Here is a 72089-nt window from a genome sequence, read left to right on the forward strand (position 1 = left end):
TATAGATGTGTTCAGCAGAAGAAGACTTAGTTTAAATTTAAATCTTTTCAGATTAAGGTCGAAGGGTTTCAGATTAGCGGTGGTCTTGAAGCAGTAGAGTGCGCGCGGTTCAAGCAGTCTGACTTCCTCTAACTCTGGTGAGTCACGCGCATCTGTTTCCGCCCGGTAAAATGCCACAGATCTAACAACTCCTTTGCAAAAAACCCCGTCACATATCCACAATCTCCCTTCCAAAAAGGCCCGAGCGTGTACAGAAACCCACACACACGTGTCTGATCAAACAGCCCTGCGTGATAATATCATTTGACTTTGATGAAAGAAGCCCACATCAGTAAAGCCTAAAATCGTTATCTGCCACAAAAATGAACAGGTTTGAGTTGTTTGGCACTGAACCACTGAGCCTGGATGAAAACAACACAACGGACAGTTAAAGTTATTAATCACATTCAAACAGAACTAATTATCTTAATAGCCCAAAAAGCCTATTTTGACAGGAAGAGAAGCCATGAACGTGATAAGTGACATATCATGTCAGCTACTTAGTTACCCAAGTTTATGCTGTTTTAGAAATATTGGGAAGACAATATTTTTAAGGTTTGTTCGTTCATTATGAGTTACTGAATGCCACGTGATTAATCATAAGTAGTATTTTAATTACATTTTTAATGTTAATAGCCTATATATTTTTTTGTTTATTGCTATCGAGCAGTGTTTTTGACATGGTTCCTTTAGTATGAGTCATCTCCATGAAAAGGTGAAAAAAAAAATACTTTTTTTGTGTGTCCCAAAACACGTGAATGGATACAAACAAACAGTGTGTGGGCGGAGTCAGAACGGCAGCTTTTCCTTATAAAAAACAAGCGCTTTGAAATACTATCATACACATAACCGAACAATAAAACAGACTTATTATCATCATAAATGAACCATAATCACATGCAAGTGTTGATTCGGAGCAGTACGTTATACTTGCACATATAAACGAAGTTGCAGTGTGAAGGTGGGTGTTCACGTTCAACTAGAGGAGCATTTATTTAATGTGCCTTTTATACTGTCTTATTCCCCCTATACAGTATTTACAGTGCGATACAATTGTTTTGGGTTTATTTATTGACATTACAGCTTCTGGAAACAATATAAATGAGAAGAACTAGGTCCTTATATGCATAAAACAGATGCATGAACTTTCAAAACAGATCTACTTTCCGCGCAAGAGCATTAGATTGTGAACTAAAGCATATGCGACACTCGCACTGCCTACCTTGCGTCGTTTCTTGTAAACTCAATTCAGATCAACTAAACAGCCATGTGTTCATTTAGATATTTTCTCTTTTTTTTCTTATTGCAGTACAGCGACATTATGCACCCCAATAATAATTTGGCACGATCCTTCACTTTAACATGAACACGTTGTGCAACTGTAACGCGAGGCGCTCGAGCATCGTGTTTTCACAGCAAATTGGGTTAAAAGTCATGCAGCAGTTGTACTTACCTCTCCAGCGCGGTGCCTCAGACATTTACAGGGCAGAAAAATGCTGCAAAGCCCCTTTGGTCAATTTCCAGATTCACAAATATCACGGACCACGTAAGTTTGAGTCACACCCCGCGCATCACATGGCTGTGATCTGTGACTACAGTAAGACACTTTCTCTGTGAGACACAGTAAGGGGAAGAAAAGAAGAAGAAAAAAAAAAATCTGATGCTTCGCTTTATGGTTTGCAGCTTAAAATTCTTCTCATTATTGAATGATAATAATTAGTTTAATAATTATTATTTATTTTATATTTTATTTAAATGTTACAATAACACCACCACGTAATAACGACTACTACTAAAATAATATTAATTATTATTATTAGTAGTAGTAGTAGTCATACCAATAGTATTTAACAGTGAGTCATAATACTTTTTTATATTATTTAGTTTATTGACATAATGCCACAACCACATAACAATAAGCAGTCTGATAATTATTTGTTCTATATATTTTTACTTAATTTGTTTTTAACAATATATTTATATAAGAATAAGTAAAAATATAACAAAAATAGGTAGTCTAATAATTATGTTTATGATAAATTATTTGTTTTATTTCATTTAACTGAAATAATATAACAACCACCTAATAATAATAATAATAAATGTTGACTTTTAGCTTTAAAATTTTTAATAACACAGTAGTAGTTGTGGTATATTGATAGAAAACAGCCTAATACGTCCCAAACCTGATCTTTAGGATGTATAATTTAGGCGGGTTGATATTCAATTTTCAATTTCAATTTAGGTGAGCTTTATTGGCATGACAAAAACTGTACATTTGTATTGCCAAAGCAGTGGCAGCTGGGCTGCTTACAAATAGTGCACATATGTATTTACAGAAAGAAAAAGAATAATAGTAATAATAAAATATATAAAAAGTATTAACCATGTAGTGCAAAGTGAATTAGTGTATGTGAATGTATAAGTTAGAAATAAAATAAAATAGAATATGGTATTAGATTTACAGAGGCAAAATATACATCTAAGTAATACAACACAGTAATATGGCGTAACATAATCTACATGTGCTGGAAACATCAGGTCAGGGCAGGTTGAGTGTTTTCTCTAACATCATGACAGGCAGACACATACTGAGCAGCAAATACACAGCAGTTCTTGTGTTCTCCTAACAGATACGGCAGTTTCTCCTGGTTCGGAAGAGTTTTAAATGTCTGATGGATCTGCTGTATTTGATCATAGAACCCTGTCCGTATGTCCGTGTATTTGGAGCATTCTGTTAAGAAGTGCAGTTCTGTTTCCATCTGATTCAGATCACAGTGTGAACACAGTCTCTGCTCCGCTGGCAGCCATGTTTTTCTGTGTCTGCCCGTCTCTATCTTCAGCTTGTGTCCGCTGAGTCTGTATCTGGTCAGTGTGCTTCTCAGTTTCTGATCTGACACTGTGTACAGATACTCTGCCATACTGTACTCTCTCTTTAGAGTCAGATAGCATTGCATTTTACTCTGTTGTTCTGTTTGGGTTTGCCAGTGAGTGATGTAGTTCTGTTTGATTTGTGCAGTAATCTGATTGATTCTGATGTGATTCAGAGCATCAGTAGATGTTAGTGGAGCATCAGTACTGAAGCTCTGGATCAGCTGAGGGAGGGGACTGCTTTCTTTGCTCATCTCTTGGTATTGAAGGGCTTTATAATGATATGATTGGGGGTCACTGAGTTTCAGATGTTTCCAGAATTTAATTGCCCTTTTTTGTATCTTTACGATTAGAGGATATTTGCCTAATTCTGCCCTGCATGCGTTATTTGTTGTGTGCCGGTGCACGTGTAATATATTTTTACACAGTTCTGCATGCAGGGTCTCAATTGGATGTTTTTCCCATTTGGTGAAATCTTGATTTGGATTGGTCAGTGGACCCCACACCTCACTGCCATAGAGTGCAATGGGCTCAACTACTGATTCTAATATTTTTAGCCAAATTCTAATAGGGATTTCTATAGGACATTGCCGTTTTATGGCATAGAAGGCCCTGCGTGCTTTATCTCTCAGTTCATTCACAGCATGATTAAAGTTTCCTGTGGATGTGATTTTCAGACCCAGGTAGTTGTAGTGTGATGTGTGTGTTATCGGGTTAGTGCCTAGTGTAAATGTGTGTTGTGTTCCCTGGGATCTGGATCTTTTCTGGAAGATCATGATTTTGGTTTTCTTCAGGTTGACTGTCAGGGCCCAGGTCTGGCAGTATTGTTCTAGCAGGTCCAGGTTCTGCTGTAGACCTTGTTGAGTGGGAGACAGCAGAACCAGATCGTCTGCATACAGCAGGCATTTGATCTGTGAGTTGTGTAGTGTGAGGCCAGGGGCTGCGGATCGCTCCAGACTGCTTGCCAGTTCATTGATGTAAATGTTAAATAATGTTGGGCTTAAGCAGCAGCCCTGTCTCACACCACGCTCTTGGGAAAGATACCTCGTACGTTGGGTGCCGATTTTTACGCCACATTTACTTTCAGTGTACATTGATTTGATAAGGTCATAGGTTTTACCTCCTATGCCGCTTTCAATAAGTTTGTAAAACAGTCCTTGGTGCCAAATTGAGTCAAAAGCTTTTTTAAAGTCAATAAAGCATGCATATATTTTACCTTTTTCTTGGTTGACATGTTTTTCAATTAGAGTATGTAATGTATAGATGTGGTCAGATGTGCGGTAATTTGGTAAAAATCCAATTTGACTTCTACTCAGTACCTTGTGTGTGGTGATGAAGTCTAATAGTCGAGCGTTTATTATGCTACAGAATAACTTTCCCAGGTTGCTGCTCACACAGATGCCTCTGTAGTTGTTAGGATCAAATTTATCTCCGTTTTTAAAGATTGGTGTGATCAAGCCTTGATTCCAGATGTCAGGGAAGTGACCTACACTTAGAATCACATTGAATAGTTTTAGAATGGCCAATTGAAATTGACTGCTTGTGTGTTTTATCATTTCATTTAATATCCCATCAGGTCCAGATGCTTTTCTGGGTTGGAGGTTTTTGATTTTTTCTTTAAGTTCTTTATCAGTTATTGGGAAATCTAATGGGTTTTGGTTATCTTTGATTGCTAATTCTAGTTTTTCCAATTGGTTGATTGTTTGGTTTTGTTTACAGTTTTTGTCTGTTTGTACTTTATTAAACAGTGTTTGGAAATGACTTTCCCATATTTCTCCATTTTGGATTGCCAATTCTTCATGATCAGTTTTTTTCAGATTGTTCCAGTTATTCCAAAATTGGTTTGTGTTGACTGACTTCTCAATTATTGTGAGTTGGTTTTGGGTGTATTGTGCTTTTTTGGTTCTGAGTGTATGTTTGTATTGTTTTAGTGTTGCACAGTAAAGAAGGCGGATCTCTGTATTATTTGGATCTCTGTGTTTCTGATTTGAAAGTGTTCTCATTTGTTTGCGAATAGTTTGGCAGTCCTGATCAAACCAATTTTTGTCATTTTTGGGTATTAGATTTTTTCCAGATTTTGTTTTCAATTTGGATTGTTTTGCTGATTTTTCAAATATGTAATTTAAATCTTTGACCGCAAGATTGACACCTTCATTGGTGTGAGCATAGATGTTATTTAGAAAGTTATCTATCAGTGCTTGTATTTTTTGGCTGCTGAGTGCTTTCTGATATTCTTCAGCGCTGTTTTCGGCCCATCTGTATGGTTTTCTGATATTGTACAGTTTACTGGGCTTTGTGTTAATGTTATTTTCAGTCTTTTTGAGATACACAGTGATTTGACTGTGATCGGACAGAGGGGTTAGTTCTCTAACAGTGAATGATCTGAGAGATGAAGGATCTATATCTGTTATCATATAGTCAACTGTGCTATTCCCAAGAGGTGAGCAAAATGTGACTCTTCCTAAAGTGTCTCCTCGTAACCTACCGTTGATGATATACAGACCCAGGCTTCGACAGAGCTGCAGGAGGTCTTTCCCATTCTTATTCACTATATGATCATGGTTATTTCTGTGGATATGGGAGAATGTGTTATTAATAACAGTCAGTTTGTTGTTGATGTATTTGCTCCCTTGTGTGTCAGTGAAGTCCGGCTGTAGTCCTGTTCTTGCGTTCAGGTCTCCACAGATGAGCACATTTCCCTGGGCCTGGAAGTGGCTTGTCTCTTCCTCTAATATGGAGAACGTGTCTTCTCTGTAGTAGGGGGACTCTGATGGTGGGATGTATATGGCACACAGGTATATATCTTTTCTGGATGGGAGCAGTTCCTTGTGGATTTTAAGCCAGGTGTAGTATTTGCACTGCTTCACTGTGTTGATGTGTTTGTGGAGTTTTGATTTGTACCAGATTATTTGTCCTCCTGAGTCTCTTCCCTGTCGGACTGTGTTGAGTTTTTGTGATGGTAGGATGATTTCTCTGTAGTTGGGTGGGCAGTGGGTGACGGTGTCTGCCCTGCTCCATGTCTCCTGTAGAATTATAATATCCATATCTTTGATGCTCTTCTGGAATTCAGTGTTTGAGCTCTTTAGCCCAAAGGCTGCTGAATTCAATCCTTGAATATTCCACGTTGATATTGACAGAGTCATTTTAAGAGTTCACGGTATAGAGTTCTTGTTTTCAAAAATAGAGGTAATCCTTTTCTAATGTAATATAGTGTTTTGGAAAAGAAAAGTTTTTTTTTTTTTTTTTTTTTTCATTGTTAGGCAGGTGTTTGCATGCTGTGTGGCCTTTCATGCTGTCAGCTGGGTACTGATGTAGTTTAGCAGCTGTCTGATCTCACTCATCTCCAGTGTATTTGCTTGTCCTTTGCTTGTCATATTCTATGACAGTGCCATGACGTCATTGTTTCGGTGTAACCCCAAGGGCAATAACGGTACGACAGTAAAACCCCCAGACTCTTCATGTGGCCTGCTCTGGTTTATGGAAAGCGGACTCACACCTTTCTAGAGTTTGCTGTCTCTCTCGGTCTCTCGCACGCACACACGCTCATTTTCTGCCTGAATAGTTTTCATTCTTGTGAGGAAATTATGAACAAATACCTTTCAGACACGTGTCTGCCTTAACACACAAAGCACCCACAGACACCATGTCAAAGTTTGCTGTTGCAGACACAGTCGTGTTTGACACGTGTTGTACTAGAGGAAGTGGCAAAGAACTCTGTTTAGTGGCATTAAAAAAAGAATGACATAAAACGGTAGAGTATGTGGAGGACTTCTGCTTTTTAATTTTAAGTGTGTGTGTGTGTGTGTGTGTTCGTGCGTGCGTGCATGTATAGAGGAACTATGAATGAATGTGTGGTTTGTGAATTTTTATGATTCTTTCTTGATCAGTCATAAGGCATTTCAGTAATTTGAAGTACACATGCGCCCCCTCGAGGTTTGAGAGAGAGAGAGGGAGAGAAAGAGACTGTAAATGGCATTATATTTTGCCATTATTTTGCCATATATTTTGCCAAATTGCATGAATACAGTAATCATTCAGACCACAACTACTCAGTGATTTTGTGGGGCATTAGAGAAGTTTAGGGAAATGGGTGTCAAATATAGATGATATAATATACGTTTTAGTTTTATATATATATATATATATATATATATATATATATATATATATATATATATATATGTGTGTGTGTGTGTGTGTGTGTGTGTGTGTGTGTATATATATATATATATATATATATATATATATATATATATATATATACAGTAAACTTTTGAAGTGGATCAAAACCTTTAAGTTGTCCTAAAACCAAAACGATTGCCGTTCTTGTCTTAGGACAAATTTGATTAACTTTTTTGATCCACTTAAAAAGTTGACTTGTATAACCCATATATTATAAAATATAATGTTAATTTAAATACATTTATTTAAATGTTACTTTTGAATATATTTTAAACTCTTTACAAAGATAAAACGATAGAATATTAAGCACCTTTACTGTATAGAACACCACTTTTAATATATTTAAATGAATTTAAAACATTTATTTGAATTGTAATATTTTTCTAAATATTACACACACACAATCAAACCGTGTGTGTGTTTATATATATATATATATATATATATACACACACACACACTTGGTCGAACCACAACCACAAGCATGAATTGTGCAGCATATAGAAATAGTCCAACTCAAACAAAACCCTTTAAAATTATTTTCTACGTTCTTCTTCCTCTTCCCATTTTCCGGGTGAAATTCTTTACTCAAGAATTTTGAAGAACCCCTAACGAAGAGAAATTCCTGAAAATATTTTCTGCAATGCAAAACTAAGATTTCATTAACAGCTAATAAAAATGTGGTCCTGGAAGAAGGAGAGCAGCGGATCTCTTTCTCTTTTTGATGCTGTGCACGCGTATCTCCACCAATCTCTCCAACACTGGCGGACTTCAGTCTCAGCTCGTAACTGCACAATGCAAAGCACAATCACCTCAGTAGGGATCAGGACAGTTACACTGGATAAACTGTGCACACGCAGACTCTCACACACTCAACAAAAATAGGAAAACAACACATAGTACACACACACCGCTCACCAGAGAAGAATAATCAGTACCACACACTCCAGTGCTGAATAAACAAACATCTTATTTTCAGAATGTGAATACTTTAAGCCATTAATCTTATTCAGAGAGTTCAAATAAAAATAACCACATCTGATTTTTCTTTGTGTGTGTATGGGTGTGTGATTTTATGTATGTGCAAATATACTGTTCGGTGTTAATTTTAGTCCTGAAAGACCTAAAATGATGATTTACAGTCTTAATGACTTGATATTAGTAACAAACTACCGTTCAAGAGATTGGGGTTTTGAATGTTTGCAATGCTTTTTTATTTTTAAGGGTGTAACCAAAACGCTGATATGAAGGTAATAAATTAATAATAACAACTACTTTTAAGAGTGGTAGAGGAACTCAGAAGACATTGATGAGGGAGCACTGTGACTGGCTTATGCTGTTGTGTTTTGTGTGTGTTGTGATGGAGAGGTGCCAGTGGTGCTGGACGGATGGGGACGTGATTGTGGAATTGTCGCAAACATTGTCTACTCCCATGCTCTCCCGATACAGACGGTTTCTCCTGAATTTTGCATGGGCATTATGGAACCAAACCTACACAAAATAAATATAGAATTTGGATTTATTTACAAATGAATCACATTATCAGTGTTGTAAATGTACTTTGATTAGAGGCCTAATATATTACATATATATACAAACCTCATATATTTTATATAAATCTTTCATTATTTAAACAGTTTCTAAAGCCTGTTTCCACAATGTAAATTAAAGAGGTAAATGCAACTTTTTATCTCATAATTTGGGCTTTTTTCTCACAATTGTAAGTTTACATCTCGCACTTCTAACTTTTTTTCTTGAAATTATTAAAACTTGTTACACCAAAAAATATAAATGTAATTGCAACTTCTTTTTTCTCTGAATTAAAATTGTAAATCTTGCAATTTCTCTCATTTTGTCATACTTATATATCTCACACTTCTTAATTTTTCCTCACAATTGCTTGTTTAAATCTCACAATTCAGACTTTTTTCCAGAAAAAATATATCTCAAAAATTGCAAGTCATAATTTGTAATTGCGAGTTTAAATCTTGCAATTCTGACTGTTTTCTTGTAGTTCTGCAATTATGGAATAAAAAAAGGTACTTGTGACTTATCATACAATTCTGACCTTTTTACTCGCAACTTTTGTCTTTTTTTTGTTGAATTCAGAAGTCTGAATTGCGAGATGTAAACTCAGAATTCATCTTTAGGATTCAACACCACTCGAAATTGTGAGATGTAAATGAGATGTAAACTTGCAATTACAAGATACAGAACTGTTAAATATAAACTCTGTTTATTTCCATGTATAAATAAGACTTTTAAAGCCACATTTTCAATGTGGTCTCAGACTTGTGGAGCCCACTGTATATCTAAGTCAAGCAAAGGTCCAGAGATGTTTTTCTGACCTGGAGCACACGTTTGGTGAGGCCGGTTTTCTGGGCGAGCTCTTTGAGGTCTTTGGCATCTGGACTGTGCTTGTGGGTGAAGAAGTTCTGCATGCTCTGCAGCTGGTGATGCTTGAAAGACGTTCTCATGCATTTGGACTTCTGACAGCTCACTCTCTCCGACAAGTCCACACCCATATCGCTCACATCTAGAGCGCACACAAACAGTTAATCATCACATATGACTCACTGAAAGACTAAAGGCTAGGGCATTACCATCAACACTAGCCAACATTGTCTTCTCATTTTCAACTTCTGCATGCATTTCCTTGAGAACAAAGTAACAGAACTATGATAATTCACTCTTAAAAACTGTTTTCTATAGAACATGGTTTATAACAGTCAATCTATAATATTTATAGTGATAATTAATAAATGAAAAGTTGTTTTAAATATATTACCAAGTACATTATATTTTTTTATGTTACTTTACGTATTTTGTTAGTACATTTACATATTAACAATTAAAATTGTATTAATATTAATCATTGTTTTATTTACATTTATATATTTAATGGGATCTGACTTCATGATGCTGACATATTGTTTGATAAGAAGTATGAATTTTTTTATTCTGTTAATCTCAAATATATTTAATATGTATTACCGATAAATAAATCTGGAATAATTAAGATAGATTTTTTTTTTAAACAGTAAATGTCTCTTATGTTATCCAAGGCTGCATTTATTTCGATAAAAACAATAATATTAATAATAATAAGTATAAGCAACGATATTCTGAAAAATTATCAGTTTGAGTATATGTTGAGTATTCAAAGTCACACGATCCTTCATAAGTCATTCTAATATGCTGCTTTGGTGCTCAAATATTAATAAAAGTTCTTGTTAACAATGTTGAAGTTGTTTTTGCTGCTTCAGGAAACTATGATGCATTTATTCCTAGAATTCTTTGATGAATAAAAAGGTAAAATAATTATTTATTTTTGTTTTAGTTACCACAAACTTTTGAATGGTAGTGTATCAAATAAATAAATAAATAAGCAGCACAGCTATTTTCAACAGCTTTTCCATTGCATAAATAGGAAACATTATAACATATATATATATATATATATATATATATATATATATATATATATATATATATATATATATATATATATATATTTACAATATTACTGTTTTTATTCTCTTTTTAATCAAATAAATAAAGACTTTGTGAGTATAAGACTTTAAAAACATTTCAAAGACACAATTATTCTAAATATTGACAGGTGGAGTAAAAATACAGATTATTAAAATAAATACAATTATGCTAATATCTAAAATGCATACCTGAAGTATAAGAAACATGGTCTGTTGCATCAAAGTTTTTCCTCTTCCGGGCCAGTTTTCTGTGCACACTATAAAGGGTTTTCCTTCATTGCATGTGCCGCTCTCAGGGTTTGGCTCATGGAGACATTTCTGAATAATAGAATTCTGTAAGACATTCCTTCTGCAGCATCTTCTCGAAATGTACCAAGCAATTCACTGACATCTCCCTCATCCCGTAGTGATCTCCAGTGAGCAGCACTTTGTCGCAGGTGGCACAGGAGAAGCAGCTCAAGTGTTACACCAGATCCCCGGTGCACATCACCAGTTCGGTGGCACAGATTCCCAAGTGGCACCGCACACATCTTTGTGAGGAAAACCTCCTACTTAAGAGAATGCATCTTAGCTTTATTAATCAGATATATTTTAACTTTCACAAAACAATTTAGTGTTTATAGCATATTTTTTCTTCACATTTTCTAAATCTAATTTAAAAGCTTTTTTTAACTTTAGATACAATTTTATTAAATGATAGCTCTGTTCTTTTTAAATCAGTGTCAATAAACAACAGGTTCATATTTTGACAATATCCCTATAGTGAAAGGTCAGCGGTCGTTAAATGAACTGTATTTTCTTTGTCTTTTTCTTCTTTTTTTCTGGTAAAAAATTATGGGGATTAAACAACAAGAACAACAACAAAAAGTTGTTTTTCTTGTTAGAAAAACAACTAGCCTGACAACTAGCCCCTGTGTGAAGTAATGGCAAAGCGGTGAGTAACAGTCTCATTTCGTAGTTGAATAGAGATATTGTGTCTAGGTGGTCTATAAACAGGTTACATTTATTTTACCTGTAACTTAGTAGGCAATTCCTTACAGTAAACGTCTCCCGGTCTCCGTATTTACTGAAGCACGTGATATCTGACTCCAGGTCAGCGTGACACGCGCTGCATTTTAAACAGCGCTCGTGCCACCTTCTGTCTGCCGCGAGCAGGCATAAGCGAGCTGAGATGAGCGCGCCACAGTGTGCGATCACCGGAGATTCACAGCCCTGGAACACCACAGCTGAACATTTACCGCAATATCTCATCCTGAATGTCATAATTGTATTTTATTTATTTATTATTATTATTATTTTTTTTTCCAAAAATGGTTAATTTTAGCTTATGGCTGTGTACGAGTTCTCGTTCATTTTCAAACATTCTAATATTTTGTGAATGCATGAATATTTTATATATTTATATGAACAATAATGTTTTGAAGACGACTACTTCTTCATTAATCAGCCTAAAAATAATCCATGGATATTTTGCCACCATTAATAGGCTATATAGTTTGTGAAGTTTACTGTAGCCTAGTTGTGCGTGCCATGCAGAACTTGTGTATTTGCAACATTACAATTTATACACAACAAAAATATAACGGTGTTGAATATTAATATTGTTAATACGTAATTTTAACCTAATATATATTTTAAAACACAATTGTCACTTTTCATATTAATTAATGCTGTAAATGTTATATACTGAATTCAATATTCAATGTCTTTTAAACACATCTCAGGTAAAATAAAAAATGTACGTAATATTGTAACATCTAAATTAACAGTTTTTATAAACTCAAAATGATTATCTAACATGAATCAACTTGTTTAATACACCTATTGACATACAAACTGTTTAAAAATTGCACATTTTCACTTTTTACATTGCTGTAAGTTAAAATAAAAAAAATGGATTTATCTATTAAATATTTTTACAGAAGGATAAAATCAATTTCTTAACGATTCATTGTTTTCCATGTTGAGAGCAGTAAGGTCCTTCGAGTAGCAAGAAATAGCTTTTCCATATTAATTTTATACTAAGTATGTTTCAACAAGCTTGTGCATTCTATTCTATTCTATTCTATTCTATTCTATTCTATTCTATTCTATTCAGAAACAGCTCTATTCTTAAATATACAAGGAGGTATATGTAACCCCAATGTAACCCCAAGTAAAATACAATATACTGATACTGACTGGAAAGGATTTGAACAATAAAATTTTCATAGAAACAACTGTCACCTAGTCAGAGATAATATACTAGGCCTATAATGAAATGACCTGTGTTATATAGCCTAATGTTGATGTAAAATGTATAAATGCAAAAAAAAAAAAAAAAAAAAAAATATATATATATATATATATATATATATATATATATAATTGTATGATTATTATTTGTGTGTTTCTAAAAGAAAGAAAGAACAATGCAATAACACTACCAGCAACCTAATTCTAAGTTTATTTCCCATCAGCAGGCTCCGTAGGCACCCCAATCGACAAAATATCACAGTAGACTCTGACTCAGTCACAGCACTCCTGACATCACACTCATCCACACTGACCATCTGCCATACAGCTGTGACAGTTGTTATTGCAATTCATTGTTGCAATGCCCATACTACACTCCCGTCTGTGTCAGGCGACTCGTATGCCACGGATTCGTCGCTGTGTGGGAAATGTAGTTCGGCGTTGCGTCGATCGTTAGCCGGAGACACGCCCAGAAAACTACTACTCCCATAATCCCCCAAGGCTGTAGTACCGTGATCCGCGCGTGGAGACCATGGCGTTCCTGTGCAGAATGTGACGGGGATAACAGGAAATATAACTCCGACAGCGGGTTATTTTTCACGTTATTCTGAAGCAAGGATTGGATTTAAATAGAGAATAAAATGGGCTCTCGTATCAAGTAAGCGTCAATGTCTCTCTCCTCTCCTGTATCACATAACGTTACAGCGTTGTTCTAAATGCGAGTTTTAACCTCCCTAAAGGGCCTGTTTAGACTTGTTGCGAAAGAAAGAGACGGTGCTTTGGGTGTTTATTTTGTTAAATGCATAATTAACGTAGTACTTAATTATGTTTTGATGTGTTATGTTACCTGGATGGTTGTGTATTTGTACAGTACTGTCTTATAGGAGGAGGCACACGAAGTTCATGTCACTGATCATTGTTTACATGTCCTACAGCAATTAATTTGTTAACTTTTTTATGTTAATAAGAAAAAACCTTCACAATATGATCAAACGAATGCATATATATGTAAATGAAAGTAGAAACATATATTTATATGGAGATTTTGGAATCTATTGACAGTGTTTCCAGATCAGTGACACTTACTTGCTTTGGCAATTCAATGCACTTTATGAATAAGACATGATAGAGGCTTGCTGTGGTCACAGTGTTGTTCAGGGTTTAAAATCAGACCATGATAAGACTGTTTTGGAAACAGCCTGAAGGACAGAACAGAGTCGAGTTTAAACACATTTTCCCTCACTAGTAAAATGCTTAGTACATGCTTCACTTTTACAGCCAGATGATGGAAAAGACATTCAGTGTGTGAAGTTTGTTGATCTTTCTGTTTATAGTCGATAGTAAAGGTATTAGATGCCATGAACTCTCATATTTTTAAGCAATCACTTTTAACAGGTTTACGTTATATGTTAGAGTTGTTCAAATATTATCCTTATTGCATAATAGCATATAGTAAAATAGTATCGTTATGGATTTATGTCTGTTGTATTTGCTCCAAATTTTATTTTAAATCATTCCTCACACAGGTTTCTGCAAGACTTGTGAACTACTTTAAAAAGTTTGTTAGTCAGTGTATTATTTTAAAATTACACTCAGCTGCTTTTATTTCCAAATTGCTGAAAATATTAACTTGTGGTTTCTGGTTTGGTAATCTAATAGGAAATTATTTTTGCTACAGTAGACAAGCCTACTTTTTGTGGGTAATGTGACCAAATTCAATTCATTTCACCTTTTACCTCACATCAGATCATGGTCCCTTACCTGTATGACAAGAGAAATTTAATTACATTTTTCATTTGTTAGCCTGACATTATGACTGGATGCTATTTTTGCAGAAGGCATATGTTTTGCATGCTCACATTTACTACTTTTAAAAGTAAAAGTCATTCTTATTAGTCACATTCCTTAGAGTGTATTCATATTTGACTTCTGACCCTTCAACCTGTGTTATTTCTGTTTCAGAGAGAGCCCTGGGTCACCCTTTGAGGTGTACATGGAAGTGGTGCATTCTGGGACGGCTGGCTCTGGTGAGTCCTCTCACACTGACAATAAGTTAAAGTTTCAGAAACATAATATGCTTCTAAAAATATGCATGTTGCCCACACATCCTTTCTCAGAATGCAGTAATCCACTTTAGTTCTTTTTAATTAGAATTCTGTTTCTTTTACTTCCTTTTCTAGTAGGGAAGATCCAGATTAGAAAATGTAGTTCCGTATATGATAAATCTATAAGGGGACATTAGTCTGGAGCGATTCAAGTTTGTAATGGTTCAATCAAATCAAACAAATATTTAGTGTGTAACCCGTTTCATTTTCTGGTTTGTGATCAATTAGGTCAAAGGCCTGTTGGGTATTCAGTGCATTGGTTAAATCACATAAATGAACAAACCTACTGGAGTGTTTTATCAGTCCACCAGAAAACCTGTTTATTAGAAACGAGGGCTGTCACTTTTAGTTTGAAAATCGATTGCACAATCGATCTGACCAACCAAAAAAAGTTTCGAAAATGAAAATAGGGAATCGATTTTAACCAAATATGTACACTATTAATTTTAAAAGAATTAAACAATAAAAATATATTTATGTAACAAAACTTACAAACAAGCAAAAAAAGAAAATAAAGAATTCCGAAAGTGCAGTATGCATTTCGAAAGCTAGACAGAAAATACCAGCAATTTTACGCGCCTATGAGACCTCTTATGCTGTTTTCGTTCACACCAAATGCGAATAGAGCGTCTGGCGTGAATGATTTCAATGTTAAGTCAATGTAAAGACGCGTTTACACTCATCTGGAGGTCTCGTGGCGCGGTAGACGTGAATTTGCCTCATTCGCGCATTTAGTTACAGGAGATTATGGGTTATGAAAAGGACCGTTGCAAGCTAAGAGCGACCGGCTTTTGTGGTGGAAATTGGCAGTAATACCCCCACCTTGCGCAGCTGTAGCCTACCTGAGTGTCCCTGGGACATCAGTGTGGTCGGAGCGCGTCTTTTCAACAGCTGGACATATAGTGAATAAAAAACGCTCTCCTCTGGACCCCGAAAATGTTGATCGACTTGTTTTCCTGTCCAATAAATTTGTAATGGCCCTAGCCTTTAATTATGTCTTCCTAGTGCCAGTGTCAGTTACGCTCAATAAAAAAACACACATGGCCTGTTCTCAAGTCCGTTTAAAGTTTCATTTTTTGAACAGTTGTTTGAAATGGATTGTGACATTATTAAAAATAATCATGGAGATCTTTGTATATAAATAAATGCAGCCGGGTTGAAGCCTGCAGTGATGTTTTTCTTTTGTTATGGCAGCCGTCCCCTCTGCACATATATTTTTTGCTGTTTGTTATTCTGCAAGAAACTTCATGCCAATAATTAACTAATATTGCTGACTTGTGCGTTTCCAGCGCTCTCTATACGTTCGTCCGTTATTTGACGTTGAAAAAGGAAACGTCTTTTTTTGGACATGAAAAAAAAAAAATCTATTTTACAATCCATTCAATGAACACTTATGTCTTAAAAATCAAAAATGATTTTTTCACAAAAGTGACAGCCCTACTAGATACCAGACTGCCATGGTAAACACTTCTGATGAATAAATATTATACAAAATATTTTATAATATAAATGTTTTATGTCATTAAAACCTTTGCAAGAGATTTTGCAAGAGGTTTGTTTGAGATATTCAGCAGCAGTACAATAAAATCATTTTATTTATAATATATAATATGTTCAAATGTTGGGAAAAAGAAATAATTTTTAAATAGCTTTTGAAAGAAGTATTTTATGCTCACTAAGGCTGTATTTATTTGATAAAAAATATAGTAAAATAATAAATAAAATAATATTTTTATAAAGATTATTAGTTTTAAAATCTCAGTATTATTATCAATCAACAGTTAGTGCTTAATATCTTTGTGGAAAATGTAATATAGTGTTTTTTTTTTGATGATGAATAGAAAGTTCAAATAAATGTTATTTTGAAATAGAAATATTTTAGAATATATTTTTTATTGTCACGTTCGATCATTCTAATAATTTTGAGCTGTTTGAATTCCCCTCATGCAGACCCCTAGACGAATGTTACTTAGGGACCGTATGGTTTGATGATGTCATCAGGAGCAAAGCATCCTGGGACTTTTCTCCTGAGACAAACCCTCCCACAATGTTTACACATCCAGAGTCACATATCCCACTGAAAGAAAGAGGAAACCCTTTCAGAGGGACTGTTGCATACATTTTTGACAGTAAATCTGTGAGATAAAATAAAGCTGTTTATTTTACCTGCCATTGCGGTTCGTTTTGAAAATGTGAGTGGGTTAAGGACATGCAAAACTGATGCCTTTTACTTTACATGTTCCTGGTCTTATTATCTAAAACTGTCTGATAATGGAGATAAAGTGGGCTGGCAAGATGTGGGGAGACCAAGCTTCTATAGAAAAGCCTTTTCTATCTGTGTGTTTGATTATATAACGCTAAAACATGATTTCTGGGTTATTTTCAGGACCAGAGGTACGAAGGAGTTTCCCCGACACATACGCTGACCAGGTTTGCACTTCATTATCTGTTCTGTCTCTCTTTAGGGATGTTGGGGTGGGGATCTCTTAATTGTTGTTTACCTCACTGATAATGCAGTGAGCACCTGTTCTGACAGATGGAGTTTAAACCACTAGAGAGTGTGTGTCATTTTCTGAGAGGGTCTATGGCATCATGGAGTTTTAACCAAACTCGCTTAAGATCCTGACTCTGGCTAACAGAGGAATCCAAAAAATAATAATACTTTTGCTATATTCAAAACTTGCTTAATCTATAAACAGTGAATTAAACACTATATGGGAAAGTAGCAAGCAAATATTTCTTCTGTGTGCTGGTACTGTGTGTTGATTACCTACAACCATTTCAATTTTAATAATTCTTTTAATATCTATGCTGAGCAGTGTTTCTGCAACCAGATAAGATTATTTATCTATAAATCAGTAATAAAGACATCGAGTAAACAAATATGTTACCCGACAAGTGATAATAATAGTGTTACCACTAAATTAATAACAAAAAATAATGATGTATTATTTTAATTTTGTAATTATAAATAATGGTATTCATTAATTAATTATACACTAGAAAATCCGAAGTTTTGGGTCTGCTAAATTTCTCTTATTCTCAACAAGGCTGTATTTATTTGATCAGAAATACAGTAAAATCAGTTATATTGTGAAATATAGCAGTTTTAGGGAACTGTATTCTATGTTATATATTTTAAAATGTAATTTCTTCCTTTGATTCCAAACATTCTTATGATTATCATCAATGATGACTATCATCAAATAGTTCAGTTTAGTTCAGCTTAATATTTTTGTGGAAACAGCGATTTCAAACTTTGACTAACAGAAATAACTAGGGCCGGGACTCGATTAAAAAAATTAATCTAATTAATTAGAGGCTTTGTAATTAATTAATCGAAATTAATCGCATTTTAATCTCATATAAATATTTGACCTGAGAACAGTGAGAAGTAATTTTTTTCACATGGATTTATAGTATACCATTGAATAATGACTGAATACATAAGCTTAAGCAGCAAAATATTGTTTATTTTTGTTCAACCAAGTCTAGCAGACCAGTGCAATTTTTGCCATTAAGTGTAGCAATAGCATATTTAGAAACAATTTAGAAATATTACATTTCAGAAATTCAGGAAGCTTATAGGTGCTGGAACCTTCTGTAAGGTGTTTTTTTTTTTTTTAAGTAAAACACAATACTGTCAATTACATTCAGAACATTGGAAACACTGACTATTAGAAAACATCTCTCTGTTGCTTCAGAGGCCATAACATACTAAGTCCAACTCTCAATAACCTTGGCCAAAACAATAAAGAGTTCAACATAAACTGTTGCACCAACAAAATAATACATAGTTCAACATAAAGTGTAAAGTCCTCGCTAGCTGCTATATGTTTTGCGTTGAGGTGATACTTGAGGCTCGATGTGCTGCCGGTGATATGCGAACGCTAGTTGGTGCTTCAGTATAATCGGTCCGCCGAAACTCATCCAGTGAGAAACGTTCCGTGGTGCAAAAATAAGTTATTAAAAACGCGGGAATTTTTTTTTTCTGTAATTAATTAATCTTAGTTAACGCGTTATTTTTTGTGTAATTAATTAATCTCAATTAACGCGTTAAAGTCCCGGACCTAGAAATAACATTATTTATTTTAATGCATTTATTTTTAATGTCTTGTTGACCCTAAACTTTTGAATGGTGGTTTTATTTTATAAAAATGTTAAAGGTGCTGTATATGTTTTTGACTCTACTAAAGAATAAAAATGTCATAATATGTTTGCAGATATTTAAGAAAAAATTTCAACATATTTGTTTATCTGAACAAATACCACAGTCAGTTATTCTCCTTTGAAAATGTGCTTTCTGGGCCAGTTTGTCAGTCTCTGTTTTGGTTTGTAAAACCCGCCCACTGCCAGTTTACCCAATTGTATTTCGGCACCCTGGGTTGCCACATGCTGTATTTAATTTCAATCTTGGAAGTTGGCAAATGACAGGGGCAGAGCCTCAAAGTAAAGTGCAGCAACAACAGTTTCAGTTTTTATACCTACTCCGATTTCGTTATAGTGTTGGCCCGATTGGAATTAAGAGCAAAGGTCTGTTTAAATGCCATCGGGAGCTGCATTTGAATTACGGTTGTTTTTTTCCTAGTTGTAGTTATGTTCACATTCGAGTGATGCCTTTTGAAAACTTTAGAATCAGCTGTAGGACGGGATTTGTGCTGAACGCAGAGACTTCCGCCACTTAATATGTTTGTGTGGAAACACGAAAATGTACCTATGTTCCGCACACAAAATATTGCATTCGGTCATTCGGTACACACGTGCACCATACGAAAGCCCTGTACCGAAACAGTCCGGTACGAATACACGTACCGTTACATCCCTAGTGTGTAGGTATAACTAAAACAGATTTGTATATCTGTCCACTCTATATACCTGTTGATTGCGTTTTCAGAAACTCTCTCAGCTCACGTGTACAGACGCAGCTTTACTCACCCTGATTGTTGGGTCCAGTGGTCCCAGAAGACACTCTGGGTGTCGTATCCAGCAGTGAAACTCTGTAATCTGGGCTGTGTCCCCTCCCTCTCCTCTGTCGTGCTATTGTTAGGGATAATCCCTAACTCCTGACACAGATGAGGGCAGGAAAACACAGACACTTACTTACACTCACCCCTGTGTGTGCATAGTCTAGCATAGTCCCTCACGCATACACAGTTTCATCTGTACATGGTGGTCTTTTGTGTGAATGAAGCTAATGGTTATGTTTCAGTGTGTGAATTCATTCTTTCTCATAATCTGTTTTCAGAAAACGCTACAGACTATCCCAAAGTTTTGTTTCCCCTTCAATATGGACAGGTAATGTTACAATCTTTAATCAAGTCAAGTCATCTTTATTGATACAGCGAATAGTTCACGCAAAAATGAAAAGTTGCTGGAAAGTACTTGTCCTCAGGCCATCCAAGATGTAGTTTGTTTCTTCATCAGAACAGGTTTGGAGAAATGTAGCTTTACATCACTTGCTCACCAATGGATGCTCTGCAGTGAATGGGTGCCGTCAGAATGATAGTCCAAACAGCTGATAAATGCATCACAATAATCAACAAGTAATCCACACCACTCCAGACATCAATTAACGTCTTGTGAAGCGAAAAGTGTATTTGTTTAAACTTTATACCATCGCTTTTGTCTAAAGTTCGAGTTCATAATCCACAATAAAATTTCCTCCAGTGAAAAAGTCCATCTCCTGTTGTCCTCTCACATCAAAATCAAACAACATATTGGCTTAGAAATGGTTTGGACTTTTGTCACTTGTAAACGGTGCTTGATTTCTCTCCTGATTCAGATGAGGCATCGATTTGTACCTGAGGATGCATTACAGAAACAATATTTTGCATAGAGGACTCATATTTTAGCTGGAAGCAACCATTAAAAAAAAAAATTTTTTTTTTTGATGTAATAGTTTATCTCACACACCCAAACTTTTCACTTCACAAGATATTAATTCATGGACTGGTTTGGAGTAGATGATTGTGATGTTTTCATCACCTGTTAAAAAACGAGTTCAGTTATAGTTCAGCTATATAAGCAGCTCTACTGAACTTGACTCAACTACTGTCTAGTGTCTTTATTCAGCTGTAAAGCAGCTCTACAGAAAACAATAGTCACCATTCAGCTCAGTTCATTTTGTTTGTCGTCAAATCACTTTCATTTGATTCCAGCATCTCTTGAACCTTGATTTTATAAGTTCGGATCAATATTTTGTCTTTGACCCTGTCTTTCAGTAAAGCAGTGGGCCAGGTGGGGCAGAACTTCACGTTTGTTCTGACGGATATCGAGAGTCAACAGCGCTTCGGTTTCTGCCGGCTCTCATCGGGAGCTCAGAGCTGCCACTGCATCCTCAGGTACAGATTGTTGGTATACTGTTTTTTTCAAATGGACCTGTTTTTGTCATCCACCTTCTTCAGATCAACTTAATCTAATTGTAGTCGAACTGTCTCTGTTTAGCTACTTGCCCTGGTTCGAGGTGTTTTACAAGCTGCTGAATATCCTGGCAGAGTATTCAACCAAAGGACAGGTCGGTGGTGCATGAATGACAACCACACTCGTATGTCACTGTGTCTTATACACGCAGATGTACACATACATATTTAATTAGCAATGTGAATAGGATTTATTGCTGATTTCATACTTTAATATAAATTCTAAAATTACAATTACCTTTAACCTGAATATAAAAGTACAGTTTTTTTATTTATTTATTTATTTTTTATATATAAAAATATTTCCCTAGGACAAAAGTGTTTTCCCCCTCCAGATTTACAGTTTGGTTAGAAGTTTGGGGTCAGTATGATTTTATTTTTTATATGAAAGACATTAATGTTTTTAATTAGCAAGGACACATTCTATTTATCAAAAGTGATAGTAAAGATATTTATATTCTTATAAAATATATTTTTTTAATTCCTGGAATTTTTTTTTATCAAAAAAATAAAAATAAAAATACTAATTACAGAAAAAAAAATTCTATCTTGATAATATAAAATGAAAATATATTAAAACAAAAACCCTGGTGAGCAGAAGATACTTATCTCAAAAACATTACACAATCTTATCAACCCCAAACTTTTAAAAGTAGTGTAACACAAAATTTCCTCTGAGGAGACTTTGCAGCTGTCTGACCTCAGAAGTGTAGCAAGGTCATGAATGCGTGCCTATAATAATGATCTTGCATTGATTATTCGTAGTGATTTAACATCTTATCGTTTATATAGGATAAAATCTGCATGTGAGACTTACTGTTTTAATTTGTTTGTATTTGTGTTACAGGACAGTCAATGGAGATCGTTGTTAGAGTGTCTTCACACGTTAAACATCCCTGATCCTGGAGTGCCTGTGCATTTGAGTGTGGTAATATACAGTAATACACACTAAATATACACATATGACGCTTGCATCAGAAAAGATGATCATATTACAATCAATTTATTGTATAAAGCTAATTACATTTCTCTCTCTCTCTCCGTATCTGTCCCTCTTTCTTTAGCATTTGTTTTTCACAGTGCCTGATCCTAGGGAATTGCCCAGTATACCTGAAAATGTAAGTCTGGCTTATTACCTTGACCCTGTTAGTCACAATGTAGAAATTACCTATTTATCCACAACTATTCGGATGTGACTAGTGATAATTTAAACTAAGGACGTCTGAGACTTCAGGTTTAAAGGTGCAAAGAACTGAGAAATCAAAAGTTCCCATATAACAGGTCAATGTATTAAAAAAATGTTCAAAACGGTGCTGTTGCGTCATGTCACAAAACAATTTAATGTCTGGGATTTGTTTTATCAATCTGTGCCACATCCAGTGTAGACAGAATCTGCGATTTATAACCAAGTCTCTAGTCGCGTTGCGCCGCTTGCGTCAGCTGTAAACACAGGGTACAATTAGCCAAGAGCTCTAGATTGTGTCGGTGAAACACTGTTTGTTTGTTTGCTTGCTTTATTTTGCTACGGATTAATTTTTAAACAAGACAGTGTGATGCAGGCTTTTCAGAGAGACCAAAAGTAAATTATGATTGTGGCCTGCCACAAATAAATCAATGTGTGGGAAACCCTGGACTTAATTGGATCCAACAGTAATGTTGCTTTTACCACGACTGCATTGTCTGTTCCAGACCATTTAATATATATATACTGAGTATTTATACATTTTAACCAAAATGATTCATGTTGTTTCCAGAGTATGTCACAGAAGCGTCCAACTGTTATTTTAATAAGGGAAACTGTTAGCTAGTCATAGCTGTTGTTGTTAACTTGCTCATCTTAAATGCGCCCACGCCTGTATAAAAATAAAAAAACAACAACAACCAGACAATTCTGCAGAGAGGCTTAAAAAAAAACAGGATAGAAAATAGCCTATTACTTCTTAGTTATGTTTTTTATTTTTCTGTAAACTCACTGAATGATTCAAAATTGTCTGTGAAAATCAAGTTTACCTAGTTAAATTCAAGGCAATTCAACTAGTTGTCATCAATCCATATAACATATTACAAATAACATGACTTGATTCTTTTTATGTATTTACAGAGAAATCTGACGGAGTATTTCGTAGCAGTAGATGTGAATAACATGCTGCATCTATACGCTAGCATGCTGTACGAAAGACGAATCCTCATTAGCTGCAGCAAGCTGAGCACTGTGAGCATCATCTCTACCATTATCTTTCTCTCTATTGTTGGTTGTTTTTTCTCGTTTAAGAGATATTAATAAACCTTCTTCTCCCTCTCAGTTAACGGCATGTGTTCATGGTGCAGCAGCCATGTTGTATCCCATGTACTGGCAGCATGTTTACATTCCAGTACTGCCACAGCACTTATTAGAGTACTGCTGGTGAGTACACACACATTCTCATATATACATACTTGAGAAGGACCTTATATTTCTTTTGTTTTAAAATTGTTGCTAACCAATTTTTTTTATATTACAAAAATAGGCATTATTTTGTCCAGTTATGAACATGATTAAATGTATAAAAAGAATTATATATTAAGATTAAGAATTGTTCATTCTGGAGTTGCTCATTCATATTTATTGAAAAGGAAAGAGAAACCAGTTTGTAATTTATGTAAGAAATTGAGTTTAAAGCATCTTCTAAAAGAATGTCCATTTTAAATGATATTATATATATATTTTAGTTAGTATATTAATGTACAGATTTAAAGAGGTTTCTTCTGGAACAATTTTAGAAATTTAAGTACCATGTATGTAAAATAATCATATATTTAATACATTTTAAAAGCCATAAATTATGAAATATTGTTTGTTTGTTTTTAGCGCTCCAATGCCATACCTGATCGGAGTGCATTCCAGTCTTATGGAGGTGACTGATTGCTTTATTTTATTTTATCTTAACTGCATATTCATATTTTTCTGTGCTACAGATTCATATTTCAATCACAGTGATGTTTTATTGAGTTACGTGTAGTGTAGTCAACTTCTAGGATGTATTTAGAATTGTTTGTATGTGTTTGTGTTTGTTGTCGTAACAGAAGGTGCGAGGTATGGCTCTAGATGATGTGGTACTTCTCAATGTAGACACAAACACCCTTGAAACGCCATTTGATGACCTACAAAGCCTTCCTAATGATGTGGTGAGTAAATAAGCATAAATACGACCTGCTCAAATCTCCTAAAAGTCTTATCTGTTTTGGGCATGGTGTTGATGTTGATATTGATTTTTCGGTGATGATCTGATATGGAAATAGATTTATAATGGTCAGTTAAGTGATATGTGTGTGTGTGTGTGTGTTTTAGGTTTCTTCTTTAAAGAACCGCCTAAGAAAAGTTTCCTCGACGACAGGAGACGGAGTGGCCAGGGCGTTTCTGAAGGCACAGGCAGCTCTGTTTGGCAGTTACAGGAATGCACTACAAATTGAACCGGTGAGAGTTTGAAGTGTTGATGTGCTTATGGTTCGGACTCAAATGTTGGTCATAAATGTTGGCTCTGAGCATATAAACATGCAGGGTAACTGTGAGAGTCTAGTGGACAGTCCGTGTAAAATGCTCAGGAATGAAGCTGCATGTTTTTGACTTCCCATGTGTCTAAATGTTCAGGAGGAGCCAATCACATTCAGTGAGGAAACGTTCATCACGCACCGATCCAGCACAATGAGACAGTTTCTACAGAATGCTATCCAACTACAGTTATTTAAACAGGTATTACACAAATATTAACCTAACTATCTAAATGAGAGCATACAATAGACCTTTATTGTTTTTATATAACACTAATTATAAATACAGCTTCAAATAAATATTCCTTCTTTTAGTCTATGCACTGATAATATAATTTGTTTTATAAAACTACAGCTTTTTTGTTTTGTGTTTCTAGTACAATTCATGCATATTAAGGCGCTTATTTTGTTAGTGTTATATCAGAACCTTTTTTAACAACATCAGACTTCAGTGTTTCTATTGTTAACTAAAGCTAAAAAAAAAATTTTTTTGGTGTACTGAAGCTGAAATAAGTTTAAAGGGATACTCCACCCCAAGAGAAACAGGGATGGAGTATCCCTTTAAGTTGAAGCACTAAGATGACGAAATTATAGTAATGTTTGAACTATTTAAAATAAATAAAAATTGCAAAAGCACACAACCAAATTACAATTTTTTTTCTTAAATTAAAATGAGAACAGAAAAAAGTTATAAAAAAATATTATAATAAAATATATGAATAATACTGCTTTACGTGTACTGTATTCATTTTACAATCAGACACAGAGCTTTTGTCAATCAGTATTACAGTGGTTCCTTTCACGGTGTGTGACACCTACATAAAGATCATTGCTTAAATGTGTGTTTACAGTTTATAGACGGGCGTCTGGAGCTGTTGAACTCTGGTGAAGGGTTCAGCGATCAGTTTGAGGAGGAGATCAACATGGGAGAATATGCTGGTAAGAGACCTTAAATTTGTCTGTATATTTATTGTAAAGCTATTAAATGCATGTTATTCTGTGTTATTGCTGTTTTTACATCCACTCTTCTCTGTGAATGTTTCATATTTGTGTTACAGGCAGTGATAAGACATATCATCAGTGGCTTTTCACAGTGAAGGTGAAGTTTCTTGATTTTTGTGTGCTGGATGATTTGGACTGATTCTTTGTGTGTTTGCTTAGGAGCTCTTTCTCAGATTGATGATGTCTTTTTCACCTTTGGCTTATAGAAAGGCAGTGGGGCCATCTTAAACACAGTGAAGACTAAGGCAAATCCTGCGATGAGGACCGTTTACAAATTTGTATGTATCCATGTGTAAACACTTTCTTTCTCATTTCTCTATCTGTCAGTGAATTCTTGTTTTGTCTGTGTGAGAGATTCTACTGTTTTTTTTTCAGTTTTTTTGGGGTCTAGTTTCTCTTTCTTTTCTATGAGAGATTTCTCTGTGCTTTCTGTGTAAGGAATCTTCTCATGTTTCTTCTACAGGCCAAAGACCATGCCAAGATGGGCATCAAAGAAGTCAAGAGTCGACTCAAACAAAAGGTGCTTATACAATCACCCACCCAAAACAAAATTATTGTATTGTATATTGTATGTACATACATTTTTTATTTATAATGTGCAAACAACTGTATACTGACTTGCAGGAGCTTACAGAGAATGGTTACTCAGAAGAGCCTGGCTCCACCCAAATCCCCTCCACACACAGCAAAGACTCCCTCACCTGGGACCAGAGACAACCAATCACAGTGCACTTTGGACAGGTGGGTGTGGGGAATTAGAACTGTTTTGGAAATTACAAAGTTTCTGCAAAGAACATTTACATAGTGTGAATTATCAATCAGATGATACAGGTCATTGGTGTAATGGACATGTCTGTATTGTTATCATGGCCACTTCAAAATAATGTAATAATTACCTAATTATCCGAATTAGATTTTTGAAATGAGCTTCTCGTCTACAAAGCGATTAAAATTTAGAACACTGCAGTGTGCAACATTGTTACTGACTTCCTCTTGTTGTATTTATATATTTCTATGTATATTGTGATATCCGGTTCACGAACAAATCATTCGATGTAACCGGATCTTCTTGAACCAGTTCAACAAATCGAACTGAATCGTTTGAAATGGTTTTTCCTTTTTGGGTGAACTAACCCTTTAATTTTTAGGAAATGTGCGAGAGAAGTCATGTTTTCACAGATAAAAGTGTGTGTGTATGTATGTTTGGAGCAGACTGAGCAGTCACGTTCCCCACGGCCCCCTCGGCCACAACGTCCCCCTCCCCCCCATCCCTCCAAAATACAGCACATCACACGACCAGTGAGTACAGCACTCTCATCCTGACCTCTGACCTGTCAAACTGAGCTCAAATATTCCCCTCTGCCCTGACTGCTGCACTGGAGTGTGTTATATATGTGTGTGTTCTGACAGGATACTGTTTGTATGGGTGTGGGTATGTGTGTATTTACATACCTGTGATCTAACTTCAGTTGTTTTTCCTACAGATTAATGCTCACTCACACACAAAGCGAGTTTGTCATGTGTGTTTGCACTTACTTTTCTACCGCACAAACTTTTTTCCTCTGGTTTAAAGGGTGCTTTATACTGTCAGCCATTCTTAAGTTCTTGGATACCACATTTCTGCTAACATTTGACAGGTTCTTGACCTCTGACCCTTGCTGTCTGAAAGGAGCAATTGACTTCTGGCTTAAAAGTGACTGCGGTGATACCTACAAAGATTTTACAAATCCAGAGACACTAGTATGCTGTTTAGAACATGTGTTTGCGTGTGTTTGCAGGCTCGGCCTCCTCGGCCTGTGGTGGCAAAGAGACCACGCGGTAACATTGGCATAGAGGGAAGCCCTGAACAGTAAGACTTAAACACTTAACCTTTCTGCAATTGCAAAACACAAACGAATGGACAATGGTCTTTGTGTTTCTTTCTATGGAATATTTTACTCTGCATTCACGGCAGATTTTATTTTTGTTCAATGACTGCTAAACTGTATATTTGTCCATTCAGAATAAGAGTGAACTGGTAAGAAACACAAACAACTGGATGAGAGAAAACTTAAAATAGAATACAGCATGCTATATTGTAGCTATGCATGTTAACTAAATTATTTAAGAAAAAATTACTTTGATTGCAGATTGGTAATAATATATAAATGTTATATTTTATTGTTGTATCAGTGTTTCTCTTGTTGTTAGGTTGATTGTTTACATTTGTAATAAACTATTTCACAGAACATTTTAGCCAATCTTAAATAAAGAGAATGAAAAAATTCAAACTCAAATCTATTTTAAAAAAAATATTTGTTTGATTTATATCAGTGTAATAAGTGGGATAATGTTCAGCCAACCGATCATTATTATATAATAAAATCCCACTTTTTGAAGCCTCCTCTACTTCCGGGAGCTGATATCCTTTTATTTTTCAGTAGTGGGTGATACTGTTTTTTAGTATTATTTTTATACTATAATAGTTTTTTTTATTAATATTTTGATTTAGTTTTTATTTAAGTTAAGTTAAGTTTAATGTCTGCTGACTCTATGTACTTTTGCCATTTTTATGAACTTATGTTTTAAAAAAATATTTAGATATATTAAAAAAAAAATATTTAAGTTTTAGTTTTGTTTTTATTTCAGTCAGTAATTTAAGTACTTTAAGCATTTAAACCTAATTTGTTAAACTTCTAGTAGGTTGCCAAACAACATAAAAAAATACCTATGAATACCTCAAATGCCTATGATATACAAATCAGCACAGTAAAAATATTGTGGTCTTGAATAAGTGATTGCATGTCTCACCAACTCTTCTTTTTCTCCTTCACTCTTGTGTTTTCTCTTTCACACTGGGATGGTCATTTTTGTGATTGTGTGTTTGTGTGTGGTTACACCCTATACTTGGCCTTTCTGTCTCCAATTTGTTTACGCTTTCTTTTTTTGTTGCTGTTGTGCTTTTCTGTATGTCCTGACACTATAGTTACATGCGTCCAACCCGTCACTATACAGTGTTTCTGTGCGAGGACTCTTCGGGTGATGAGCTCTCTCAGGATGATGACTCCATTGCTGCTTTTCCTGAACACTTCCTGCTTTCTGCTCCCTTTGAATGGTCTCTGTTCAAGTGTTTTTCATCCTTGATCTCGCTAATGATCATTAATCATAAAGTGAATATTTGATTACCTTTTCACATACTGTGCCCGCAATAAGTTTTTGGACACTAGAAATGTATAGATGCCATTGCATTAGATAACAAAATATCAAACAAAGTGGAAAAATTAAATATACTGATTCTGTTCAAAACACATTCTAGTTGTGGAACTAATCTATAGTACAGTAGAACAAATTTGTAAGTATAAATTGCATTGACTGTACACAGAGAGACCCCAGGGCTTGGTGCTTGGACACCTAATCATATGCCAGTGTTCCCCTAGCTGACCCTGCTTGTACCTTCTTGTACAAACGATTGTTAAATTGCCATTTATAATTCACTTGAACACAAATTTTGCGTATCTCTAGTAGATGGCATACTACACATCCCACACTTCTTGCTACGTGACACAAGGGCATACTACATTCTGGATTTTAAAATTCACATTGCATAAAACGTTGTGACTGCAGTACCTGCCGTGTATTTCGAATTTGCACTACATTACATATGGCATACTATAATGCATACAGCACTACATATTGTGTCCTAGTAGAAGCTATATACTGCTTGCTGCATAGAGCATAGTGTGTGATAAAGTGCATCAGAATGTTAGCGTTTCTGAATGGATCAGCGTAAACAGCCCTGTGAAACAAAACACTGCCCCCTAGAGCTCTGAAATAACTGTTCAAAACACATTCTAGTTGGGGAACTAATCTATAGTACAGTAGAACAAATTTGTAAGTATAAATTGCATTAACTGTACACAGAGAGACCCCAGGGCTTGGTGTTTGGACACCTAATCTTCTGCCAGTGTTCCCCTTGCTGACCCTGCTGCATAGGCTGTTAAAGATGTTCGTGTAATCCAGAATTGGCCAGCATGTTTGCCTCCAATAACAAAGTACTTGAAACTAAAAATTATTTTGTACCTGAGCATGTCATATAGCTCCCTCTAAACTCTTGTCATCTCTAAATTTCTCATGCACGTACTATTGAAGTTCTGCAAATAATCCAGAATACGGCAAAGTATTTGGTTCTGAATAAGGCGCAAAGAGCAATTCGTTATCTAACGCAGTGAAAAACAAATTTTCAAGTGTCTGAATACTTTTTGGGGCTACTGTTCACCATAATATTTAGTTGCGCTGTGGCTTTTTAGATTTGTCTTTAATGCTGTCTTTTATTGCATCAGTTTTATTGCATGGCTAGATTTAATCAATATAATGTCTTAGCCTAAGGCATGCAACAGCTTATTTATGTAAAGTTATATTCATTGTTTTGTTGATCAAATCTGCCCATTTCAACAGCTCTTCATCTAACATGAAAATTATAATGTGTTTTTGTACTTGTTTGTGCATGTGTTGTGCTTGTGCTTGTTTGTGTGTTTTTGTGGCGTGGATGTTGTGTGCATGTGTTTTTATTTGCATATGTGACTCAGGCCCCAGCCATACAGGTCTTTGAAAGAGGCGGAGCTTGTGGAAGAAGGTGAAGAGGTTCGGGAGTGCTTCCAAGGTAACACTGCTCCGTCCAGCCCTGTCCTAGACAAGTTCTCTGACCTGAGCCTGTTGCAGGATGCTTTCCGTACTCAGCAGGGCGAGCCAGAATGTACCAATACCACAAATACCACAAAATCCTCTAACAGCACACGCTCTACACTCAGTTCTGCCAGAAGTTTGGAGGAGCTACGAGCAGACCCACAACATGCCAACTTCAACTACCAGGTTAGATTGTGCTGCAAAGTGTTTGGGAGTGACGGCAACATGCACAAAAGAATCCCATAAATCAATTCCCAGTTTCCCAACTTTGTTCCTTGAGGCACACCAAAAATAAACATTTTTGAACTCTTTGTATTCAAACGCCTGGTACAACTGCTCCTTAGCAGACTTCAGGATCTGAAATGAATGGGTCAGATAAGGGAGACATCCAAAATTGATTTTGCTGTGTCTCCAGGATCATGTTTGAGAAACTCTGCGCTAAATTATTATTCCACTTGTAGGGACACTGCCAAACTCATGTTTTGTTATCTCACTTTTAGGAATTGATTGTGGTTGTCACTCTCGCAATCACCCAAACTATAGGTGATCAGAATGGGTTTAAGTTTATTGCTGTACATGGCCTCTATCTATTTAAAACTTGTTTTAATTGTCTGTTCTCCAGCCGATAGATCTTACTTCTGGTGAGCGCACACGCACATTCCCTGGTCTTAAAACCACCAATCCATACAACAAGCTCTGGAGCCAAAGAGATGTCCCGTCCACATTGCTTGGCCAAGAGTCACCTTCCTGGGAGACACCTCTCTCCATGCCACCCTTGGAACCCCCTGAGGCACAGCCACCCAGCATAGAGAGTTCAAATCCTAGTGCAGAGAAGACCGAAGGGGCTTGTATCACAATCCCTCGTCCCCAAGGTCGAAAAACACCCGAACCAGGTGCAGTTCTATCACCAGCTGTGACCCTTCTGCGTGGGGTTAAACCAGCTAGTGAAAAGGAGGGAGGAGTGTCTGCTGGAGGGCAGGAGTTTCGGCAAGCACTGAACATATCTCCTCACTCCCAATCACAAACTCAGGCAGACTTGTTGAAGCCCAGTGAGCCAAACAAGGGACAGGACTTGCTAAGCTTGTTGGACCCTCTGTGCGGAGCAACAAAGAACGAGTCCACCCCACCCCTTTCTAAACCCCCTATACCTCCTCGACCCAACCTCCCAAACTTGCCTGCCTTCCCCCCTTCAGTATCACTAAACCCCTTTACCCAACCACCCCAGTACCAGCCACAAAGGCATTATAGTCCTGTTATCCCAGGTAACCCTTTTGCCCAAGCATACATGCCTCGCCCAGGTGCCAACTACTTCTCCACCTCTGCCCACCCATTCTCAGTATTTGGTCAGACATCTGCTGTGGGTGTGACCCCAACCGGAGGGTCATGGCCAATTGGACATGTTCATCCATCCTCCAATAGTAGCGGGTCTCTTTCAACCCTCTTAGACTCACCTGCTCCGGCTTCTCTGGCCCAGTCTGCGCAAGTTTCTGCAGATGAACCCCTTGACCCATTCAGTGACCTTCTTACTATGGCAACAACACCAACAGTAATGGCCACGCCCCCCAAAAAGAAGGTAGAGGATTTGCGAAGAAGGTGGGAAACTTTTGACTAGCTCTGCCCTCATCTTTCCTCTGCTGCTGCTACCAACCAGTGAGGGTCTGAAAATTTAGAGCCAGTGGGTATTTAAGACTGTGCCACCTAGTGGCCTGAAAGCACTGTTGGACATTTTTCTTTCAGAGATGCTTTTTTTTTTGCGCCTAGCTCACACTTAGCCTTATGCACACATGCTAATGATGTGTTTCCCATAGCATCTGGATGAACAGTTTCGTTCCAATAGCAGCAAGATTAACACTGAAAAAACATATTAGCTGGATAACACTGTATTTTCTGTAGCTAGTCTAGTCTAGTTTCCATAAGGATCGAACTACAGTACTAAAGATACCACACAGTAAGTGACCCAAGTCCTACATTAGCAATTAGACTGGCATTTTTGCTTTTATGGCGGTTACTGCATGAACAGTCAGTGCCAGTTTTATAAGAACTTTTTTTTTTTTTATCCTACACATTAATTCAAAATGACATACACTAGTGTCCACCTTCTTGTACAAATGATTGTTAAATTGCCATTTATAATGCACTTGAACACCTATTTTGCGTATCTCTAGTAGATGGCATACTACACATCCCACACTTCTTGCTACGTGACATAAGGGCATACTACATTCTGGATTTTAAAATGCACATTGCATATAACGTTGTGACTGCAGTACCTGCCGTGTATTTCGAATTTGCACTACATTATTTATGGCATACTATAATGTATACTGCACTACATATTGTGTCCTAGTAGAAGCTATATACTGCTTGCTACATAGAGCATAGTGTGTGATAAAGTGCGTCAGAATGGGTCAGCGTAAACAGTCCTGTGAAACAAAACACTGCCCCCTAGAGCTCTGAAATAAGATTTTAGAGGACAAAAATGCAGTATGCATTTGATGAATTATATGTGATGAATGGCTTCACTGGTACTGGCTTTACTTCTGGTTTTGCTTGCCTGTGTGTCAGTCCAAAAGTAATGGGTCTTCTGGAACAGGGTTCTGTTCGGTTTCAAAATAGTTTAGTTTAGATGCTAATTGTCCATTTGCTTTGATTTGATGTTGAAGTTCTCTCATTTTATTCTGAGCATCACATGATAGACTTATAGCTTTCATAAAGCAAACAGTCACCACCCTTCTTTTTAGCACTACCCTTTCCATTTAATCTGCTACTGCCGTGCGAGCTGTATTATGGGTATTTATTCTAAGAGCTGTTTTGTGCTTTTTAAACATACATACTGCTATAAAGTGTGTTAAAATGAGACCTAACTCTTTAACAGTTGGTTTTCTCATAATGGACTCTGCCTGTTTTCTTTATTTATATATACAATCTTTGTTTCATGCCATTTATTTAGGTATATTTTTGTCTGAGACAAGTAGGAGAACACTGTTTGTGCAAATCTTGACATGGAAAAGAATTGTGTACAACCAAACGCTCAAATCCAAAAGAAATATGTTTTTGTCCATGTCATTGATCATCAGGGAGTGAACTGGTGTCTCTTCTTCTCTGGTTTTGTTGTATTTAAAATATGAAATAATGTTATTTGTGTTATTAAAGTGTTCTTGAACATCTCTATCCACCCTGTAGAGCTGTTAAAAGTTCACCTTTCGAATTTGGCCTTAAATGAGTGTGTGTGCGCGCGCGCGTGTGTTATGTGTGTAAATTGAGAGCTGTTTGTTGTGTATTCTTACTGCATGGGTTGTTTATGGTGTTTTGTTTTAAATTTTGTCTTAATGTTAAAAAGATGATTTTTACATCACCTGGTAGGTTAAAATGTTATTGGTGAAAGCACACACTGTCTTTGGTCAGTAATTCCTACTGAAAGTTTAAAACAAATTCAGTGGAAATGGAAGCTTATACACCATTACAGAATAGACTGAGTGGACCTGCACTGGATTACAAGGAACTTCTAGGGTGACTTTAATAATGTTTGACAAACACAAAACCAAAAATGTATAATGACAGTGAAATGCGTATGAGCATATTGAAGTGCACCTGTGTAACAGAAAACAACTTTAAATGTTAAAATTAAAACGAGGCATTTATTTTTTTCAGCAATCATCGAATGACCTGAAGCTGAGATATATATTTTTTTCTATACAGAGATTTAATTGACAAGACATCCCAATTTGTTTAGGTTTAAAAGTTGTTCTGGATGAAGTATTGTAGATGCACATGAGGCCCATCACTGAATGTGACTATTCTGAGACCGAAAAAGTGTCAAACTATAATCTAACACGTATGGGTTAAACAGGGTTTGAAATTAAGACTGGAAATATGTATTTAACAAACATTGTTGGTCCTATTTTGACAGTATCCTTTAAGGTTTAGATATCTCAGCTTGAATGGTAGGAGAGTGCAGCTTCGGCAAGGTGGAACTATCAAGACGTGTTTCTGATTTGTAAAATACAATTTTCTCTTGGAATGTATCCTAATGTGAACTTATATTCAGTTGTTATCGTCTTGTTCTTTAAAAAAAATATTTTTAAATTATTATTATTATTTGGATGTTATCATTTGTGTTTGCCATAATTAAAACTCAGTATATATATTCATGCGAAAGTGGTGAGTTTGAGATTTGTTTTGCTCCCATTTATTCATTTATTTTTAACCATTCTCTTTGCCCAGTATTTTTGCACATTTTGTATTATTATTATTATTATAGGACTGTTTGTTTCACAGTTAAAAAACACCACTAATCTCGAACCTGAAAATTACATCAATTATTAATTTTCCTCATTATTTTAACTGTAACTCCATTTAAACATTCAAACACAACCATTTTATTAAACAATTTTTGCAAATTTACATATTCAAAAATATATTCCTAAAATGATGTTGCAGTTCACACTGTACTGTTTAGATGTAGGGAATCCTATGCATGCATTTGAAGAAAATCTGACTGACAAAAAAAAAAAAAAAGAGAGAGAAAGAAAACAAATTATAGCCACAATTTACAAAATATACACAACCTGTAAAATTAACGCAACTTGCAATCGGTCAGTTTTTACAATATTTAGATATCAGAATGGATTTTGTCCGCACGTTTATCTCTTATCTTTCTTATTTCATCTTCAAACCAAGCAGAACTTTATTTCACCGCTCAATGCGATCATATTTGCATGTGTATGGAGAGGTGTGTACAAATGGCGGTGGTGGCGATGTTTAGTATCTGATTTATATGTACATTCCTAAAAAATGTTAAGTGCGGTGATTGTCAAACAGTAACATGTTCACAGTTATTTCCAATAACGGTCTCAAACAGAATAACAAATTATTGCATTCACATTTTTTTGGAATTACCGTAATTCCTTGATGTCAATTTTGCTCAGATTCTGTTAAAAGCTATTTGTCTTTTGACTTCATCCATAACAGCTAAATAGCTGTGCAGCTTTGCTCTCTATGATAGCAAAAAATGTAATCACTATATTTAATCACTTCTCCTTGCTGTCTCATATATGGAATATTAGAAGTGCAGATTAGTGTCTAAAATAAAAAAGGGCATTATAGACAAAGATGAGCTGAAATTGCTACCTAACTAGCATTACTTGGAGTCTTTTTTTGTTTTGTTTTCTATCATAACTTGTAATTGTGCACTGATGTGAATAGCTTTTAGTATTCGGAAATGCATAATTAGGGTAATTCTGACACAATGTGAACAACAATAATTCATGCAAAACAGCAATGTATTGCTTTAAAAGGGTAACTAGTTTTGGTTGGTTCCCACCCTAGTACTGTAAATGCTAATATATGGCCAATTGTTCACATTGGAATGAATATGAAGCCACATTCTTCAGTATTGATGATCATATCCAGTGTAGCCCACAGCAGGAATAGTAGCTAGTTAACAGTCTTGCTAAAGACATTATACAGTGCCTTGTACATTCAAATGCTGTGAATTATTATTTTTTTAATTTGTACATAAGCACAATTTTTAGTGCTTATCTTTTGAGAGGGATTCGTTTAAGATTTTAAATGCTCTGGGGAGAATGTAAACTCTTTTTTTATTTCCGTCTCTTTGCAGTCAAAGCCGTTCAGGCATACGGTTCCATGAGGTAAAGAATCACCAAGTTCAAGTTCAACTAGACTTGAGAAAGTTGCTGGTTAAATTTTTAGGTCTTCACTAAAGGTCAACTATTTTTAATGCCTTCATGTTTCCCGTTTTTCCTCTCTCACTTGTTGTACAGCACATCTTCAGGTTTCTTGTTTGATGTAGCACTTGCTTCTCACTGTGGCTCTGTAATACCACACGGCCTTGGAATGTTTCAGTGTATTTCCATAGAGTCACACAGACAATATTAGAGCCCCTTTATCTACATCTGTTTGTTTGTTCAAATGAGACGCTCTTCAGGTGGTACTTTCAGCATGCTATCCATCTCCAGGCGTGCACCAGCAATCTCCTGATGGCTTGGGGAATAAGCTCCTTCTGATTGCCGCTTCTTGCGTGCTGTCATCAACATAAAAATGAGTCCAATGGCCACCAAGAGAATACAGCCACATGCAAGTGGAACTGCAATGGCCAACCAAGGTAGATGTTCTTGCTGAGCCTGTTTCTGCAGACAGAGATTCAAATCGTTACTGTTGGCAGGTATAAAAATATAACACTCAACACTATGGAACTAATTTGCATGCTTATTTTTATACTCCGTGTTTTCTTACATTTGTTTCACAGAACTGGCCACTGAATCCTGCTGGACACAAACACTGAAAACGGTTCAGCCGATCCAGACATGATCCGCCATTTAGACATGGGCTAGATGCACACTCATCAACTTCTCTCTCACATCTGTGGAATTAAACATGTACTCACATAAGTACTTCGACTTCGCCGTCTATTTCAATATATTTATATATTCAGTTTATTTCTAATGGACAGTGATGTAAGTGTTAATTCTACCTGTCTCCTGTGAATCCTGGAGGGCAGGTGCAGTTTGCCCCCCATTGAGTGTCATGACAAATACCCCTATTTTCACACTCAACATCTAGTTCACACTTAAGAGGAGGGTAGTTGTACCTGATGAACAAGAACACACACAAACAAATTTATAAACTTCTCAATGAGACTCAACAGTCTCACTAGTTCATTCAAACTCGGGTAACAAGAAATAACTGTAATGTGAAACAAAGTGGGAGATTTAAAAAATTTATTAGTATATTATTTTATATTTTTTACATTAGTGTTCATTAACATTTACAGTTGCAACCAGTTTTGCAGCTGTCTCTCTAAAGGTCACGTTATAACCCATTCTCTGTTGGAAGACATAGTACTGTAAGTTACACTCAGTCAAGTCTAGGCGTGTGTGATCTGTAGGAACTCACTGACAACGTGTTCCGCTGTACTTTGGTGGACAGATACAGGTGAAGTCATTAACTCCATCTACACAGGTTCCACCATTCTTACACTTCGATCCTTTGCAGTCGTCTATGTTTTCTGAACATGTAGGTCCAGCATATCCTGAGTGACACAAGCAGTCATACCCATTAAGCTTGTCTTTGCACTTGCCATGAAGACAGGGTCCTGAGACACACTCATCAGTTTCCTTCTCGCAGGTGAGCCCTTCCCAGCCAGGTGGGCAATTGCAGCCAAACTTATTGAAAAGATCCACACACATACCACCACGTCTGCAGGGATGAGAGAGGCACACTGGAGCCCCACTGCAGCCTATGCGCACAAGCTCATCTTGTTGTCGCCAAAACTGTGATATTTGGGGTGATTTGGTATGGTCTACAAATGGAAGGTACACCTCACCCACTCTGACAGCACCTAGACATCCTGTGTACGTCTCTGCTAGTGCTACTTCACTTGACAAGTCTTTAAGAAAACTTAAACTACCAGCAAGTTCTGGGGCACTGCTACCATCCATGATACCATCCACCAAAATGAACCATTGCGATGCGTCACGTTCTGGATTGGCCATGGCAACCATGAGGTGATGCCAGTTTCCATCTGCAATGTGTCTTTGTCCAGAGAATATAACTGGTTCTACTCTGTTCTCGGTATGAAGCTCTACATGAATGGCTGAATCCACTAGACCAATCAGTAGAAGCTCCACCCCTTTCCATGCACGAAGTAGCACAGCATTTTCCTGCCTTGTACGGAGCTCCATGGTCACATTAGTCACTGGGTAAACTAGAGATCCTTTAGCACTGTAGTGTAAGGGTGTGTTGTCAAAGGTCGCATTAGCAATGCCTGATAAGACAAAAAACAAAAGTTTGATAACAAATTACATTTACTATTTTTTACACACATTTATTTTTATGACTTCATCAATACATAATATTACTAAATTAATTATTTTACTAACAGGATCTTCAAGAAAATGGCAAATATAAACTGAATGTTTAAGATAAGCATACACTCAAAACCATCCAAGAGATCCACGCAGTGTCCACCATTTAAACATGGGTCGCTGACGCACCAAAGCCGAGTTTCACATGTCTTTCCGGTGAAATCCCGAGAACAAGAACAAGTAAAGTCATTCCATGTTACTGTGCACTCTCCACCATTTAAGCAAGGCTCCACCTGCAAATCAACCACCCAAAATCAGATCTTTCCAACTGTAATTATCCATTTAAATCGATAAAGTGGAATAAAAGCTACATATATTTCTACATACCTTGCATGTGTCATCACTCATGCATCCAGGAAGCACGTTCTCTGCATGACTTGAGATATATAGGGTCTCGCTGAGGCTACTGTTCCAGATTTCCACATTCAGATGCTCGTCGTTTAGTCTCAGGTCCTGCAGGCAGCCCTTAAAATGACCTCCCCAGTTAGCTGCACCCTCTTCACCTGGAACCCCACCAACATAGACTAGGTCTCCTTTTAGAAATTCCAAGTCAGACAGAGAGCCAAGCCTGTATCGCAATCCACCATTGCTAAAGAACATCTGACCCTCCTGTCCATCAATCTGAAGCATTTGCTTCTTTCCATTACAGACAAACACGGGTGAAGATAAAATGGGTGACCCCACCAGAGAGGTAACATGTACTCGTCCCATTTCCAGATACATGGTAAAATAAGGATCATCCTCCTCTGTCCTCTGAAGCCCTGCCCTACGTATCTGAAATAATAATCCACTTGATTTAAGAGATCGTAGGAAGAATGACACACTAAAGTTCCTGCCAAAATCAGACAACAGTTCAAATGCGAGAAAGCTTGTAGAGTCCTCGTGACTGAATGTCCAAAATGAGAAATCTGTGGAAGACAGAAAGAGAGTAAAAATTCTAGCATAACAATGTTTTATTATTTCTAATATAATATAATATTTCTAATATATTCCCCTACATCACAAGTCCGTTTCTGGAGGACCTCTGTTCTCCAGAGCTTTTGTCCTAATCTTGATTAGTTTGTTCAGGTGTGTTTGAACAAGATTAGAGCTAAACTTAGCAGAAAAGTTGACCTCAAGTTTAATTGCCCCATCTCTGTACATTACCACAAGACCATCGTTTGAGTGTATGAGCATATGCGTATGCATACCTTGGCTGCAGTCACGTCCATAGTGAGGTCTATAACAGTCACAGCGGTAGTCTGTCCAGAGGTCAACACAGTGCCCTTGTTGAGAGCAGGGATTTGGGTCCACCTCGCACCATTCAGTCTTTATACAGCCAAACTCTACACTTGCCCCCTTTTCTCCCAGATCATGTGGCAGTACATGATGGCCATCCACCTGTAGGTCCTCCATACAACCCAAAAAGCCATGTCCACTTAAAGTTAGATTCATGTACTCCTCTGGTACTCCACCCACATATAACTTTGTGAGGCTATCGTGGTGCAAGAAAATTGCTTGACCATCTGGTAGCTTGTATTCAACTCTGCATGCTTGATTGCCACAGCCTGGACCAATAATTTGCAGAACGAGTCTGATATCCTGATCCCATCCATCAATGTTCACCACTGCCTCATGCCAATCTCCATCACTTACAAGCCCTGGCAATTGTGCCTCCAGTGACCCGCCCTCCTTTGATATTACCTTGGCATGCAGCTCACCCCCAACAATCTCCAGAGAGAGAAAGAAATCAGCATTGTCTCGAAAGAACAGCAGCATATCAGGCAGTGTAGTGCGGAAGCGCAAGCGTACCCCCAGAGGGTGTACATGTTCTTCTATGTCTCTCCTTATACGCTTGAGTGGTGGAACTTCAATAAGAAAGAACTTTGGTGAGGAGAAGGAGAATGTGGTTGGTATTGAACATACTTCATCATAGAATCCAGGTGGACAAAGACAAGTATGTTTGTGTGTCTCTCCATCCAGCCATGGCAAGCAGGTGGCGCCATTTTGGCATGCATGTTTAATGCAACCACGGAGTTGCACAGTGCACTGGGATCCCCCCCATGGAAGGAGACCTTCCTCAGCTTCTGTGCAGTGACACTTATATTCAGCCACTCCATCTTCACATACACCTCCATTAAGGCAGGGGGCGCTCTCACACTCGTCTATATTAACCTCACACTCCACACCTGAAAAAAGAGATAACAAAGTTAACAATACAAACATACGTATGCAAACTCTTTCCCATATGCAAACACTAACCTGCAAACCCCTCTGGGCATATACACATATATCCGTTTACAAGATCTTTACAGCTTCCTCCATTGTGACATGGCTCAGATACACACTCGTTTATGTTCACCGAACAGTTCTCTCCTGGGGAGAACAAATAAACAAAACAAATAAACAGCATGACAAAGCTCTTTTTGTATGTAAAAACACTGCATCAATACTTGAGCAACCTTGACCATCCATTCAGTCATGCAACGGGTGACAAAATAGTTTGACTCAGCTCTGGAACAAGTTTTTAAAATGAAAGCTGTTGTATTGCTGCCTTGTCTTTATTGATTTATTGTACTGTTTTACATTTACATCGGTGTTTTTATGTTGCCAGTACCTGTGTATCCTGGTTGGCACTCACAGATGTAACCTGCTGCTGTGGCATAGGTGAACTCCAAGTCTGCGTCCCAGTGTTCTGGTTTTGACTTCTCAAAACATTCACCATCATTCTCACAAGGAGTATCAGCACATTCATCTATATCCACCTCACAGTTATCTCCTTCAAAACCTATTCACACATCAACATCATTTAAGATTGTTACAAAGTTAGATTAAAGACTTGAGTGTCATTTTTGCATAAAGGAGAGCTACCTGGAAAACAGGTACAGTTGTAGTGGTTAATGCCCTCTAGACAAGTTGCTCCATGTTGGCAAGGATGTGATGCACACTCCAGAATATCCTCCTCACAGTGGTCTCCCATAAACCCAGTGCCTTCACATTCACACTCATAACTGCATACAAATGCACCCCATATCAGACAGTCAGTACACACACAGTCTTATACATTTAACTATCAACATAAAATGTTTTTCTGGTCAATAACCAACCACTTATACAGGAAGAGACTGACTAATATGTAACTTCATTCATTCCCATAATTCCTGATTTCCTTTACCTATCAATGAGGTCAAGGCAGATTCCTCCATTCCGACATGGATCACTCTCACATTCATTGATGTTAATTTCACAGTCTGATCCTTCAAATCCCTGCACACAGTCACAGGTGTATAGCCCTACTAGGTCATGACAGGTGGCTTCATTTTGGCATGGATTTGACTCGCATTCATCGATCTCCATCTCACAGTTTACGCCTACAGAGATTTAGAAAACAATACATGATTATCAATGATATGCCAATTGTTGTCAGTGTGAATGTCCATGTGAACCAGGAACGCCCAATCCTGCTTTTGAGGGTCCATAAATCTGTAGAGTTTGCTTCCAACCTTAATTAAACACTCAAACCAGCTAATCAATGGGTTTAGGATTACTAGAAACTTGCAGGTAGGTATGTTGGAGCTATACTTTGCAGAACCTTGGCCTGTCAGGAGCATGATTGAGCATACCTGCTTTAGACTGTTAATAATATCATTACAAGATGGTGAAACTAAAGGTTTCAAACAAGATAATGTGAAGTGCCCACACAGATTACCTGTATACCCCAGCAGACATTCACACAGGTACTGGTCTTTTCCATTAATACAAGTTCCATTGTTCCAACAAGGTCGTGATGCACACTCGTTTATGTCAATCTCACAGTTGTGTCCTTGGTATCCAGGCACACAGAAGCAGTGATACTTGTTGATCCCATCCACGCAGATTGCACCGTTCTGACAAGGATGTGAATCACACTCATCCACGTTCTCTTCACAGGTCTCACCACGAAAACCTTCTGAACAGGTGCATTCAAATCCATCCACTATCCGTCTACAGGTGCCATTGTTGAGGCAGGGTTCATCAACACAGTCTATGATGCGTCGACTGCAGTCCTCTCCTCCGAAACCAGGTGGACACAGGCATTTGTAGCCATTCAGCTCATCTACACACTCAGAGAGGGCCCCAACACACGGCCCACTTTCACACTCGTTGATGTCCTCTGGGCAGGTGTAGTGCTCCGTGCCTGGTTCAGTCACACACCCTTCACATTCAGCAAACACACAAGCGTTGTACAGCTCATCGCAGTCCTTCCCCATGTACCGCACTCCTTCCCGTGAACACAAACACACATAGTCATCCATTGTATCCACACACGTCGCCCCATTTTGGCAGGGTGAAGATGCACACATGTCATATGACCCCGAACAGAATATACCTGGAAAAAGAGAAACAGGATTTAAATGTTGTACCTCTTAGGCCCAACTCCTAGTTATAGTTCATAGCCCTTCACCTACACCTACGTCTACCCTTCCCCATTGCCCTTGAAACAGTGTCAAAAATTCCCCTATTCCCCTATAATGTTCTATATTAATGCGCTGCTTTCATTGACACACTCACACACACACACACATACTGGAGATCATGCAGTGCATACATAAACATCTAGGAGGAAAGAAACTTGTCACAGCTGCTCCATGACTGTAATTAATAAAATAGCTTCAATACTGAATTGCTACATTATATTTTATAGCAACGAGAGGATAAAATAGCTGTTTTTGAAGTAAACACACTCGTTGTAGAGAGAGAGAGAGAGACACGTATGGAATTTTCACAAACAACTCTCTCAAAATGGCCATATTTGACTAAAAAAGTTTTGAGATTTCTTATTATACTTGTCCCCCTCAATGTCTATGGTGGTTAGGGTTAATAATGGTTTAACATTAATGATTTAATTTTACCAAAGTTTAGCAATTTTTTTTTTGTAAACATTTCTTTGTAGATCATGACCGTAAATATAAGCTCAAGATTGAATGTAATTTAAAATCCTTTTTTGTGCCAAAAATACTGCCTGAGCGAACCATTTACAACCCGGCAACAACATCACAGCACTCTAACATGTGAGTGGTGAGTTCTGCATATATTACTATGATAGTAAAACAGAAAACAAACAGAGACACCCGAGACAAAGGTAAAACTGATAGGAGTTAATAACAGGCTGTTGATCCCAAACCTTAATCCTGGGTAAGACTGACTGAGCCCGAGGAATAAAGAGAGAGAATCTCTTCAAAGTCAGCATTACACATACCAAGCCCATCTGTGAGGTTGATCATCATTTGTGAGGTTCAGCATTTTTTTTTTTTTACCTTTTCAGTCACAACAAGTCTTTAAAAATGTAGTTTAGACCTAAAACGAAGAGATTGAATTTGTGAGATCCCCTGTAAATTGTGACCTTGTCTGTTTTTGAGTATTTCATTTTTGTTTGTGCATATGAGTTTGCATTTTTAGAGCAGAGAGTGGTACAGAGCATTCACAGGGTTTTTCTCGTACAAATCAGCCAATCGCACGAGAGCTCTTTGAGTCATTCCAAATTCCTGTTATCTGCATGACCTCGACCCTCAACCCCCACCCCATGCCCAACTTGGATCCATTAATGTGGCCCTCCCCTTCCCTAAACCTTGTGGGGCCCCTTGTGCCCCTAAACTCCACTCCACCTCCTTCTCTCAACCACTTTGCTGCCCTGGCCCCCTCAATGTCGCTTTAATCAGACCTTCATCCCAAATATTCATTCAGGCGGAAGATATTAATGAATGGGCAAAAGGAATGAGGTGCTGTGTGCATCTGTCTGTGTGTGCATGCTGAGTGTTGAGTGTGTATCAGGCTAAGACAGTGCAGCAGGAATGGAACGGCATCGAAGATAAGAAATGTAGTTCAGGAATGTTTGTGTGTTTCAGCTTTCATTTTTGTGAGAACCAAATGTTCCCTTAAGGATAAAACTTGATTCTTATTTTATTTTTATTTTTTAAAACCATCTGTTATATGAAGGTCACATTAAACCTGGAAACCATTTACCAGACCATCATAATTTATTTTGTTAATTTTCAAATGCCTTTTATCGTCTCAGTCTCAGAATTTACCAAAAGCCATCATAAAAAAATATTATTACATTTCTAATTCTAACTACGTAGTTGCATATGCGTAATAGGTAGTTGCTATAATGTGTTTTTGGTGATTGCTTAAAAACAATACTTATAAAAAAACTTTTATCTGAGGTGGAGAGAATCGCCAACTTAACTGATTATTGCATTGCCCTGGTATTTTATTTCCAAATTTTTTAATATTTGTTGTTGTTAAACGAGTTGAAAATACACATTTTTCTCTCTCTCTCTCTCTCTCTCTCTTTCTTTGTATATCAACATGCACCAGTATTAGTGTAAATTGACTATTTTTTATTTATTTTTCATCCTAAAGTTCCCAAATCATTGTTTTTTCCAGGTTTAAATAAGATTTTGAATACCGGATTTTCAGTGTCAGACTTTTGGATCCGATGTGTTTGCCCAGACACTTTAATCAGCATGGAAGTGTTACTTTTAGAACAGAAACGTCTTATCAGTCTCAGAACACAGACTGTTCTTACACAACACAACTGAGAGCTTACACGCTGATCTTAGTGTGAAAGCACTCACATTGATCTTAGAAAGGACACGTGACTTACACCGTGATCTTAAAGCAAACAAAACAAGCACGCAGGGAAGAGGAAGTTATGAGTAATTGCTTCTTCCATTCCATAAGCACATTATTTTCTCTTATCCATGCAAGAAAACTTCTTTGAAGTATTTAAACAATAAGCTTTACCAAAACCTCAAAATGAATTGTAAAAATACTTTGATTTTAGTATGTGTCTGCAAACAGTGTAGGATTCAGATAGTCCTACACCCGCTCAAGCATTCATTCAGTCCAGGAAAATGAGCTCCATGCAGACTGACCCAGCAAGTGTCCACTGACTGGGTCTCAGTGTCCATAGTTACTTCTATGCTAATCTTGCCCTGAGACGAAGAGACCTCTGTGACCCCAGATCCACCTCCTTATTTTCCTCATTTCCATTTATTTTCATGAGATCTTTACCCTAGGTTATACCATTGTCTTTCTCGCGGTCTTGGATCTCTTCAACGCTCATGTCATTTCCTGTCAGCATAGTCTGATAAGTAAAGAAGATTTCCCAGCTCACGCTGTCATAGACGTGAACCGTCACTGAGCCAGATGACATAATGATGTCAGCCACAAGCGTCCAGTCCATTGATGGCACACATACATGAATAGACGACTCTAGTTTTCTTCTTTTTTTTTTTTTACTGTCTCCCTCAAACTCTCTCCTTCCTGTTACTGAAGGACATTGATTATCTGCTTTCTGCTCTGTCCTCTATATTGTGCAGCCTGTTTACCGAAAATTAAAGTGGATTACGCTGTCGGTACCTCATTTAGCTTATGTTCTCTCACACAAACACGTGTGCCTGAACACTCTCACCGACTTAACCTTTCATTCAGAGTATTTCTGCACACTTTGGATACCATCAACATTCATTTCAAACTGAATGTTTTACTCTTTCTGTCTTGTGCAGCTAGTGAAAAGACTATTTAAAGTCCATTAGATGTTCGTACCGTCAGTGTCTGTAATGTACTGAGATGACCGTAATCCTCTCAGAGTGGTGTGTGTACAACAGGACAGCTTTAGGTTAGTCTACACTACTAAGCCAGCTTTTGTTACCTTAGGATATAGTTCTCTGCCACTTTGTTTTAAAGAGATTACAGAGTGACTATTTTTCATGAGTTAGATACAGAAACTGCAAGGCTTGTTATATAAAAAATATAAGAATTAAAAAACAATAGATAAACCATTATATATATTTTTTGTCAATACTTTCATTCAGCATGGATGCATTCAAGTGATCAAAAGTGGAACTGAAGACTAGATTAATGATACTGAAAATCTGGGTTTTCAATCAAATTAATAAATTGCATATAAAAATATATTAAAATACAAGTCAGTTATTTTAAAATATGATGCGTTTAGGCTCCAGGTGGAGACAGGCTGTAGTGGATCTGATAAGCCAGACTTTAACATTGAGGTTTCACAGAGATCTGAGAGGCTCTGGCATCCCACGGCTGACAGAGACATTCTCCTGACATCTCTCTAGAGCACTATGCCTTACTCCTTGTGTGTCAGTGTTTAAGGTTATCTTTGCGAGACCTCTGGAAGAATGTTAGCCATGCAGGTTCTGTTCTAAGAGCTACAGCACTGATACTGGCTGTCAATCAAGTGAAACTCCTCCCCTTTTGTTTACATCACTGTCAATCATCCCTGTTAGTGTCTTACTTCCTGCTGTGAGGGGGTGTGACATTTTAGTTTTACAATTTAAAGGGGCTATAGATTGTTTTAGTGGGGTCAGGTGGGGAAACGCATCTTTATGTGTGTGTATTCAAAGAAAAATAGAAATAAATGCAACAACAACACACCAGAGTTATTTAAGTATGAGTTGAAAAACTGTTATAGTATAAATATTTTGTTTTATTTAATTATGCGTTTGTGTGTGATTTCATTTTATTTCAGTTTGTGTTCTTTATATGGATGCCTAATTCCACTATAAAAAAATAAATAAAAAGCTAGTTATTAGTGTTTATCACACATTTGAGACTTTTCATGTATCTCATATATAATTATTTAATTTATAATTGTGATATATATTTGAGGCAGAAACCAAACACACACACACACACAGAGAGAATTGCTCTAAACTGCAAACTCAGTGAGAAAAAGTTCGGATTTAGTTTTTTCCAGAATTAATTGAAAGTTTATATGACTTTTCTGTATTTCTTTCTTTTTTTAAATTGTAAGATATTAACTTTGAATTGTGAGGAAAATTTTGATAAAAGGTTGCAATTACCTTTTTTCTTTCTTATTCTGTGACATTAATTAGCTTCCGTGATTTTATTTATATTTTTTATGGTCGTGGTTTTAGTTCCATACATTCAAAAATAACAACCCTGTGACACACAGTATAGATTTGGGAGTTAAGAGTCCTACTGTCTCTATGACTGTGAAATTTGTCACCGGTTTAATAGCCCATTCAGATCTGTATAAGATAATAACCACTAAATATGCATCTGTCCAGAGATATGGGTGGGAACGGATGGGTAACAGAGAGAACGAGAGTGAGACAGCAGCTGGGACGTGTGTGTGATGTGTGACAGGACTCTATGATAACCTGTGATCTGTTTATTTTCACAGATGCAGGAGAGTTTTTTTTTCCATATGCATGTTTAATTCTTCCTCGTTCTATGTGAACCTAAAAATTCTGAGATTCTGAGAAAGTTCTTAAATCAAGAATTGAACTTTTCAGACAAATATAAGTGATGTTTTGATTTATGGTGAATATAAGAGAATTAATAGCTTACAATCAACTCTCAGAATTAATTAATTCACACTTAGCAAATCTTTGTCACTAGCTCTAGACTCAGATCCTAATTAGCTTTATTCACCCCTACTCCTAAATCTAAGACACAAAGTTTTGACTTTATAGGTTATGCTTTTTAGTGTTATGCCACATGAGCATCAACAGGAGGATTTTGCAGGAACTGAAGTCTAAATGGTATTTTCTTACACAGGTGGATGATGGTTGTGTAACATGATGTAATTCCTGCTAACGGGATTTTCTCCATGTATGGCATTGTTGTGACAGTGTTAAAAGACTGGATCTATCATGACATTGGCTAGGTTGGTAAATGATTCTAAACATTTTTTATTTATTTTTTATTTTTTACATTTAGTTATTATTTTCTGTGATAATTATGTCACAAATGTTGTTCACAGAATTTACTTTTAGATTATTCTTATCCACTTATTACTTATAATAATATATTACTCTATTACCAAAATATTAATTTAATTATCTAAATATATTTTATTATTCACACAAAAACATGTGGTAGTGTCTAGCCCACTTAAAGTGTTAATAACATTTATTAACATTTATTATTATACATATTATAACTCTATTATTACACAAAACATTCATTTAACCCTCTAAATATGGTGCTTTATTGAGCAAAATTGACCAGCTTGTTTTTAATACAAAACAGAAAAACTTGGTTATTATACCTAAACCTCGGTAACCACAAATGAACAATGCATACACTAACCATAGTTTAACCATGGAATTTATAGTAAAACTATAGTTATACAAATGGTAATCAATATGCTGAAAAACATGGTTACTACACTCTTTCTATAATAAGAGCATGGTAAATTTTTTTGTAAGGGTGGATCCATAAAGACGCTATTTGTTAATGTTAGCATCAACACAAACACCTATTATAGGCTCACTTTTATTAGCAGAATCTTGACTGCGAGAGTGCAGATGACTGTGTTGTGTGAATTTATTCTTCCCTCGCTGTGTTCTTGCTGGAATTAGTGTTGGGGGCAGGGTACATTGTAGACATTTTCATTGAAAAAGTCATGTGAATTCCAGAATCCCCCTTCTTTCCCGAAGCGCCTGACGTCACATTTGCATGCATGGATTGACATGAACTTTCAGCTCAGTCAAAAAATCAGACCAGTTTCACCCGCTGTTCCTCTCGTTGAATTTCCCCGTTGACTCCCATTAGTCAATGCAAATGCACTACAGATGCATTGTTTGTAACGGCCATATCACACTTGAGACCTGGACAGCGTCATCTGTGAGTGAGTTTTGACTTAGCAGTGATAATGTAAAAGCCAAACTTCCATTTCCATTCCAACACTTACAACCAAAACTAATGTTGAGCAGAGCGATATCGGCATGCTGTTTGTTTGGCAGAACCTGATTTTACCAAGTGAGATTTGAAGATCCAGTTTATAGATTTTGTGAAGTTTATGCTTAAAATCATTGTTTGGTGCTTGTACATCAGCGTCATTAATCTATCATTTCCTCTGATTTTAGGGATTACTCACGGTTAAGGTTAGGTTTAGGCAGAGGTGTCAAGTAACGAAGTACAAATACTTCGTTACTGTACTTAAGTAGAAATTTGGGGTATCTATACTTTACTTGAGTAATTATTTTTCAGCCGACTTTTTACTTCTACTCCTTACATTTTCACGCAAGTATCTGTACTTTCTACTCCTTACATTTAAAAAAATAGCTTCGTTACTGCTATTTCAAACCGGATTGTTATCGTTCAGAGAGAGAGAAAGAAAAAAACCCTATCCAGATAAATCGCGCGATCAGGATGGAGTGAATTTGATTGTGGTTGGATGAGAAGTATACACATATACCATTCCGACACCCTATTGGTCCATACGCGATCCATCACACCTACACATGACACAAGTCACATCACACTGCATAGACAGTTTTGGGTTCGTTTATCAAAAAATATATTTCTTAAAAGTAGGTTGGAACCAGTAGTATCCGATCGCCTCAGAGTCAGTCCGCTTAAATTTCAAATGAAACCGGCATCAGTCCGGTCTCCTCCCGTCTTTCAGCGCGCTCTTCAATCCGCCGACCACGGTGGAGCAGCGCGAGCTCAAACAGAGACAGAGGACACAAGGTGTGTGTTTACCGATAGATTGTTAGAATATCTGTATCTGTGAAGTTCTTTGTCATAAATACAGTTTACAAAAGGTCACGATCAGTCGGTTTCTCATCTAGTGTAAAGTTTTCGCTTGTCACCGCTAATCACGAAACAGCTGTTTCCTTACACTTATTTAAATATACTTCATTTAATCATACGTACATACACTACTGTGCAAAAGTCTTAGGCAGTATTTTCACTTAAAAGAATGGTGTTCGGCCAGTTATTTATATATTTTGCTGTAGAGTGTCACTGTCAGTATAAAATATCAGTTTACATTTCCAAACATTCATTTTGCCATCGGCAAACTGCTTGTGCATTCAAAATCGCACTAGATTATTATTAAAATTAATGGCAAACTACTGTCCTACTGACACATTGCAGCAAAATATATAAATAACTGGCTTAAAACCCTTTTTTGGGGTGAAAACACTATTCTTTCTTTTCCATAAGACTTTTGCACAGTACTGTATTTTAAAAACGAGATTGTTGCTACTTTATAAAGAATGAGCATACAGTCATTCACAGAACTGATTTAAGACAGTGACAGACAGCACTCATCTTAACTAAATATCAGAGTGAGTGACAGAGATACAGTAGAAACATTATGTGTACTTTTGTATTAAATAATGACCCAGATTGTGAAATACATTTATTAGCCTTAGATTAAGGGAAGCACAACTTGGGAAATGAGAGCATCCAAGGTGAAAGCTATGGATTTATTTTAAATATTTGTAATGTTCTTTAATGTTATCCATAGTTTTTTTTGTAGTTCTTTTTTTTTTTTTTAAGTATCGGTTCAGGCACGTTGAGGCGCCAGTACCATTTTAAAAGTATCGAAAAGGCACTGGACCCTACTTAAAAGTTATTATTTATTTCTCACTACTGGCTCATTTGCCAAATGGGTGCTTTCTCTTCGTCCTCCACAAATTAAGCTACTGTAGGTAGTTGGGTAGTGAGACGTTTTAATAAATTATCGTTTGCGATTAATGACGCAAATGACAATGTTGTGATATCTAGGCTATAGAGCATCACAGTCCCACCCACAGCTGGTGCCGGAACTAAAAATTCAATGCAATTTCTGCATTGACATTTGGGGTATAAGCCATTAAAACGTAACCATACATGGTAGACTTAAAACCAGCTACGGCTGTACTAAGCAACAGTATATGCTCATATAAACGTAAAAAGATCATGGGGGCACTAACCTTGTTTTGATCTAAATGCCTTTTATTCGCTATGTCTTGGCTAAGTACTTCATTACCCACAATCCTGAACAATCCCACAGTGATGCATCTGATTGGTGGAGCTCGTATAACCGTCTGGTTAAACCCCTCGAAGGTCCGTGAAGACTGAAGATCATTAATAATAAAATAAAATAAAATAAAAACCTGTATTGCGTTTTTGCACGGTAGACTTATCAGTGCAATCATGATCTCCTTGGCTGCCATTGAGAGTTTTGCAGGGAGGTTGGTAACTTTAGTTAGCATTATCGTCCACTTTAGCTAAGGCTACTGTAGCCTCCATATGAAATGAGTCATATCAAGCATTTTATAATGCCACTGTCAAAACAATATTTAGCCTAGACATACCTTTTTGTGCATTTACTGAACATTTGTGTAATGGCAACGACATGTGTTGACAACTGAGCAGTGATTGCAGTCAGATACAAAGCACTGCACCATTGCTGACGTTATCGTTAACCACTTTCACACACGCACACAATATAAAATACACGATGATAAAATAAAAATCAATACATATATAAAACACTATTTATTTACACGATTAATACTGAAAGAACTGCTATTACTGCACATTCACTATATAAAATAAAATTCACTGGAGGAAAAAGTTCGCGCGAGCGGCCGTCATCAGATTTGGATGTCGCTCAAAAGGCTCGTTGCCTCGTTCGCAGTTGTGGCTTCAGTCGAATTCAATGGGGCGCGGTGGTTTATGGGATGAGTAGTTCCTGCGCTCGAAATGAAAATATGTACACAGTCTTGTACCTTTGACTTTTTTTGGATTTTGTCTTAATTTTTTCACTTGAAATGATATGTTATATGCTTATGAGTTCAGCCGTAGCTGGTTATCCTCACACATGCTCTAAAACTCTTTAGATACGGATTTTTCCGGAAGTGAATGGGAGAAATGAATGGGAAATTTACTTCCGGCACCAGAGCTCTCTCGGGCTGTGGGTGGGACTGTGAAGCTCTATATCAACTTTGTAACTCGTTACCCTCCGAACACTGGACATAGCAGACGTATGTACCGAATACAAGAAGCTATCAATCAAGAAGGTATCAGGATTATGAGTTATTTTTCATTTTTAGTTTTTGAATAATCACTTAGATTAATCATTCATTTTGACAGCACTATAATGTTTATTGTAAATAGTCAACCACACAAGAGTAATTGTTTTTAGCCTGCACCAATGTTCTTGTCCATTGCCCTCACAGAGTCCTGCAGCTAAGCTTGGATGTACATTTACATTCCATTCAAGGTTATTGATGACATGCCTCTGAAGTTTGACTTTTTGCACCATAACAATACTTATTGGCAACTAGTCATCATATCTCTAGCTCTTTAATGTATTTGCATTGTACTAAAATGAGTTCATTTTCAATGGGCATATATGTGGCTGAAACAGGTAGCCTAGTGCATCCCAAATTTTTCAACATGAACATTTTAATATAACATTATAGTCATTATGGCCTTTAGAAAAAATTTTTTTTGAGGAGGTGGGGTAGTGCACAATAGGCCCTTGTGGCACGGCCCAAGCTTTTGTTCTTAATGGCATTTTTTTTCCTTACATTACTTTTACTTTTATACTTTAAGTAGTTTTTTAAACCCGTACTTTTACACTTTTACTTGAGTAAAAAGCTTGAGTTGATACTTCAACTTCTACAAAAGTCTTTTTAAACCCTAGTATCTATACTTCTACTTGAGTAATGAATGCCAATACTTTTGACACCACTGGGTTTAGGTGTACGGATATGTTCAAGAATAAATTTTTGGAGTAAAATGTTGTTCCAGGGTCAACAAAATATGTTGACCCTGGAACACATCTAACTCAGCAAAATCAGGATGTGCGTTTGTTTCACTGGAACACAGAGTTTATTAAATTAGCTCCATTTTAAAAAAGTCTTACATATTCAGTTCTTTAACAAATACTTCAAATGTTTGACACTTTTTCAACATGCGGTTCATTAATCTTTGTTCCAGTAAAAATGATCATTATTGCTCTGGTTAAAGTAAAAAATAAATAAATAAAAATTATAATTACATTTTTTTTGCACTGTGTACACGCACTATTTACTTTTATTTATATCTTCAAACAAGTACTTTAGACTGAAAACTTTGTTACTATCCATTGAAATATCTCCTGCACATGATCATCATAGAGTGAAATACTCAGAGACAGCTTGATCGTGCAGTCAGATGAAAGAGCGTTAAGCCTACGGCACGCAAAAGCAAACAGAGCTCGTTAGAAGTGCTTAACGCAGATTCCACCCACACACAACGTCCAAATGACTCAGCCCTGGTGTCATGGCAACGGGACACAATGGAACCCACCCCCAAAAGTTTTTCTTTTTCAGACAGTGTCCTGAGAGAGGGGCGGAATCGGACTGGATGGATGGAAGGAGGGAAAATAGATGAGTAACCTCCCCCATACTCCCATCTGTACCACACTCCAGTTATTTCCCCCCCCAGACAGGACGAGGAATGAAAGTTAACACTCCAGTGCACATCTTTGGGAGTGCCAGATAACAGAAAATGACACCCATAAAATAGAAGTAAACAAGGAGATGGAAATGATGCACTCTTAAAAATAAAGAGGGGAGGGAGAGGGTGTGGGTTTCACAGTAATACCAGACACTCTTAAAAATGAAGGTATCTTTGGTGCCATGAAGAAACTTGCTCATTTATGGTAACATTCTCTCCAACAAAAGGTTCTTTATAGTGGAAGAGAGTATTTAGATTATTAAAATATTCTGAATCTTAAGAACGTGGTTCTTTTAGAACTGTTCGCTGAAAGGATCTTTGAGGAACCAAATATGGTTCTTCTGTGGCATCTCTGCAAAAACGTAGACCTTTAAGACATAGAAAATCTAGTTTGGTTCCTTAAACAACCTTTCAGTGAAAAGTAAAAAAAAAAAAAAAAAAGCTAAACTAACTAAAAACTATGATACCAGAATGTTGTGGGTGGTTTCTAGGGAGTTCTGAGTGGTTGCTAGGTGGCTGCTTACAGGCACAAGTCAAAAGAGCCCATCACTCCTTCTATATTAAATTCTGGTCCCTAGATATGGCATTATAATATTTCTGTTTTAGTGTGGATAAAAGTACATGCATTTGCTTTCATCTACCCCATTATAAACAATAAAATTAGCCAAAGAAGAGGCAATAGAGCCACACAAAACATTCAACCTGTTGCTCTTGACTCTAGCAGAGACACATATGATAGAACTTGGCCTTTCTCAGAATAAAACACGTATATGACCCTGTACCACAAAGCCAGTCAAGTGTCAATTTTTCAAAATTGAGGTTTATACATCAGCTGAAAGCTGAATAAATAAGCTTTCCACTGATTTTGCTGAGATACAAAAATTTGAATATCTGGAATCTGAGGGAGCAAAAAATCTAAATACTGAGAAAATCACTTTTAAAGTTACGCAAATGAATTCTTAGCAATGTATATTATAACTAATCAAAAATTACATTTTAATATATTTACTGTAGGAAATTTACAAAATATCTTCATGAAACATGATTTTAACTTAATATCCTAATGATTTTTGGCATTAAAGCAAGATCGATAATTTTGACCCATACAATGTTTATTTGGCTATTGCTTAAAATAAACCCCCAGTGACTTAAGACTGGTTCTGTGGTCTAGGGTCACAAATAAATAACCAAATATTAGCAAGACATTCCATTCTGTCTATTTCTATCTATTCTCAACAACTTTTAATGATAAATGTCCCAAACAGGGACAGCATGTAAAAAGTACATTCTTTCATTAAACCATGTCTTGTTCAACATATGCATTTATGAAAATGTATGTTTATAAAATATAAAACATCTTGTTTACAGTGATTTCTGTAGGTATCGAGAAAGAGAGAAAACTCACCCCATTTGAACATCATCATGGTCAGTAAAACTGTCCCACAGCATTTCAGATGAACTTTCCTGATCTCCATGGTGACGTGAAACAATCCAAACAAACCAGACTAGAAGTGTTTTAAGCTTAATGTCTCTTTGAGTCCTTCATAGTGGAACAACCTTCAGATTACAGCTTCTTGGGGATCATCAAACGTCTGAGTTCCTGCATGATCCTGAAGTTGAAAGTCTGCTCTGTTGAAATTCTCCTTGGTCTCGTAATTCCTGTAAGCACCAGGTCGAGTAGTTCATGTAAAGTTCGTCTGTCCAGCATCGGAGCGGTCAGGCTGAGAGCTCTGGCTCATTGTACAGGCAGTAATGAGACTAACTCCCTCACCCAATCCCGCTGTGGTTTACCACACTAATCACCCTGAGAGGGGAGGGGCCAGAAAACCTGAAGTGGACTTCAGCACCAGGACCCCTATGTGTGTGTGTGTGTGAGTGGATGGGTGGTGGTGGTGTTTGGGGGGGGGGGGGGGGGGGTAGTTCTGTGAGGGTTATCATATAGAAAATATTATTGACTTAATATAAAAGTTTAGAAGTCAATGATATATAAGCAAATGTGTTTGTATTTGTGTTTGTGGGCAAATCATGTTTGTGTTTGAGGAAACACAAAACCAACAAAATACAATCAATTTAAAATGTATTTTTTTGTGTCAAGCTATCATGTGTTTAGCATTTTTTCTGAATTATATTCAAATTTATTGTGCACTGTAAAAAATTACTTTTCGAAGATGTAAATAAAGACTACTGGAGATCATTTTAAAACTAAATCTGATTTCAGTTTTTCTACTTTCACGTTTGTTATACTGAATTTATTTTGCTGATTCATGTATGATATTTTTATTCCTAAAATTATACAAATAATATATGATTACATTTACATTTTATTTCAAACCTCTAATTTCAGATTGTTTTGTATTTATATATGTTTAAACCTACAAATAAAACATGATTACATTTAAACCCTACAATTTCACAGTTTTCATTTTTAATTATCATAATTAATCATTTACACAAACCACCTTTGCTCTTTTCAAGATCTCTTAGTAACATCTTTCTGGAGGTCAATAAGCAGGTGGACATCAGACAGTGAAGGGTCAGGTGAGGTTTTGTGTTATATGTAGTGCATACTACGCCAACTACCATAATGCTATGTTGGTAACTCAGACTGTTTTGTTAGAAAACACGAAGCCCAGCATGATAATTTCTTTCACAAATCAAGACAATCAAAAATCCTTTTCTAAGTGATTCCCTGCTGATTTTTTCCAGCAGTGTATAATGAGCTGGTGAGATCTTCTGTCCTGCTGAGAAATCACACAGTCTATTGGCATTAGTCATTCAAGGCTGCGTTTCTTTATACTTACTAAACCAACAATGATCTGTTTTTATGAACTATCAAACTTGTTGACCCAACACCAACCTCTGATTCATCTGTATACTCTAAAAATATCCCAGAGAATATATTTGGATTGAACTTTTCCATACTGATTGTTTAAAGAGTTTGACTTAAACCCAATTAATGAAAAACAAAACACACACACACGCACACACACACACACAAAGCACAAAGATTAGCATGGTAATGTGTGGGTTCATTTTCTGTTGTTACTCGCGCTGTGTTACTGGCAGTCACTGTGATGTAAGATGTTATTGGCGTGTGCTGTGAGAATTTTAAAAATGTTTTGAAACAAACTCACAAAGCTTCTTGTATTACGTATTTGTTTGGAAAAATGCAATGCAGCCATTTGAAATAAAGCACTCTATTAAATATGTAAACATAAAACATAGTTAATCATTACTGCAATATATATAAAAAACTTTAATATAATGTCAGCTACTTAAATATGAAAAATATGCAATTATTTTTTAGAATCCTTATTTTCATGTAATGTGATGAAAATGATCAAAATCTATGAGTGTGTCTGCACAACTTCCTGTAAGGTTCATCCCACTTTAGAAAATGATTAGAAGAAACACTCCTATTTCATGTATCTCTGACTCATCGCACATTTTGTTTATTAGAGGAAATTTTCACACTGTTTTGTTCTCTTATCCATGAATAGCATGAGGTGTCCTATCTGTAAATGTCTTTGCACATTTCACCGGATGCTGACTTAGCTCGTGACAGTGTGTCACTCCTGGCCTTGAGATATGGACAGAGATGTTTCACACTCATTCACGTACATCTAGCACATCTTAAAGCTGTCATTGACAAAGCTTTAATGCAGCTTTGCAAGCTTACAACATCATCCCTGGGCTGCAAGATGACTGTCATAAAGCGCCAGTGCCAATGCAAACACATTTAACCTCAGTCTGAACTCTGAATTTTAATGTTCTATACTTATGAATTCTTAAAACTTGTAAAATAGTTAGCATTTTATGCACAATTTTATAATAATGTAAAAAGCTATTTTGGTCCTATTTGGAGCTCAACAGCCTGAATTCCCCATTATAAGAAAGGAAGAAAGCAGCTCAGAAAGTCTGCTAAACTTTTCCTATTCCAACAAAAAAAAGGAAGTTTTACAGGTTTGGAGTGACATCAATGTGATTAAATGATGACAGAATGTCATTTTTTGGCATTATTTTTTATAACTAAATACTCTTAAGGTGTGCTTTAGTGAATTGTGTACTATATGCAGCTCTTCTTGTATCCAAACCATTATGTGTTCCCATTGATAACTAGAACGCATTAATCATAATGTCTTAGAACTGTAGATATATTTGAATATTTAAACCATTTAATAGTTTTTCAACAAAATTTAATTTAACTTCCTCATAGGATGTAATGTGTATGTACTAGATTTTTAACAAAATGAAATGAAATGCAACATTCTCTTAGTTCCCCAAATAGAATGTGTGAACTGGTGGATGATGCAAGTAAGGTTAGCAGTTATACTGGATGTGGGTATGAACTAGATTTAATTGGCTCAGCAAATTGGAACTTTTTGTCAGGCAGGTTTGATAAAACATGATTGTAGCTTGCATTGTCATTCAGTCTGGCTGTGTAATGTTTGCATTGAGGTTTTTGCCAAATTAAGGCTTTACTGTATCAAGACAAACATAAATATGTGCTTTTTGCTGTTGTCTTTATGTTGAGGCTGTACATAAAAATGATGCAGTAACATTAATAGAAAGGATGCATTTTATTTGTTTAATTTGGGATATGCATCCCTACATGGAACTTTATTAAGACTAGATGCACTGAATTGACAATACTTAGTCAGACCTACATTCACCAGCAACTAATCAACACCCTCTAAACAACCACGGGGACTTCAGAACAGGCACATATGGCTGGAACAAAAGAGTGCCCCTTTATGCTGTAAGACCCCCCAAGATGTCACCCTAAGTGCACTAATAAAGAGTAATCTGCTGTCTGCATTACTACAACACATGCACTCTATGCTTGTAACCGCAAGCAAGGCTTAGTACAGAACAATGACCATGATTAGATTAACAGTCACAAATCGTTTTGATAGCACAAAGAACGTGAGCACTTCACTGCACTGTCACAGTGTAATGACTACGGCTCTTCATACAGAATACATATACACACTTATACAGGTGTAGTATGAACGTATTTCATTTTTAACACAGCATAGTAATTACAGAGCATTTTTGTTTTTCTGCAACCTTAAAGTTGACTTTGAAAAAACATTATTTCATGAATTAAAACATACAACATGCTGCAATCTATTTTATGTGCTTTAAAGTAATATGTTTCTAGTGGCATGTTGAGATAAATATAGAATAGATTATAAGTGTATCAATAGAATTGGTTTTTCATTCTTTCATCAGAATGTTGTGGCCTTTTGGAGTAGTTACTGCAAATTCCCAGCAGAGGGAAGTATACAGCAGTATTATCGCCCACAACCATTCTGTTTTGATGCAATATAGTACAACATTGCCTCCATTGCTAAAAAGGCCCAGCAGAGGTTGTACTTCCTTCACCAACTGAGCAAATTCAACCTGCAACAGCTGCTGAAACAGTTCTACTCAGCCATCACCGAGTCCGTCCTGTGTTCATCCATAACTGTCTGGTATGGTTCAGCTACCAAATCAGACATTTAGAGACAACAACGGACAGTCAAGACTGCTGAGAAGATTACTGGTTCCCCGCTGCCCAACCTTCAAGATCTTTACACCTCCAGAATGAGGAAAAGCTCCAAGAAAACACACCCAGCTCACTCTCTCTTTCAACGGTTACCCTCAGGATGGCGCTACAAAGCACCGACCTCCAGAACAGCAAGGCACAAGAACAAGTTATAGAACTATACACTGTCCATTATAAGTGACACATTTATACATAGCATATGAAAACCACATTTGTAAACTACATAAATTACACTTGTAAATATCAAACAATTATATTTGCCTTTTATTTATATTTCTACTTCTTTCTTTTTATTTTCTGTTTTTCTTATATCCCTGCTGAATCCCTCCAGCAGCTAAAAGCATCCTAAGATGGTTAGCTGGTCATCCTGTCTGGTCATAGCTGCTCAGTAGGCTGATTTTAGAGGGGTTTCGAGCACTTCTTAGCTGGTCAAGCTGGGAGATCAGCTGGAATAACCAGATAAAACCCGCTTTACCATCCCAGGCTGGGATAGCAGCTAAAACCAGCTACAAGAGCCACAACGTGACTGACGTTATTTATGTCACTGATGTCAATCCAAAAAGTACCAAAGTTCATACGTTTAATTCTCAATATTTTGTAAGTCTTTTGAGGCTATAAGACTGCAACTATGTGAGGACAAAACAGAACTGAATTTAACTGATTAGTCACAAAAATTCTGATCTCTGTTCTGTATTTGCAACACGCGTGCATGGTTACTTCACAGCGCCATATAAGGAGAAAAAAGGAGGAGGATAAAACTCGCCTGTTTGTCAAGAGAAATTATAATTTGCAGAAAGTGTAACAACATATCTTAGTTTTCATTCACGTGACTGGCTCGAAGATCAATGGAACTGCAGCACAAGCCTATCAGTTCAATCTGTTCCAATCCAAAAATATTTAGATGACCTCTCAAAAGAATAAAACAAAGATATGTGAACAAAATTCAAGTTCTGACCGTTAGCAATCCATATAAAGCATCCGCCGCAATATTATAGTCACTAAAAACAGTGGGACATGTTTAATGTGAAAACACTTAAAGTGCCTTTAAAACAGTTATATTAAAGATTACATCCAGTACTCACCTTATTGATGAAGATGCATGCTTTATACAGGCAAGCAAATAAGCCTGGGATATGAACGCAATGTTTTAATCAATTAATTATCTTCGTTATGGTTTTCTTTGGGAAAACATTTAATATTAAACTTTGCCCATAACATTTATTTTCTGGGTTCACCTGCTTGCCTATACAAAGTATGCATCATCAATACGTTGAATACTGAATTTGGCTTTTAAATATCAGTCTTACTACTGTACATTACTAATTTAAAACTTAAAGCCTTATGTTGCCCTCCATGTTGGCGTTTCTGTATGGGTGTGACGTCACGTGAAAACTATGAATTGAAGATTTTCTGCCAACATAAATGATACACATCTTGTGAAAAAAAAAAAAAAAAAAAAGTATATAGACCTAGGGGTTTGGGGTGGGGGGTGCCACAGGAGAGTTTTTTTGTTTTCTCTAAAGTGCGCCCTCTTGTGACGATCATGCATCCTACACCCATATATAAAGCAAAATCATTTCTAACAGTTAACATCATTTTAGTACTGATCTATCATCAAACTTATTTAAATAATGTTAGAATAAAAAGAAATCGACAGCAATGTAAAATCATAAGATTTAACAATATGTCATGTTTATTTAGTAAATAAATACAGTAAATAAATTTAAGCTTCTGTATTGTTGTTTTAATATCAGTTACACTACCACTTGCTTTCAATTCACCAAAAAATGTCTTAATGGCTTTTGAAAAAGACCATGACTAGGACTATAATCTAGCATTAAAAAAAAATTAATAATCAAGTTTAAGTATGTAATTTTCCACTGCATGTATGCACAGAATTGAAATGAAAGCTATGGGTATGCTAATTATAAGAACTATCTAGTTAGCTGGCTAACATGTATAAATAAAATACAAAATGTAGCCTTTATTTTGTTGCCTTTGTTGTCTGTTAGACTACTTTAGGCATTTCATAGTGCTCATATTTCCCTTCATGTAATAAGTACTTTTCACTGTTCATAGTTGTGGGAATAGTCATGCCTGGTCTCTTCAATAGGCTTTTAACGCTTCAACGTCTCCATTTATTTATTATCACAGTTTATTTACTAATTATTTATGTTAATACTTATCAGTATTTATGGTATGTTATATTATAGTAAAGGTTTGAAAAAGTTTATTATTATTTTTTTTTGTGGGGGAATCTCAAATCTTGCCTGCCCTGTCCTGCCCTGCTCCACCTGCACCACAGTTACGCCTCCAGCGGACTTTGAAATCATTCCCAGTAAAGTGAAAGCAAAAGGGAAAAAGGGACATTTAGAATGAGAGAAGTAAGACTGTAAGCTTGACTTTCTTGAATCAAGTCTCAGAATGAGTTCGCAAGGTTCCGAAGGTCACAGGTAAGACTCCAGTTGAAACACTTTTGAAGTCAAGCACGTTTAAATTAATTTCTAAACTTTTGTTTATGTGTCTTAACTTTCATGTTCTGTTCACAGTCCTGTGGAGATGGCCTGTTCATTTGAACCTTATAAGAAGCATAAAAACGTAGGCAAATGTCTAATCATCAGTAATGAGGACTTCCGTGAGTATCAGCCTCTCTGAACTATGAAGTTTAATCTCCGAGCTGCTTACAGTATTAGGAACTGTTCTTTAAATCTTATCTGTCCTTTTGAATGGCTAAATTGAATTTATTGCTACTGTAACTTTTAAATGTTAACTATTTAACACACTTTGCATCAAACCTGGATTCTTGCTGACTCCAGCTCTTCTGATTTAAGTTTTTATACCACATCTGCTTACAGTCTTGAGTTCTTATTCATGTGATTATTTAGCATATTAGTCCTTTTTGTGGCATTTCTCCAAGTATCTGTTCCTGAAAAATAATCTTCTAGCATTTTGATGAGATATTTCTCAGGGTTTATTTTGCGATAATGAATGTCTGACTCTGCATTAATACCCACTTTTACATGGTCATGTATGAAGTTAAGCAGTGATGAGTTTAAATAGTTGAAATGAGTCGGTCACACACTGATGCTGTCAGTTGATTAATATTTAACTCATTCGTAAAATGTTCTTTTCAGTAATTTTCAACTTCCTCAATAATTCTAATAACGGAACTGTTAATAGAATTGGAAACAAAACTACTATAAACTACATGAAATTCCTTACATATCCATTCCATAGTTGTGTCTTTTTGTTCCAGGCTCACCACAATTTTGTAGAAAAGGCTGTTCAGTAGACGAAAACCTACTGTCGAACACGTTCAAGTCCCTGGGTTTTCATGTTCAGGTGGAGAAGAACTTGTCAGCTAATGAAATGATCGGTGCATTAAGGAAAGGTACAGCTTGCTATCATTTTCACTATTCTGGATTTGTCATTGTGCGTGTATGAATTTTTAATTCACTGTGGTGTGTGCCACAGTTTCTAAGGAGAACCACACAGAGAATTCCTGCTTTGTATGTGTACTGATGAGCCACGGATTGGAAGGAACAATTCTGGGATCGGATGAGCGCTGGATCCCTATCAAATCTCTGACCTCTTTAATGACCTCTGACCTCTGCCCTACTCTGCGGGACAAACCAAAACTCTTCTTCCTACAGGTAGCTGTCATCTGCAAAAAGCATGGCTCATGTCATAACATTGACAACTATATTGTTAACTATGTGTGGTTTGTTTGATTCCCTATCCAGGCCTGCAGGGGGCAGGAATATGACCCTGGTGTTGAGGCGGACAGTGTAGAAGAACCAGAGGAATTTTTTGGAATATCTGACGCACCCGAAGCAGATTTTCTCTGCTGTTATTCCACAGTGGAAGGTTTGCATTGCACTGACATAGTTGTAGCACACTTGGATTTATCACATTTTCATACTCTCTCCACGTGCACATGTGCATTTAAAAAATATTGTTTTCTTAACAGGGTACTTCGCTTGGAGAAATCCAGACACAGGCTCTGTATTTATCCGTGAACTTTGCAAGATGTTGAAGGACTGTCATCTAGAGATTATTCAGATTCTGACAAGAGTAAATCATTGCGTGGCCAATCAGTTCCAGTCTAACACCAATGACCCGGATACACATAGAAAGAGACAAATGCCGTGCTTTGCCTCCAGACTGACCAAGGAGTTTTACTTTCATGTGCCAGAGAAGAAAAAGAAATTGTAATTTTTAAATGATTGACAGCAATCAGTGATATTGTTTGCGAGTCAGCATTGTATTAATATGTTAGCTCTTATATGCAAATACTTTTCATTCGGTGTTCTGTAAGAATACATTGGTTTAATTAACTGATATGCAATGGCAGATCAATATCTAAACTGTCTAAGTGCATGCAATTAATTAAATACTTCAGGTACTTAATCTTTGTGTTTGTTTTCTCTTTTTTCTAAATACAATTTTCAAACTAAAAGATAAGATTATTTAAAATAACCAAGTCTTGCATCTCAACTATGTATATCAGTCAGTGAGATGTTAGATTTATGTTTATTCCACTCTATGTTTCGATTGTTCATATATATATATATATATATATATATATATATATATAATTATATAAAGATTCAACAAAATCTATACATAAAAGGCAGATCTTTTGAACATTATGAACGAATGGTAAAAGTTTCTCCTAGCTTGAATCAAAATTGAGCCCTGACACATAAACGTGTCCATACTAAAGAAACACCCATATATCTTTTAGTTGGAATGGTGAAAACAGCTATCGACCAGGGGTCAAGTAAAATTATTTACACTTGATGAAAGGTAGTTTTCCTCCTTTCTCTCTCTCTTTCTCTTTCCTGGTCCTGACTGCTGCAGAGCTCTTAGAACAGCATACGATAAAACAACTGGATGCAGAAGAAGAGGATCTGCTGTGCCACCATGCATTAGAAGTAAAACTCAGTCAAGATAAACCACCAAATTATAGTTTGATCCAAAAAGGCTCCAAAAGATGCCACCAAGGCAAGCTCATCTTCTACATGCGGAAAAACAAAACTGTCAATTGAAAAAAAAGTCACTTATTTTCCTCTGTAAATGTAAAGGACTGTTTTATAGTTTAAACATCTAATTTCTTACCCATGTGCGCGAGTCTTGATCTTTTAGATTGATTCATATTCTGTTTTGACAAACAACAGTTAAATTGAAATAAACTCAAACTCAAAAAACTCAAAATATGTATAGAATATGGAATGTGGCACAAACACTTCTCACCAGCCGCTGGTGCATCTTCATGTTCAGTGTTAGCTGGGTGACTTCAGCTTTTTGTGAAGTAGAGAGACATGGGATTTGAGTACAAAGTCTTCATGATTTAGACAAGCCCATACCGAACCAGACTGATTAAACCAACTTTGACTATTACTGATGAGAAAATCATTAGATTAGATTTGTAATAATCTGTTTTGTGTTGTGATGTTGGAGTAGTATTTAGTTCAGTTGTGTTCAGAGCTTTAGACAAATTGAAAAGCGACTCATGTCAAATAAATACGAATGTGTTTTTTTTTTTGGACAAATGCACATCGATACATTTTCATTCATACCACCTGGAATGGAAAACATATTAAGTACCAGGTTTAAAAAAAAAAAAAAACCTATTCATTACCTTTACAAAGCTTCTCTTGCACATGCAGATTTAATATATATATATATATTATTTGAACTTCATTTTTATTATTTTTGTAGAAACAAGTATGTGAACTTAGCATGCTTTCTAAATGTCTGCAAACACATTATGGTCTTTTTAAGCTTCATTATTGCTCCAAAAAGCAAATCTCTGCAAATAGCAAAATCAGTGGACAAAGTCAAGCGGAATAATGGTTCATTTAAGTAAGACTTTATTGAATAATTTCAGTTTATTAAGTAAAAGGCCCATTTACACCAAGAATGGTAACTATAAAGATAAATAACATGTAACTTATATTAGTATCCACACCATGCAATTCTTAAATTCTTCAAAAATGGAGTTATTAATGGTTCCATCAGCTATGTAGTCCTACAGAAAGGCAGTTTTCCAGCCCTGTGAATGAAGAGTAGAGGTTGCACAAAACCAGCCAGAAAGAAACATGTAAGACTCAGTGATTCTAGTTCATTGCTAGCTGGGATTGATATAATATACTGCAATGCGGTGATTGAACTGGGAACGTAAGTGATTACTAAAGTCACAGTAGTTATTAGAATGAGGTAAAAGGCTTTCCTCTTTATGTGGTTTTCTTCATCTCTCTGTCTCTCTCTCTCTCCAGGTCCTGGCTTCTTCAGAGCTCTGAGAACAGCTAAACAGCAGAACAGGTTTATTGCGAGGAAAATTATGAAGTGTACCAGGTAAAGGTATTTAAAAAGTGGCAATAAACACGGTTTTACAAGTTGCAGAGAAAACACACAACATGCAATAATCATTATCCAGGTAACAATAGAGCATGTGACTTTGTATTTGAGATGTTTGAATTTCAGAAAGGTTACAGGATGAACCACTGCCAGGTAATACTCAACACACATCAGACACTGAAAGAAACGGGCAGTGATGACAAATCCTGACAAAAACATCATAACACTCCAGAGGATTGGAAAAACATGGCCAAGCACAGAATTGAGTGAACGCAGACACGACATAATTTCACAGACGGAGATGTTCAGAGTGAAGAATTCAGATGCAATTCCTCTTCCTGTCCCTGTGACAATAAGCCACAAAATATAGGAGTGTGTAGGAAGACCAAACAGGATAGTGATGACATGTAGTACAACATTATAGGGTGAATTGTCATAATATCTGGACAAATCGGAATTGTTACATGCTCCATTTGCTGGACTAGCAGCAGTTTCATTTGAGATGTTCATCATACAACGGTCTTTGCATTCACCTGAGCAAAAATAAGGAATAGAATCAGACGTTAATCTGCAGAAAACAAAATATCAAAATACAATGTAAAACAAACCATTAATCAAAGGATTAATCAAAAAGATTGTAAACACTTATCTTGACTCAGCATCTGATATTACATTTTCATTTATAAGAATAAATCGGTTAAGTATTAGTGTAATAATGTTATACATAATCTATATTATATTATATTATAATTAGTGCTGTCAAATGATTATTCACAATTAATCACATCTAAAATATACGTTTTTGTTTACATAATATATGTGTGTGTACTGTGTATATTTATTATGTATATATAAACACACACACACACACACATACAGCATGTATTTGAAAAATATTTATATGTATTTACATGTATATACTGTAAGCATATTCAAATAAATTATTTCATATAAATATATTTAATATAAACATTTTTCTTAAATATATACATGAATGTGTGTGTATTTATGTATACATAATAAATACACACAGTACACACATATATTATGTAAACAAAAACTTTATTTCAGATGTGATTAATCTTGATTAATCGTTTGACAGCACTAATAATATAATATAATATAATATAATATAATATAATATAATATAACATTACACTACATTACATTATATTATATTATATTATATTATATTATATTATATTATATTATATTATATTATATTAACATACACTTTTAACAGATTCAGCATATATAAGTATTAAGATATGTAATACTGTATAACTATAGATCTGACAATTTTATCAAATCATATTTTGTTTGTAAATGTTTGGATTACAGATATAACATTTTGAAGAAAAATAATTGGTTACCAGAATAATAATAGTCAAATCTCTCCACTCTCTCAACAGAAGTGTACAGCTGTCTTCAGTGCATCAGCGATCAGTGCAGTTCTCACTCAGAATCGACAACGCTGGCTGTGTCGTTTGTCAATTTTATTATTCAATGCAAATTTGGCATTGCTAGCACCATGCTTTACTATTAATACTTAACTTTACATGCTTTACATAGAGCAGCCAATTCATAATTTATGTGGACAAAAATAATAATCAACAGAAGTAAATATATATCAAATTAAAATCTGCTGAATTTGGCAACATCCTTTTGAATAACTTCAGTTGTTTCAGTTTATAGAGTCACTTTTATTTATAAATATGATGTCATGGCTCTTACACTAACATTTAAAAGAACAACATACAAACAGTGAAATATGTACACACTTAGCAAACATTTAGTAAAACATTTTCATAAGCTGTATATATGAATACCATACAGAGAAGTCTGACATCTTCATTGCAGCTTTATGAAAATGAGAGCAAAGAGCAATTGTGACTGAAAATGGTTAGATCAGCTATGGAGACCAACCCTGTGAATGTAGAGAAGAGGTTGTACTAAACCAGGCAGAAGGAAATATGTAAGACTCAATTATTCTAACTAGACTAGTTAACTAGTCTATAGTGATGACATTTCGTACAACATCATATGGTTCATTGTAATAAGGACAAATAGGTTACATGCTCATTTGGAGATATGGCTGTTTCATTCGAGATGTTCATCATACAACTGTCTTTGATTTCACCTAAGGAATAAAATCGGACAGAAAACAAAATATTAATCTACAATATAAAACAACAAATTTATCATATTTTGTATTTAACACAAAAATGGCAAATCCAGATGTTGATCCAGCACATGTTATTATGGTTTCATTAATTAGAATGTATTAAAGTATATTGTGTTGTATTACTATATTATAGAATATTCAAATGTCCTAGATGTAGTCTAATAGATTTAGCATTTTATAATTTTGAAGTCTTAAGATATGTGATCTGACTATTTAGATCTCACAGTTCAGTCATCTCATATTTAGTTTGTAAATGATATGATGATAAAAATAAGATTTTGATCGAATACCAGAATAGTAAAAGTCAAATCTCTCCAAACTCTTGTCTTCAGTGCATCAGCGATCAGTGCAGTTCTCACTCATAATCTACAACATTGGCTGTGTTGTTTGTCAATTTTATTATTCTATGATTTACGAGTGTTAGCTTAGATAATATATCATTAGTTAACATCTAATTCATAGATGCTCACATATTCTTGTTTTAAAAATAATTGAGGTAGGCAATGATTTAATTGTACATCTTGTCTCTGTATTCATTTGTTCTAGTCCTTGTTTCATCTCCAATTTTTTTTTTACATTTAATTTTCATGCTAGTTTCAAATGTTTCTTCTAAAACAACAACCACAAAAAACATTATTTTGAATTAGGGAATATAGTCTTTCTTGACATTAAAACAATATTAAAGTAAATTGAAGCACAAGCATCTAAAAACATGAATTTCTTATTTACACAATAACAGCAGGACACTACAGGCCTTTATATAATTGCTAAGACAATAAAGTGAGAATAAATAAATAAAATTGTTATATACTGTAATTAAATATAACATATGTGTTGCTGTTCACACCTGTTCACAAACATTTTCATACATTTGACATCATGGAAATCAGAACACGGGAAATTTGTTTTACTGATAAGAACAAACAATGAACATGACACGTTGTGGCATCTGTTACCCACCAGACACTTTTTGTGCAGTGCTTTTCAAATAGTAAGGTAATAAACGAAAAGGGTTTTGCAACGACTGAGACCTACAGAAGGGCAGTTAGATTAAAGGTTGCCAAAAAACCTGGCAGCATGAAACACGTGAAGCTTAATGAATCCAGATTTTCTGTATTGGAAGAATATGTTGCAATGCCACAAAAACACTTGGAACATATGTGATTACTAAAGTCAAAGTAGTTATTACAATGAGATGAAATGCTCTTCAATGTAACTGCAAGTATGTAAAAATGCGAGTAAAACAGACTTGTGTAAAAAGCAAACAGTAGAAACCAATCATCATCCGTATTAAAATGGAACATGCAACTCTGTATCTGAGAGGTTTGCACTTCAGAAATGTTACAGTGAACCACTGCCAGGTAACACTCAACACTTAACAACACTCAACCGCTGCGCTGATAATGTACCAAGTACTTAAGAGTAGCAATATTGAATATTTGATGGCCAACAGATCTACCAAGCTGTCATTCAAACAGTATATATACAAATAAAAAATAAAGAAAGAACAGGCCTAAGATATAGGCTAATGTTACAGACGTTGGCTCTTTCAACACAGTCTTTTGAGAATGGATGGATGTTTGCTTCATGTGATAAGCCAGGTAAAGGAAATTATATTTCCTTGTTGTATGTGTGTCGATTACCATAAATCTTTAAACTTACACAAGGATATAATGCTACATATCACAAATAGATAAAACATTTTTATAGAATAGACAACAGAGTTTACATAAATGTGGAAAATACACATCTGAAAGTTTCTGATGCATTAATGCAAATCATTTTATGGGATATGAAGCTCACTTAAAGAAATGTCCGTCAGCGGCTGTGGGAAGGGCCTGTGCAATATGACGCCATAATGCTCAGAAAATCAAAACAACTTGATTATTGAGACTGTTAAGGTTTTTGGGGATTGAAAAAATAGTGAATTGATTTTCATAGTTGTAGGGTGGTTGTGTCCACACACTGCTAAGACACATTACATGCAAATACAACCTAAAAGTGAATTTTTCAACCCATAAGAATGATGAGCACAGGGTTAAAAGAGTCAATGTTAAATATAATCTGATAATGATTCCTTTAATTACATACCTTGCAACTCTACACAGCAAAAATGACAGAATTCCATAAAAACAGTGCAGTTTGCTTGTACACGTTTTCATACTAGACAAATTTTACAATCTTTGAGGAAGTGAGGCAGTAGTTTAGCATCCCGGTGCAGATAAAGAACAGGTTGCACAAAACCAGCCAGAATAAAACAACAAAGACTAGGAGACCAGATCAGTGAAACCTCATTCTGTTCTTTTTCCAGAGCAGTGAGGAATCCTGTGAAAATTAAAGGTGCAAACATGACAATGAAGGTTACAGCAGTTATTAAGATTAGATTAAACGCTCTTCTCTTCATGTGGTTTTCCTCCTCTCTCTCTCTCCCTCTCTCTCCTGGTCCTGACTGCTTCAGAGCTCTGAGAACAGCCACAAGACAAAACAACTGGATGGAGAGGAAGAGGATGAACTGCAGTGAGAAGAACCATGCATATGCTTTCAGATTAAAAAAACTTAGTGTGATCACAATGCACAAACAGGAACCAAGAGTGATTATCCAGGCCACGGAGCAACAGATCACTCTGTATCTGAGAGGTTTGTACTTCAGAAAGGTTACAGGATGAACCACTGCCAGGTAACGCTCAACACACATCAGACACTGAAACAGAGGACGACCAGTGATACCTAGTCCATGCATAAACCATTTTAGTAACACTACATGTCTGGCATCTTTTGACAGGTATGATAAAATAATCAGAGAGTAAATTAAATTACATATAGTGAGATTAGCATTGAAGAATTCTGATACAAATCTTCTTCTTTGAGCAATAAGCCACAGAACATAGGAGTGTGCAGGAACTCCGAACAGTAGATTAAAACAGAGCAAACCAAGACTGACACCATTCAGTAACAAGCCTTCATATGTTGTGACATTGCTGGAAGGATGAACCTCAGTTGAGGTGAAGTTCTCAGAGGAGACGTTCATGCTCAGTGCTTCTCAAATCTCGAAATACAGTATATATTTGTCTAGTTGTAATCTACAAAGGAGAAGAGAAAGATAAATTGCAAGATGATACAGGGTGTCATTCAATCACACCAATCTACACTGTATATAAGAAGTGTACGTTGAGAGTTTAATATCAGTGTATTTTATTCAAGAAATGTGTCTTGTTTCAAGATTAACTGTAAAAGTTCATAAAAAACCTTTTATCATCACAATAATGGTAAATTAGAAAAATCGAACAAATTAAGATCAAAAACATTCAACACAATAGCTAATGGATCTAAACGAACCCCCACCCCCCACCCACATTTTAATAATAAAAAAAAACATGTTACCTGAAGAGTGAGTTGACACCAGACATCCACCTCTGTGCAATGCTTTCTGTAGAATGACTAAAAATATTAGAGCATAATGATATACTAACAGCTTATGTGTGGCATGCAAATATGTAGATTTATCAACATAAGGCACAAAAAGACAAATAACACTCTTAAAAAAAAAAAAACTTTCCAACATTTAAAAGGAAGACATTTATGTGGAAAGATTTTTTATCGTTTCAGGGTATACAACTACGCAACTATATATAGATATAAATAAAAATTTTCAATGGTTTGAGTTTGGTGTTTAGAAAATTACTGAAGGATGATGACAATTTGCGAAAATAAAAGTTTTGATAAAGTACCACACTGAAGTGTCTGCTAAATGAATAAATGTAAATACATTCATATAGAAAGCCTCATCATTTTGCATAGAAAACAACACAGTATGTTTATGGATTTTCTAGTTTGAAAGTTTATACATTTTAAATAATAACACTGAACGATACTAGAAAGTTACACAAACCTTAATTAAAAAAAAACAACAACAACAACAACAACAACACATGATAAAGAATGGGTTGCACAAAACCAGCCAGAATAATACAGTCTAAAAAAACGGATTAATTCTTTCTGTTCTATCAATTGCAGACCACTGAGGAATCTTGTGATAATGAAAGGTTCAAACATGACAATGAAGGTTACAATATTTATTAGAACATAAGGCTCAAAAGGCATGTCCTTATAAAGAGCATTTTTTAAATCTTATAACTACATTTTATTTCAAATGAAGGTGACAGTAGAAACTGTAACTGTAGTTATACACATGTATGATTATCTATATGTGCAATATACTCCAGCAGATGATTTTGCTAAACTAACACAACACAAGATGATAATAATATGATAATACATATTAAAAAGACAAACCAAAATATTTGATCTCCTTTCAAATTTACTG

General features: G+C 36.0%; 4 protein-coding genes and 1 pseudogene across 7 annotated transcripts in view; 2 read left to right on the top strand and 3 right to left on the bottom strand.

Moving 5' to 3' along the window:
• The window catches only part of nek6 (NIMA-related kinase 6), an 8541-nt gene extending 6884 nt beyond the window's left edge, over positions 1-1657 (bottom strand). The window contains exon 1 of the mRNA XM_052537485.1: positions 1493-1657. The gene's annotated coding sequence lies outside the window, so the exon portion shown is untranslated. The remainder of the gene's footprint in view (positions 1-1492) is intronic.
• A 6627-nt stretch (positions 1658-8284) lies between these two features.
• LOC127942256 (LIM/homeobox protein Lhx9-like) lies at positions 8285-11837 on the bottom strand (annotated as a pseudogene).
• Positions 11838-13322: 1485 nt separating this feature from the next.
• On the top strand, positions 13323-34695 carry LOC127941598 (DENN domain-containing protein 1A). 4 transcript variants are annotated; one of them, XM_052536823.1, is made up of 24 exons: positions 13323-13479; positions 14784-14848; positions 17313-17356; positions 20172-20221; positions 21148-21267; positions 21371-21440; positions 22193-22273; positions 22410-22463; positions 23447-23557; positions 23649-23749; positions 24194-24239; positions 24409-24510; positions 24674-24799; positions 24974-25075; positions 25725-25812; positions 25932-25972; positions 26082-26153; positions 26339-26395; positions 26500-26616; positions 27088-27174; positions 27654-27724; positions 28841-28969; positions 30441-30723; positions 31160-34695. In XM_052536823.1, exons 1-24 carry the CDS (start codon positions 13463-13465, stop codon positions 32147-32149), a joined length of 3024 nt encoding a protein of 1007 aa, XP_052392783.1. In that variant the 5' UTR covers positions 13323-13462; the 3' UTR covers positions 32150-34695. The 4 variants fall into 4 exon arrangements, with proteins under 4 accessions (XP_052392783.1, XP_052392785.1, XP_052392784.1 ...); XM_052536825.1 differs by lacking the exon at positions 28841-28969; XM_052536824.1 differs by lacking the exon at positions 27088-27174.
• Positions 34696-34892: 197 nt separating this feature from the next.
• On the bottom strand, positions 34893-55534 carry LOC127941597 (protein crumbs homolog 2-like). The gene is made up of 13 exons (XM_052536822.1): positions 55072-55534; positions 42112-42771; positions 41578-41773; positions 41274-41413; positions 41020-41190; positions 40665-40778; positions 39614-40591; positions 38751-39331; positions 38491-38656; positions 37453-38323; positions 37031-37147; positions 36793-36919; positions 34893-36686 (listed from the first exon to the last, which is right to left on the bottom strand). The coding sequence occupies exons 1-13, from the start codon at positions 55139-55141 to the stop codon at positions 36465-36467; spliced, it is 4413 nt and encodes a 1470-aa protein (XP_052392782.1). The 5' UTR covers positions 55142-55534; the 3' UTR covers positions 34893-36464.
• A 6025-nt stretch (positions 55535-61559) lies between these two features.
• Positions 61560-63625, top strand: casp21 (caspase 21, apoptosis-related cysteine peptidase). Its single transcript, XM_052537423.1, has 6 exons — positions 61560-61670; positions 61767-61852; positions 62474-62608; positions 62692-62870; positions 62961-63084; positions 63188-63625. The coding sequence occupies exons 1-6, from the start codon at positions 61642-61644 to the stop codon at positions 63430-63432; spliced, it is 798 nt and encodes a 265-aa protein (XP_052393383.1). The 5' UTR covers positions 61560-61641; the 3' UTR covers positions 63433-63625.
• The last annotated feature ends 8464 nt before the right edge of the window (positions 63626-72089 follow it).

Source organism: Carassius gibelio, chromosome A21 (assembly GCF_023724105.1).
Source record: "Carassius gibelio isolate Cgi1373 ecotype wild population from Czech Republic chromosome A21, carGib1.2-hapl.c, whole genome shotgun sequence".
Lineage (NCBI taxonomy): Eukaryota > Metazoa > Chordata > Actinopteri > Cypriniformes > Cyprinidae > Carassius > Carassius gibelio.

Coding starts and splice junctions, on each gene's coding strand:
- LOC127941598 (XM_052536823.1), top strand. Junction 24,240..24,408: donor TGCATTCCAGTCTTATGGAG/GTGACTGATTGC, acceptor TTGTCGTAACAG/AAGGTGCGAGGTATGGCTCT. Junction 25,973..26,081: donor AGTGGCTTTTCACAGTGAAG/GTGAAGTTTCTT, acceptor TTTGGCTTATAG/AAAGGCAGTGGGGCCATCTT.
- casp21 (XM_052537423.1), top strand. CDS start 61,642: ATGAGTTCGCAAGGTTCCGAAGGTCACAG. Junction 61,853..62,473: donor CATCAGTAATGAGGACTTCC/GTGAGTATCAGC, acceptor TTTTTGTTCCAG/GCTCACCACAATTTTGTAGA. Junction 62,609..62,691: donor GATCGGTGCATTAAGGAAAG/GTACAGCTTGCT, acceptor TGTGTGCCACAG/TTTCTAAGGAGAACCACACA.
- LOC127941597 (XM_052536822.1), bottom strand. CDS start 55,141: ATGGAGATCAGGAAAGTTCATCTGAAATGCTGTGGGACAGTTTTACTG. Junction 41,774..42,111: donor ATGTCTGCTGGGGTATACAG/GTAATCTGTGTG, acceptor AAATCTCTGTAG/GCGTAAACTGTGAGATGGAG. Junction 39,332..39,613: donor TGGACGTGACTGCAGCCAAG/GTATGCATACGC, acceptor TGTCTTCCACAG/ATTTCTCATTTTGGACATTC.